The sequence below is a fragment of the Ambystoma mexicanum genome, chromosome 7p (genome assembly GCF_040938575.1).
Source record: "Ambystoma mexicanum isolate Mex_15411 chromosome 7p, UKY_AmexF1_1, whole genome shotgun sequence".
Lineage (NCBI taxonomy): Eukaryota > Metazoa > Chordata > Amphibia > Caudata > Ambystomatidae > Ambystoma > Ambystoma mexicanum.
In genome coordinates, this window is record NC_090939.1 from 826897753 (window position 1) to 826969841 (window position 72089).

A 72089-nucleotide genomic window follows, 5' to 3' on the forward strand; every position below is an offset into this window, starting at 1 on the left:
CATCCTCCAAATCCAACGATGATAGGAAGTCGCCTTCCTCCAGCTGGCCCAGCACGTGCTGGAGGGTGACCATCCGGAACTTCTGTGCCTTGAAGTTTTTGTTTAGTCAATGCAGGTCCAGGATGGGACGCCATCCTCCTGTCTTCTTTCTGACGAGGAAGTATCTTGAGTATACTCCGGAGCCCCGGGGCCTCTTTGGGAGAAACTCAATGGCTCCTTTCTTGAGCATCGCCCTTACCTCTAACAGCAGTTGAGGGACGTGGTTTTCCTTCCTGGCCACGGGAGGAATGCGCGGGCACTTCTTTAGAAATTCGAGCGTGGGCCAGGACATCCAGCACCCAACGGTCAGTGGAGATGGACTCCCACGCGCTGACGAACTTCGTCAGCTGGCCTCCCACAGGGGTGCTCCGGTGGGGGCACGACGCAACGGCCGGTTCAATCTTGCTTGGCAGCGGCCTTGCCGCCTTGGCCTCCCTGGTGACGATGGCAAGATCCACCTGACTTGCCTCGTCCCCCTGTAGGCTTCCTGCGATGTGGAGCGGGCTGCCTGATGGTATGTCAAGGAGCCACTGCCGAATCCTTTGGAGGCACCTTGCTTGCCTCTGGAGTTCCAAAAGGGCGACCGTCATTGCTGCACAACTCCCAAGGCCCGAGCCATCTCTGTGTCGGTCTTGATGGCCTGCAGTGACTCATCCACTGTCTTCCCAAACAGATTGTTCCTGTCGAAGGGCATGTCCAGAACCTTGGCTTGCACATCTTGGCAGAAATCCGTCGCCTTGAGACACCCCTGCCGTCGAAGGCAAATGCTGTTGCCCAACTGGCAGAAACCGGTGTCAGCAATGTCCGTGGCTACCGTTATGGCGTGGTCCGACACCACCTCACCTTCCTGTAGGATCGTCAGGGCCTCTGCCCTCTTGTCTGGAAGGAAGTCCAACAGGGGGGTGATCTTGTAGCACAACTCCCTGTTGTAGCGGGCCACAATAGCTACGGCGTTGGCCATCTTAATCGTCGTCGTCGCCGCTGATGAGATGACTCGTCGTCCCATGGCGTCCAGTTTCTTTCCCTCGCCGTCCGGTGGGGAAGTCGAAGTTGAGGCCGATGCCCCCCCGCTTTCTTCTTGGCTGCCGACGAGACGACCGAATCCGGGGTCGGTTGTGTCCTAAGCCACAAGGGGCGGGCTCGGGGACCCGGTACTTCTTCTCGTACCGTTCTCTCTTGGCAGGTGTCGTGGACGGGTTCTTCAGAAGAACAAGTACCTCGTCCCAGATGTCATCCAGCAACAGCACCGCGAGGACCGTCTTCCTTTTGGCCTCGCGCCGTTGGTAGAGGAATACTTCCTTCTTTTGTTCTTCGGGGCAGAGCTGGAAAAGCTCGGATGCCCTGGCAATCATGGCGTGGAAGGAGCCAATTTCGTCGGTCGGGGAGGTCCGAGGAGGTGGTGATGGGAGGTCCGTCCTGTTGTCACCACTGTCGTCATCCGTCCCCGTCGTGGCCGTATCTGTTCCCGTGTCATCCCCAGGGATAGGGGAAGGAGACAAAGGCTGAGAAGGCAGTGAGGGCTGGAAGGGTGGGGGTGGATGAACTCTCCTCCTCTTGTTTGGAGGGCTTCCCGATGGGCCTGGTTCTGCTGGGTCGTCCATTGGGGGTAGGGGCAATCTCGTCCTTATCTCCGTGCATAAGGTTTGGATTGCCATCAAAATGGCCACCGAGTTGTCCTGTGGCTCGGGTTACGATGGGCGCGATGGTTGCTCCTCCACCATGGGAGCCTCCTCGTCGGCGCCACCGTCACTTTCTTCGCCCCCCTTGTCGGGATTCCTCCCGTGGGACGGGGCCTCCCAAACTTCCTGTTGAGGCCCTCCACGACTTCCACCAACTCCTCCCCGGAGGCTGTGTCCGTAACAGCCTCTGCCCCCCCTCTTTTTCCACCAGGGTCTTCACGGGGGTCTTCTCGATGGGCTCAAAAGAGGATTCCCTCTGCGGTGGCAGGGAAACTCTGGGTCCCGAGGTCGCCTCCACTGGGGTAGCCTCCACAGGCTTCGCCAGGGCCGTCGCGACTACCTCGGTAGAGGCCTTAGCCGGGTGAATCAAGGCCTTCACCACCTTCGCACTTGAGGCCTTCACCTTGGGGGGGAGGGTCAATGTCTCGCTCCCCCTCGGCTGGTTCCTTCGAGATCGACCGGGGCCTCTCCAGTAGCTTAGCCGGGTTCTCGGACTTTCTCTTCCCCGAGCCAGAGCGTTGGCTCGTGGTTGATGGCGCCGGTGAAGGTATGCCCTGCCTGGCAGCCGAGGAACCCGACCGTTCGGTGCTCCCGGTGCCCGCAGACTCGCTGTGCTTTGACTGCTGTTGGGCCCCCGTCGCCAGAGCGCTCTCACAGGACTTAGAAGACCGCTCGGACTTCTTCTTCTCACCTGCTGGGCTCTTTCCTTCCAGCCAGTTGGCGAGACGGGTTCGACGATCCCTCATAGTCCGATCCGTCATGTTCATGAAAAACGCACAGTCCTTCTCCACGTGCTTTTTGTCTCCGTGAAGGCAGCAGAGGCATCTTGAATGCTCGTCCTCCTTGAACACATTCTGTAATCCGCATCTAGGGCAGTTCCTAAACAGCTTGGATCCGGGTGTCGAGCTTCCTTTCTCCTGGGCCATGTCCACGAGGTAGGCCTCAGAAACTTCTGGAATCCTCCAAGAAGCGTAACTCGATGACAACTTCGCCCTTGAGGGGCGTAGAAAATTCCGAAATGGGTCCCCGTTGATCGGAAGTAGAAACGGTGGAGCTTGAGGCTCGATTGACCGAAAAAAATTAGATTAATCTCTTGAAAAAAACACAAAATGCAGTAAAAGCTCGAGAGCTATAGCACGTGGACTCCCAACACTTGAACGTGCAGTAAAAAATCTGAGGATGGCTGCCAGGGGCGGGATTTAGGGAGAGGGCAGTCATTGGCTGGGGGCAGTATGACCCAGAGACCAGTGATTGGTTACTACTAAGAAAGACAGATCAGAAACGGAACTGATACTCATTTTTTCTTTACCAAGGATTCCCAGTCTGACGACGGGGAATATTCATGAGCATGTGAATCCATGCCAGACCCCATGCTGGAGAACATGTTCACCCCTCATCCTCCAAAACCATCAAGGACCACATTGACACCCTGGCTCCTGCTCTGGCTGACTTCTGCAACCGCTCCTTCGCCACTGGAGCCTTCCTCTTACCCCTGAAGTACTCCATTGAGCACCCGCTTCTTAAGAAACCCTCTGCTGACCCTTCCTGCCCAACTAACTATCGTCTAGCTTCAGAGCTGCCAGAAGCACAGAAACTGCTTTCCTGAATGTCCGTGAAGGCCTGCTCTCCAACCTCTATTCCAACACCCCCTGTGTCTTCCTCTTACTTGAGCTTTCTTCTGCCTTTGACACAGTCAACCATGCCACTCTGCTCAACCGTCTCCGTAATCACCTAACATCAAGCCCTGGCTTGGCTGACCTCTTTCCTCTACGATCGACCCTCCGAGGTCCAGATCGGGTCCTTCTTCTCCTCTATCTCGACCTGTGGTGTTCCCCAGGGGTCTAACTTCTCTCCCTGGCTGTTCAACCAATTACCTGGCACTTCTTGCCCACCGCATTGCCGCTCTCTGCCCCAACTTTCAGTGCTATGCGGATGACATTCAACTCATTTTCAGGCTCTCTTCCGCCACCTCCTCTCCTTCGCCCATCTCCGACTGTCTGTCCACCACCTGGGAGTGGTGTGCCACCAATGATCTCTGCCTTAATGCCAGTAAGACCGAGATTCTCATCAGCACACCTACTCCCTCCTTTCCTGTCACTCTATGGCTGGCCTCTCTTGGCCCTCTTCCTGCACCCACCTGTGAGGCTAAAAACCTCAGAGCCATCTTCGACTCCACACTTTCGTTCTCTCCTGACATCTCTGACGTCTCTAAGAAGTCACACTACCAGATGCACCTCCTCAGAGGTATTCTTGCTTTCCTCTTTCCCCCCAGAATCTCACTGGCTCCAGAGCTCTGTTTCTCTCTAGGCTGGACTACTGCAACAGTCTCTTTCTAAATCTGCCTGCCTCTACTCTCCGCCCTCTGCAACTCATCTAAAACAGGAGTGTGAGACTTGTCCTTTGCCTCAAGCCCAGGGATCATATCTCCCCAGGACTGAAATCTCTGCACTGGCTCCGAGTAGCGGCGAGGATTAAGTTCAAAACCATCTGCATTGTCCACAAAGCCTTCTGGGGGCTGGGACCTAAATGCCTTCAACTCTCTCTTCCTAAATATCTTCCTTCTCGAGCTCTTCGCTCATCTGCCTCCAACTCCCTCAGGGTCAGTCGATTCTCCAAGCAGCGAGTTGGTGGTAGATCTCTTTCCTCTGCTCGGGCCTCCCTGCCTCTCTGAAACCTGGAGAACCATCTCTGGTTCCGGAAGTACCTCAAGACCTTCCTCTTTGCTTCTGCTGTCTCTCCTCCTCTCCCCTGCTGATCTCCTGGCTGATTCTAAAACTGCATTGGTTAACCGGCTACCGTCTGATCACGGGCCTGGTCCCCTCCCCATCAGTTGCACACCTGCACTGCCCCCCTGGCAACCCTTGCACTCGAGGACTGTTTCTATATCTCTACAGCCTCTCCCAGCACTTGACACCTGATGTCTGCACTTGCCACCAGCAGACTGCACTTTTATTTATTGACTTTGTTTCAATGTTATCCTATGTACTGCACTGCCCCACCCCTACACCCTCGTACTTTTCCTCTTCCGCCATCCCCAGCACTTCAACAATCTAAATGTCACCTGGCCTAATAGAATCGTCGTCTCTGTCCTCCCTGTTTCCCCTTCCTTGCTTCGTCGCACCTTGAAACACTTGTGCATATGCACAAAAAGTCGCTTGCCTTCGAGGGCCTGATGCATTAAAAAAAAAAGAAATGTTCCCTTCTGCTTGTATGTTGGGAGATGCTTTTTCACCCTTGGATCCCCCTCTGTGGTGTTCACAAATCGTAGTCTTTTTAAGCAGTTCAAGGTGGAAAACTCTCTGTCGGGTTCACTGTTGTCAACACACTGTTCTTTGGCACTTTAGACTTTGCCCCTTTCCATCGGCATCCCTCTTTCGGGTTCACGCTTGCCAATCTCGGTTACTTCTACTTTCTTATGATGCAGGATCCTCTTTCCTTATTCATGATCATATTTCCCAAGGCCTTCTGGTAATAGTAGTTTCAATAATCGGGTAATCACCCAGAGTTTATCGAGTGAGCACCCATGTGGTGCTTGGCTCATCTGCAGCTGGCTTTCCCCTTTCACAATAACAGTTCTTTGTACGTTTTGCAATCAGCCGTTTGCTACTTTTGATCAACACAGTTAAGCTTCTTTATCGGTTCTCCCCTCGGCTCACCGACTGTGATGAACCGCTTGACTTTCTTAGTATCGGGGGTCAATGCCGGTACCACGGTAGCAGGCGTCACCCTATGTCCTGCTCATCATCATAGGCACGCTCTGTGTACTGTTGACATCTGCTGCAACAAACTTGGGCTATTTGTTTGCAGTCTTACAATTGCTTCCACGTAGGTCTCGCAGGACTTGGTCAGAAAGGGCAAAGTTGCTTCTCTCATTGTGACCTTATCGGTTTGTGCCGTCTTTCCCCTCCTCTGGAACTGCCGTGCCGGGATAGCGGTCTAGTTGTGCAGTCTGCCTTGCTCGTATGGTGCTCTTGTGCGCCACCTTTTATCCCTGTGGGGAAGGGAAAGGGCCGTCAGGTTTGTGCGATTCTGCTCAATTGCCTTACTTTGCATGACCCTTGTGTTGGGACATGTCTGATAAACGGCTCTGGTGTTAGTCCGTTGTCTTTCGTGTTGTGTGAAAGTGTTTGTGTTGGAAAAGGGGGGCAGTGTTTTGGAATATCCTACGGGGTAGGATGGGGCAAAGGTGTTGAAAGAAGGGGGATACCGTGTCTCACCCGTCAGTGTCCCACTGTCGAAGGACCCCCCCACATACAGGTGATCTCCCCCCGCCCCCAACTGGTCGACCACCCAGGAACTGGATCAAATAGCGATGGCAGTGTCCTGGCCACCTGGATGACAGATCCCCAGGGACTGGTCAGGGAGACACCGTCGGGTTTCTCGCAATACTAACAATTTGGGTAATTTTGGGAAGGGAATCTTACTCTGACAACAAGCCATTAGGTATTATGGAAATTTCACCCTGTGAAGAAGATGAATACTGCATGTCTCCTAACGGAGTCATCCTACTCCCTTGGTGGCCTTCTCCGCCCAGCTATGCCATCTGGCTAATACTAACCCCAGTGTTAGGATCAGGTAGCGGCTGCCTTCCCCTGGCCACCTGAGAGGAGACTTTAGGCAGGGGTTCTGTGAGGACTTTGCAGGATTCATCACCCTTCACACAATGTTAGACTTTTTTACACAACTTCAAATGCCTGGTATATTTGTCTGCTAGGACTAATCATATGGGCTTCTTAGATCCCCTGTTATACTCCCCATGCCAGGTATCTTGAGTCTTTATACAACTTTGGCAGATTGCCTGGTATATTTCCCTGCCAGGAATCCTTCTAGGGGGTTTCAGATCCCCTGGTATACTATTCTTGACAGGAATTCTTAAATAAACATTGATGTGCTTGAGACATTTGCTTCAGCTTTCCCACACATTGGCATTGCTGCACTATTTCTTGTCAGTATTCAGTTATTATTGGGTATTGAATTGGTATTGTGTTTTGCCTGCATTTTCCATATTAGCAATATCATACAATTAATTAACTTGGCTGCATGCATGTCGGTACACCCGGGGTCCCCAGTGACTTTGGGCAGACTCACCGGAAGTTCATAGCATCTCCGACTTGGGTCGGCTTCTTACATGGTGCTGACGTTCCCCCAGTGTTTCCTGCAGCTCTGCGTTCACTCACCAGCTTTCCTCTGTTGCCTGGGCTGGCGAAATCAGTCTGTTGGCACGACCGTACCTCCAGGAGCTCTGCTGCGGCTCCTAGTGATTTCATGGTCCTTCATGTGTGACTTATGCGCCTCTCTTTCCATCACGCCACGCAAGTACATGTGACTCGCATTTGCGAGGCGCCTCATGGATTTGCATGTCTTCTCTCGCACTGCTTTCTCTTGCACAGTTTTCACCCGTACTGCCTGTCTCATTAGTGTGGACGCCTTTTTTTTATATCCTGCGCAATTTAGGTCCAGCAAAATAACTAAGCATGCACGTTAGGCTTTGGGCTTCTCTTAGTTTACATAAACTCCTTTATCCTCTTCGTCTCTGCACCTGAGGATTTATGGGAGTTGAAATCCATAGATGTTATTGGATTTCTTGAATGGTGGTGTTCAAAGGTTTCATATAAAAACGCATCAGAAACATGAGATGTTATGTGTGGTGTGAATGTTTGTCGTTCATGGAGTTTTGTCTAGCGTGACATAGAGGAACGTTTTTCAGATTTTTACAATAAGGGGGAATCGTTAGATGACATCCAGCTATTGAGACTGCAGATATTATAGAGTTTTCCTCAGGGGGAGTACCATGTCTCATCTTATGGAGTCACCAACTCCACCCGCTAGCTGTCTCCTTCCATGTGATCCTCCCTCATATAACCACCCCAGGATCAAAATCTGGCTGTTTCCCCTGGCCACATGGGCGGAGCCCACCGCTGGGGAATCAGTGATGACTCCACCAGATTCATCAAAGTATTTAGTAGTAGTCTGTTGGGAGGGACTGCCCAGGTATGCCAGAGGGACACTGGAAGTCCACGATTTGGAGGGCCCAACACCCTCCCACAGGATACATGGAGGACTCAGTCAACTGCAAGTTCAAACTGTGGCTTATTACAGGCAAAACCAACAGGGATTAACACAGGAAGAATATATGCACTTCTCGCTCTTCCTCGGCTTGCAGGCTGGTTTTACTACCCCATGGCGTCAGCATGACGTCACAACCTGGGCCCTTCTCCAGAAAACTTATCGGACCACGGGATTGGTTATTGAGTACCTATACCCTATAGTGGACTATATAGATGTTGCTCTACTGGCCCTCGCATGTTAGGTGGCTGGCCTGGTCCACCCCCAAGTTACTATCTATAACAATGTTGCAGCGTGGTGGACTTGCCAATGGTTCTTGCCCATTGCTACCCACCCATAGGATACTAAACTGTGATTGGCTAGAGCTGGCGTTCCCCCAGGTCTGGGACCCGCAAAGGTTCTCAGCTCTCTGTGTACCTCTTCAAGGTAACACAAATGACTATGTGTCTGCATTGTAACTTGTGTACACCACCTTAGCTTATGAGAGTGCTCTCTTGATTGGCGCAACACTTGTTGCATATTGTAGCATACTTGTCGCTGCCTGTGTCTGGCGGCCTGGGACCAGTGCTCCTTTCCCACCGCTGATCGCTGTCCATTGCCTGCTTTGGCCGCGTCACGTATTAAGAGACTACGCATTTGAGCTGTGGTGCTCTGAATTATGAGGATGTATTCGTCTTTTCTGCAGCTGGTCCCCTTGTCATCTATGGATTGGAATGTCATCCGTATCTCTTGGCCTTGGCAGCGGGTCCTGTCTCACAAGTCTTGCTCTCTGTCCAACCTGAATCAGCTCAGCTTGTCTCTTGCTCAGAGGCTCGAGGCCTGCTGTCATTTTCCAAAACCTTATAATGTGTGTTCTACAGTGTCCATACTATACTACATTTCCATAGGTTAATCACACTTGGTTCTGTCAGGTCCCATAGGTGCTCCTGCAGTTCCATATGGTTATTTGCGTGTAAGCATCTGCAAGCTTTATTCAGGATCTCTTCTCTTGCGGTTTCTGCGTTGCTGCGTTTGGCTAATGGCAAAAATAATAAAAGCAATTACAGTATGCATCTGTCCTCTAAATATCGAACTGTACACTCATGTTCTTCCTGTATTCACGTGTGTGTTTGTGTCCCGTAGTGCGGATGGCATGTGTGCTCCATGTCTAATGCTGCTATGTCGTGGTGTCTGCAACGATTGCAGCAACATGACTCCTTGGTGCTTAGTCCAGGCCGTCAATAGAGATGTCCCTGATCATGGCCTGTGGCTCTTCATCTGTATGGCTGGCTGAGTAGATACCTCCCGACATACTTATCAATCATAGGTCCATTGGGAATTTGTCCAAAATAGAATGGGTGATTGCAGTGTTTTCTGTCCGTCTTCCTTGTCATGAATTTAGTAGGAGGGGTAAGGAGTGGTAGGCTTCCCCATCCTTCTTCAAGTCTTTTTTTTAAATCTGTTTTTATTGATTTTATAATAACTGCAACAAAGCAATAACCAAGACTTGGTGTATACAAAAAAAGAGTATTTAGTGGTAATCTTGAGTGTATAGGTGTTTTTAGGACGTGAGCAGGGATGCCGGATAAAATACCTTGTCACAATTTTCTCTAGAAAAATGCCACTATATTGGCCTAAGAGCATTTAAACTTGTCTGGAAGTTGGGATATTGTATCCATCCAGACCCTAGATCTGCAAAGAAAAAGGGAGTAGTGGTGGATGAGCAAAGAGGGTGTGGATGCCACAGACAAAGGAAAGATGGAATACAGCGAGAGGAGTGTTTTGTGGTAGCTTGAGTGAATATTGGTCATTGTTGTTACCACTCTATTAATGATGCATTTTAGAAGATGCTTTTTTTACTGAACTGTGATGATCCGCTGATGGGGACTACCAATTTTGCTGTGCTGAATACATTTTTTTTAAACATCTGGACTAAAAGGCATTACAATGCAAAATATACACAAAAAAGAAAAGGGTGATTTTTGGTTGTTCCCGTGCATCCCAAACTCATTGCATCTTCCCACAGATTCCTCATCTTCGATATATTCAGCTCCATCACAGGACTTTTATCCCAGAATGGGGCACAGTACGAGTTCAGTGTTGAAGTCCCACGACACACCAGCTCCTCTACTTAGGATGTGACGTCGAGCAGCATGCATATACACTATTCCCGGTCAAAGACTTTCAAAAGGTCTGACATAGCCCTGGAACAGACCACTGACATCAAAGCAGTCATGGGGACGACCTCTTGCGTGACCAGGCATCTGGGCCTACCAAGATGTAAGAGGCCATGAGGCAGAGCTGCAGCAGAAAGGCTAAGGCTGGACCAATATTGGCAATCGGAAAGCCTACCCTCAGAAGATTTACATTTCAAAGGGGTACTCCCAGGGACTTGCAACAGTCAAATTGGTGCTTGGTTGGCCCCTTTCTTTCCCTCATGGCTTTCACTTTCATCGATTGGCACAAATCACACTCATCAAAGCCGTGTTGTCCACAAACTCAAAAAAATAAATGTTGTGCGGTTCGGTCACCAACACCTTAGACCACAAAAGTGATTGGTGGAAGGATTTGAATGAATCTGAACCGAGCCACTGGGATTGCTCTGGGCAACCTTCCACACCACAGTTTTGTAGCCCATCTGCGCCATATGCAAATAAGTTGGGTACTGCAACCAATGGTAGCAGCCCAGCCCGAACTGCTAGGCCAGGTCCCCTCTGCACAGAAACACAAGCAACCCCAGACATGTTTTGCCTTTTTGTGCCTTCTCCGTGAGGTGCAGCTTGGTTCCCTATGGTGCAGGGAGCAAGAGACCCACATCTGGGCATACCCTCTCTCACATAATTAGACAAACTATAACCACAAAGGTGATGGGTTCCGCTAGACTACCATGTTAATAGGGTAATCCAGACGTGGACCCCTTTCTCACTATTCTTAGAGAGGCACAGCTATATTCTACTGATGAGGTCCAACCAGACCGAAACATGTGTCTGGGGTTGCTGTTGGTACTCTTGTTTAGAGGATAATTGCCTAGCATTTTGTTGCTGGAGTGCCCCAGGGCAGGACAAAGACTGATATGTTTTGGATATTTGTCCTCTGTGAAAGATAGTGAGCTAATGAATCTGGGTAAGCCTCTCGTAACCAGGACTAATGTTCGGCAGAGGGACTCCCAGGACCCCCATTGTTTTTTCCAACACCTTAGAGTAAGCACGTTTGAACTCTGTGGCAATTTGAGTAGACTTGTTCAAAAAATATTTTCTTCTGAGGAAACCACTCGAGATAACATTCCATGAAGTGAGCTGAGAGAGTAGAGGTGGAAAAAGAAACCAGTCTGCAACTGTTGCTGCCCCATCCTCACCCTACACTTTGAAACTGCTTTGGGGGATTCCAAGATGGCGGCCGTGCTGGACAGACGTGCGTGAGCGGAGCTCCGTCTGCCAGCACAATGCCGCAACATAAGCTGGACAATAAAGAAGTGCTGCGACCCCAGGGGAGTGAGGACCTGGCGGATAGCATCCAGAGAAGAGAAGGCGCAGGGAAAGTGAAACCGTCTGGTCAGCGGTTCCCGTGATCATAGGCGGCAAGAGGCGAGACCCCGGGAGTAGCCACGGGCTAAGCCAAAGCAGCCGGGAAAGAGGGGCTCCCAACCCTCCGAGTCAAGCCTTTCGCCCTGGAGGGGCGGGACCCCACCCTGCAGAACCTGTCAAGACGAGACCCGCGTAGCAGGAACAACAACCCAGCGGAGCGGCCAGAAGCCCCCACCCGCAGTAAGGGCCAGTGAAGGTACAGAGCCCCCGGTTGGCAGCGAGACAGCCTAGGGGAACGCGCGCCAACCTGAGGAGAGGAGACGCCCTCCGACTGCACACACGACGCAGTGATCGAGAGCCCCTGCGGGAGAGCGCGCCTGAACAGCACCACCAGAGTCAGGGAGACAAGTGAAGTGGAGCGGGAACGTGGAGGCGGGCCCCTGTCCCCGGCGCCTTGCCACCCCCATCAGCATCCACAGGGGAAGCCAGCAGTAAGAGGCTAAAGGAAGCCGGGGAGGCCCAGCAGACCCGGTCCTGAGGAGGCCCCGGGAGACGGAGGAAGAGAGGGGCTGCTCCGCACCTCACATGAGCCCTTGAAGGACCATGGAGGGTGCACTGATAAGGTGAGGAGAAGGCGAGGGAGGAGCCCAACCTAGCTGTGCAAACACCCCAGGAGCACGCACGGAGCCCCGGGGGAGAGGATTCATCCCTTCCCCACCCACAACATAACATTGCCCTCGACTCAGGTGGATGGGACTACAGGGGCAACTAGGAAGCCCTCAGGGTGAAAAACCTCCATAGCCAAATCTTCCTAACCGCCCCAGGGAGCAACCGGTGGGGGGGGCACGGCTTATCGCCCTCCAATAACAACAAGGTCACGAGCGGGGCTCCGGAGGAACTCTACCGGACCATTTAAACCCGCAACACAGCCCATACAGCTACGGGCACAACTCCACGTACCCCGCAGTAAAAGCTGCACCCCCAATACTACACAGATAAGGAGAAGCTGAAGATTCAAGGCGAGCCTCTACGAATAGCCAGTGAAGGGGGACATTCACCACCCGCCATCAACTATAAGCCACTTACGGGGAAAAGAAGAGTGGCCAATAGCCAGAGACCTTATCATCCCAAAACCCACCAATCCAGAGGCGGCAACACCCTGCAGTACAATCTCCACAGGGAAGGCGTTACTGCAGAGAAAGAGAATACAGGAGACGGGGGTAAAAGTAACCACAATATAGCAGCAAGTTGCCGAGGCAGCGCACAGAGGAACTTCCAAGCATATAACCCATAGCCACGGGGGAGAAGCACACATGTCCAAATCCAGGGGCAGACAAACATAAACTACAGCTAACAAGTCGAAACCTGATCTGAACTTGGACCGTCTCTGGGGCGAGAACATGCCTATGAACCAGAAAATAATCGCACAAAACGAGAAAGGGGGAAGAGGCAGAGGTGAGGAAGACGGCACAGACATGACCACCAAAGAAGATATGAAGGAATGGTTCAAAGAATTCCAAGAACAATTCATGTCCTCTATGCACACCCATTTCGAGACCATGAAGGGAGAAATGAAACGGGCGATCCAGGACCTGAAAACAGACATGGGGAACCTGGAAGAACGTAACGACATACTAGAAAAGACGGTACAGAACCTAGATGAAGAATCACAACAAATCGCGGAAGCACAGGAAAGATTGGCAAGACTCTCCCAAGATCTAGAAGCCCAATGCGAAGAATTAGAAAATCGGTCACGCAGATCCAATATTCGGATCGAAAACATGGCAGAGTCCGTGGAAAACAAGGACCTCAAACAAGCAGTCCAACAGGTGTTCCGAGATATCCTAGAAGAGGATGGCGAAACAGTGATCCAGATCGATAGGATTCACAAAGTGGCCCGCGCCGCAGTGGAGAACCAGGAGCCTGCCCCAGAGACGCTCTGGTGGCAATGGCATCATACCCTCAAAAGGTTACAGATCCTTCGGAGAGCCCGTACGGTGGATCACATCAGAATGAATGGGTCAGAAATACAACTATATCAAGACTTGGCACTATCCACCCTGCAAAAACACAGAGAGATGTCACAAATAACAAAGGAATTGACAGCAAAACAAGTACGCTATAGATGGATGTTCTCCTTCGGTCCGTTATTCACGTGGGACGGGATGCAGCATAGGATCACCACGAGCGAGGAAGGAGATTGGGATCCTGAACATACAGGAGAAGGAGGGGTTGCAGTACACGGGCAGGGAACCACAGCCAGGGAAAAGGACCCCAGGAGGCTGGTCCACAGTGAAGGCAAAATCGAGACATGCCACGAAAGCTACAACACATAAATAATGGCCACAATCGCCAGATAGACACAGAACAGCGACCGCCAGACCTCAATCAAATATTTAGCAATAGAAAGGCGACTGCCACCAACACTCAGCAGCGGCGAACTGGCATCGAAAGGGAACCCAAAGAGTCATTTAGTGAGGTTTAGGACTCCTCATGCCTAGTTAGCCCTGAGATTGAGAGGGCATGGTGCGAAGGGCAGCACGTCCAAGCGATCATAGGGCCCAGAGCTCTCCTCAGGGAAGTTACAGGGGAATGGGAGGGGGAGGAGGGAAGTTGGGGACCACAACGGGGGGAAGGGACTGTTAATGGGGAAAGACGAGTTGCGAACACAACGCGAGGAAGGGGAACCCATCAGCACGCAGAGAAGCTTCTACGGCAGTCCAACATTAAGAAGGCAACAAAGCTCTGAAGAACATACACCAGGATGGGGCTGAAAATCCTAACGCACAACATCCGAGGATTAAATTCCACAGTCAAAAGGAAAAAAGTCGAACACCAACTACGACAGGGGAATTACGATATAGTAATGCTACAAGAGACACACATACAGAAAAAAGACAAGGGGAAAAACGGACTGAAAAGATTTAATAGGATAATACATGCAAACAATGTGGAAAAGAAAAACAAGGGGGTACTAATAGTCTTTGTCGACTCACTCAACGTCCAAATTTGAGAAACTCTGGAAGACAAGCCAGGGAGATTCTTAGCAGCAAAAATCCAAATTGAGAACTGCCCCTTTACCCTTGCAACGGTCTATGCCCCCAATGCGGCCCAGGAAGGATTCTTGAAAGATACGCTGCACAAATTGGAAAACTTCTCACAAGAAGCGATGATTCTAGGAGGGGGACTTCAACATGGACTGGAACCCAAGGGAAGACAGATGGAATCCCAACCTCTCACTGCAAGGCTCCCCGTCGCAATCATTGAAGAAAACCATGCATAAACTAGCACTTGTAGACGTTTGGCAGAATCTTAGATGCCCTACACCGGGATTTACATATCACTCCCATGTGCACGGTACAAGCTCCAGAATTTACTATATCTGGGCGTCAGTGGGTCTTCTGGGAGAGATTCAGGAGGTAGAGATAGGCCCAATCTCGATCTCAGATCACGCCCCAATTTGGATTACACTCTCGGCCATCCGCAAACGATCCGGCCTCTGGCGATGGTCCCTGCCCAGAGACTTCTTGCAGGACCCAGTGATGAAGGAATCAATCAGAGACTACATAAGAGTACTTCAACCACAACAATATCCCAGAATTGACCAAGGCCACAATTTGGGAAGCCTTCAAGGCGGTCATGCAGGGACACTTGATCGCGCTAAAAACACAGAAAGACCAGCAATCCCGAAAATGGGACGAGGAGCTTGAATTCAACCTAGGGAAGATTAGAGATGAAATGGCAATAAAGCATACCCAGAAACTGAAGAGAGCCTATAGACATCTACAGGGGCAGCTGGAGGCAATCCAAACCAAGACAGCAGAGACCCAACTTCTCCACTTGAAACTTGAAACATTGGTATGCCATGAAAGCTAACAAAGCAGACAAACTACTGGCGAGGCAGCTGAAAGGCAAACAAAGGCAAACAGTATTGGCTCTGAGACTCCAATAACCAAGTGAGAACCCAATCGAAGGACATCATAGACATATTTAGAGATTTCTACCAAGAGCTATATACATCGGACAAACCGGCAGAGATGGACCAAATAAACGATCTAAAAGATGTAACGCTCCCAACCATCACACCAGAGGAGAAAATGGCACTCAATGCGCAGATAAAAGTTGAGGAAGTCATAAGGGCGATAAGAAAACTGCCAAAAAACAAAGCCCAAAACCCCGATGGCTACACAGCCTCCTTTTATAAAACTTACGAGGGAACTCTAAGCCTGTTTCTCACAGAACTCTTTAACTCCTTTAAAGAGTCCGCAAACATCACAAAGTCAGTGAACGAGTCAAAAATATTGGTCTTTCATAAGAAAGGGAGGAACCTGGAGTCGCCAGGTGCATACCGACCCATAGCACTAATAAACCTTGATGCCAAACTATACACCAAAATCCTGGCCAATAGACTCACCCCCTTACTCCCTAAATTAATACACCAGGTCCAATCAGGATTCATTCCTAATAGAACAACCTATGACAACATCAGAAGAATTACCCACCTGATAGAGAAAATAGGGATCACAAACATCCCAGCCGCACTTCTGGCAATAGACGCGGAAAAGGGTTTGACCGCGTGGAGTGGTCCATGCTCTTCCGGACCCTAGAGAAATTTGACCTGGGCGAAACATACATAGACATAAGGGCCAACTATACCACACCGTCAGCCAGAATCACAGTGAACGGGGAGCTCTTAGACACAATAAAAATCGAAAGAGGCACCAAACAGGGGTGCCCCCTCTCCCCACCCCTATATGCCATCTTCCTGGAGCCACTGCTAATGAAAATAAGAAACACACCAACATTAAAGGCATCACAATGGGAGGCATATCCCATAAAACAGCAGGCTATGTGGACGACATGCTGATGGTCCTAGCGGAACCGGTAGACACATTGCCCCCTCTAATACAATCAATAGGGGAGTATGGCCGGGTATCAGGCTTGAAGATAAACAGACAAAAATCAGAGCGGATGGTACTGGCCGGAGACAAACAGGAAATACAGAAAGGCGCAGGGTACCTCTGTCTATCAATCCAGCACCCTTTATGCCGTTGTTTGATAATCCGGAATTCAAACCCGGCACAGAAAAAGAAAAGTTTAAAAAATGGGTCGATTTGGAATGCACTAAAGTGGGGGACATGTACGAAGACCAACAGATAAGACATTCAAGGAATGCAAGACACTCCACGGCCTTACGGAAAAAGATAGATTCCAATATGATCAACTCCATCACTGGCTCTCCACACCAAGGATAAGGCAGGTGGCAACGAGAGATCTAACCCCATTCGAAATATACATTGTCACACACAGGAGACAAAAAATGAGTGTCAACTCTATACAAATTCTTGAACGTCCCAGCAGAAGACACAAAATGGCAATATATGAGAAGATGGGGAAAAAACGCTGGGAAGAGAGAACCTGAGAAACCAATGGGAATACACATGGCAAATCATCCCCAAATGGACTTGGGCGATCCAGCATAGAGAAACCTGGACAACAGTAATGATCCAATGGCACTACACACTGGAAAGACTACACAAAATGTACAACACGCAACAAAACACATGCTGGCGAGATTGCAGTGAGGAAGGCAATTGGAGACACGTATGGTGGGACTGCCCGAAGTTGAAAGTCTTCTGGTCGGAGATAAAAACCCAATTGCAAGGGATGTTCAAAGGGGCAGAATTAATAAGAGGTTTGGCTGGGTGTATTTTGGGACACCCGAGACAGAACGATGACGAAGACCGAGAAGAGGAATTTTATGGGCCTCCTGATTGCAGCCTGTCTAACAATAGCCCAAAGATGGAAACAGAAAACACCACCAGATATGATAGAATGGCTTTAGCGAGTCTGGCAATTCTTAGCATTGGAACGCATAACGTATAATTTACAAGGGGCCCGACAAAACTTCCAAACAGACTGGGGGCCGGTGCTAGAATACCTGTAAAGTGACTATATGCTGCAATGGTGCTCGCATAGAATCAGAATCCTGGACATAATCACATGAGGGAACAAGCACAACGATCACTAATAACTAGACAAGCATCTCTAGTGTCTGCCGGTGGGGGGGGGGGTATGGTTGGAGCGGAATGGGACAATGTTTGAGTCCCACAATTTACTCTAATGTGTTATGTCTTAAAATGCAATAAAAACAAGTTAAAAATAAAAACTGCTTTGTAGACTTCTCACACAGCTCTCCAGTAGTGGTGAAGGGTAGCACAGTGTTCAGGGAATGGTCTGCCATTACTTTGGATGCTGCGGTCCGCCATGTGATAAGTCTATGGTCTTCCCTTCATATGGGGCCTGCCATCTTTCCTTTCCCCCCAGTTAGCGCTTTCTCAACCACCATAACCTGGAGATCCACAAGAGATCACATTTCGGTTGGAGAAAGCAGCCTTAGAGCTTGTGTTCCATGTCAGAAGGGCCAAGGGTGGTATTCAGATTACTTTTTGGTGACAAAGAAGGATGGACTGCATCCTATCTTAGACCTCAGGCATTCGAACAAGTTCTTTAGGGAGGACAACTTCAAGATGGTGACTCTGGCGCAGATCCTCCAGGACCTGGAGAAAGCAGTCTTGGTGCCTGTGTCCGTTACATACACATGCCAAGGTTATTATGATATGGCATTTTTAACGCGCCTATGCACAAGTGTTTCAAGGCGCGACGAGGCAAGGGAGGGGGAACAAAGGGAAGACAGAAAACGATCTTACTAGGCCAGGTGACATTGAGATTGCACAAGCGCAGGGCAGAGGAGTGGAGGAAAGTGAGAGGGGAGGAAGCAGTGCTGTACATGGGATCAAACAATAAAAGTAGTGCGGCCAGCTTGTGGCAAGTGCAAGGATAAGTGCAGACAGCAGGTGTCCAAAGTGCAGGTAGGGGGACTCTAGCATTACAGATACAGACTTAAGTGCAAGAGTTGCCGGGTGGGGCAGTGCAGGTATGAAACGGGCGTGGTCAGGGAACCTGGGCCTGAGATCAGAGGGTAGCCAGGTGACCAGTGCAGTTTCAGTTTCAGCTTGGAATTCAGCAGGGGAGAGGAAGAGAGAAGGCAGAAGCAAAGAGGAAGGTCTTGAGGTGCTTCCGGAACCGGAGATGGTTCTACTCATGTTTTAGAGTGGCAGGGAGGCTGTTCCAGAGGGAAGCCCCAGCTGAAGAAAGAGATCTACCACCAACTCGTTGCTTGGAAAAGCGACTGACCCTAAGGGAGTTGGAGGCGCAGGAGCAAAGAGCTTGAGTAGGAAGATATTTACAAAGAGAGAGTTGGGGTATTGGGGCACCAGGCCCCAGAAGGCCCTGTGGACAATGCAGAAGGACAAGTCTCGCAGTCCTGTTCTGGATGAGTTGCGGAGAGAAGAAGCAGGCAGATTTAGAAAGAGGCTGTTGCAGTAGTCCAGCTTAGAGAGAACCAGAGCTCTGGAGACAGTGAGTTTCTGGGGGAAGGAGAGGGAAGGAAGAATACCTCTGAGGAGGTGCAGTTAGTAGTGTGACTTCTTACAGATGTCAGAGATGTGAGGAGAAAAGGAGAGTGTGGAGTCGAAGATGAGCCGAGGTTCTTAGCCTCAAAGGTGGGAGCAGGAAGAAGGCCCAGGGAGGCCGGGCCAGAGAGTGAAAGGAAAGGAGGGAGAAGGTCAGCCGATGAGGAGAATCTGTGTTACTGGCATTAAGGTAGAGATCGTTGTCGGCACACCACTCCTGGATAGCAGATAGTCAGTCAGAGTTGAGAGAAGAAGAGGTGGCAGAAGGGAGCCTGAAAACGAGCTGAGTGTTGTCTGCATAGCACTGAAAATTGGGGCAGAGAGCGGCAATGCGGTGGGCAAGAAGTGCCAGTTATTGGTTGAACAGCCAGGGAGAGAGGTTAAACTCCTTGGGAACACCACAGGTAGAGAGAGATGAAGGAGAGGAAGGACCCTAGTTGGACCTGGAAGGGTCGATCGGAGAGGAAAGAGGTCAGCCAGGCCACGTCCTGATCGGTGATACCCAGGTTATCACGGAGCTGGTTGAGCAGGATGGCATGGTTGACCGTGTCAAAGGCAGAAGAGAGATCAAGTAAGATGAGGACAGAGGGGGTATTAGAATTGATGTTGGAGAGCAGGTCTTCACAGATGTTCAGGAGAGAAGCTTCCGTGATTCTGGCTGCTCTGAAGCCAGACTGATGGTCATGGAGACAAACAACAGATTCAGTATGAAGATTAAGCTGGGAGATGGACAGCTTTTCCATGAGTTTGCCCAGGAAAGGAGTGATGGAGATCAGGCGATAGATAGCCAGGCAGGAGGGGTCGGCTCAGGGTTTCTTGAGAAGAGGGTGTACAAGAGAGTGCTTCAGGGGGGAAGGGAAGGCTCCAGTGGTGAAGGAGTGGTTGCAGAAGGCAGCCAGGGCAGGAGCAAGGGTGTCAATGGGGCCCTTGATGGTTTTGGAAGAATAGGGGAGAACCTGTTTTGATGAAACGTTCATAGATTGGACTCGTCTAGAAACCTTGTTGGGGGTGAACAGAGGAAGGGAGGAAAGGTGGACAGGGGGGGGCAGAGGAAGAGCAGGGAGGAGGGGAGAGGACGAGCGAGAGGACAGGATGTCCTTAGTTTTAGAGATGAAATGAGAAGCCAGTGCCGCGCAGATGGCCTGGGAGGGGACAGGAGAGGTAGAGACTGCAGCAGGATTGGCCATCTCCTTGCAGATTTCAAAGAGTTTGGCCGAGTTGTTGGTTGCCGCAGATATGCAGGCTTGGATGTGGGCTCTCTTCTTGTAGCGGACAGAGAGCCGATATTGCCTTTGGAGCAGGCGGCAGGCCAGTTTGTCAGAGGATGCGCAGGAAGCACGCCATTTCCTCTCAGCCACCCTGCACTTCCGTTTAAGGGTGACAATGCATTGTTCACATTACTTTCTGGTTGCGGAACGACAAAGGATGGGGTCCGATCCTAGACCTGAGGTGCCTGAACAAGTTAATCAGGAAGAGTAATTTCAAGATGGTGGCTTTGGAGCAGATCCTCCAGGCCCCGGAGTCACAGGATTGGTTGTCGTTACTGGACCTTTGGGGTGTTGATTTTCATCTGCCAATACATTGAAGGCACAGAAAGTATCTGATGTTTGGGATTGGCAGCGCCCATTACCAATTTCAGATCTTGCCTTTCGTTCTAGCTTATGCCCTAAGGGTCGCCAGGAAAGCTTTGGTGGTGGCAATGAGGGCCAGGAGATGGCAAGTACTTGTATTCCCCTACCTGGCCTGGATGATTGCCTCAGAGCACAATCCCTGGAGCAGTTTCTGGACTGTCTAAGCCAAAACTGCCAGCGCCTGTACAGATTATGCTTCTCCCAGAACGTCAAGACCTTTCAGTGGCACCCTCACAAACAGTCCCATTCATCTGAGTGGTCCTGGACTCCCGGACTCTTGCTTGGATTGGAGGAAGCTTTTTCTTCCCGAGGACAGGGTCTTGAATATCACTCACATAGTTGTGAAATTCCAACACACACATTCACTGCCAGATTCACTTTTTTCAGATGGTGGATTTTATGGCTTCCTGCATGTTTTTGATCTCTCACGATCTTTGTGGATGAGATTCCTTCAGTGGTTTCTCAGGTTCCAGTGGTAACTGTCCTTGCCCAGTATGACAGATCTTTTGAAGATTCAGACTCTGGTATCACAGGACCGTATATGGCGGGCCCTTCCAAAGAACATCATGGTGAGGGAACCTTTTAAACAACCTTGGCCAGGGGTGGCTTTGGTAACAGAGTCCTCACTGCATAGCTGGACTGTTCACATGGGCAGGGTCAAAGTGAGTGGGTTGTGGTCTCCAGCAGAATCCAGGTTCCTAATCCGCCTGTTCGAGCTGCGGGTTATCAGACTGGCACTGATGGCGTCTTCCCTTCCAACCAGGGGAAAACTGTCCTGATCTGGACAGACAGCATGGTGGCCTTGCGCTACCTCAGGGAAACAGGCTGTTGGGTCATTGGAAAGTGATGTGACACTGGTTCTGGTCTTTGGAAAAAATGGTTTCTCTCTCAGCAGCCCATCTGGACTCGACTGAGAACGTGATGGCCGATACCCTAAGCAGGCAGGGTGCAATCCCCCATGATTGGAGATGTGCCAGGAGCTCCTTTTGGAGCTTTCCAACCTTCAGTTGGATTTATTTGCCTTCAGTGCCAACAGAATGTCCAAGCTGTTCTGCTCCCAGGAATGTTCCCCAAAAGGGGCATTAGGGGATGCACTTCTAGTGGAGTTTAATTTGCGTGTCTACCGGTTCCCATTATTCTGTACATTCTCAACAAATTCCCATCTTTCCGCATATTCTAAGCATGTTTCGAACTACAATGACTCTGGGTGGCCTGGATTGGTTCCACAGGACGTGGTAGCCAGACCTTCTAGTCATGCTCATCTGCCATCCACAGTGTATACTTTCTCAAGCATGTTTATTCCTACATCCAGCCCCCAGCCCGCTCACACTTCATGCATAGCTGCAGAGATGCTGATGTACTGGGGAATGGGATCCCCCAGAAGAGATCTTTGAGGTCCTGCCCATCAGGAGAGCAACCTCAAAGGTGCTTTATAGTTGTTTCTGGAGAAGATTCTCTGTTGTGGGGACAGAGACTTGGACCTATTTTGATGTTCTATGGTTCAGTTGTTCCATTTTTGCTGCACCCAGACTCTCACTTTTCAGCGCCCACAGGGACGCAGTGCCTCAGGTAGTCGGCAAATGTTTCCACTTGTGCAGCTCATCGTCCCTACCTAGGACTTTAACTTTGTGCTAACCTGGATGGGGAGCACCATTCAAACCAATCCACTCATGCCCTCTGTGACGCACCAGAAGAAAGAGTCTGACAATCTGAGGACATTTTTAAGACATTTTTTATAAAAAATGTTTTAAAGAAAGGCCTAACTAGACTAAGGGTGCTAGTCTGTCATCAATACCCAAAGAAAATGTCCTCTGTCCAAAACCTAACCTTCTAACTTGCCTTACACTATAAATAATAACTAAATAACACCAGTGTTAGGGAGAATTCTCGTTTAATGGATAATTTCCCTTACCTAGCGAGTCCCTCAGCAGCTTTGCTGGATTTTTGGAGTTAATCTTTTCCACTTGGTAAGAGTGTGAGCTTTTCCCCCACTCTTACCCATGTTTTGCCATGTGTATTTCATCTGTTTTGTAATTGTGGGCTCTGGAGTACACCACTTCAGTAGCCCCCTTCTTTTGTGTGTTACACAGCACCTTCAGTGCAGTGACACAGGATTGTCTTTTAGACTTCCCACCGACTCCATTTCTGGGACTGACTACTGTCCTCCCAGAAAAGGGTAAAGTTGCCTTTAACTTTACTTAGTCATTTAACCACACATCCAGTACACCCTATCTTACATGGAGTACTGGAAAGGGTTAATCCTTAGCCCTTTTTATCTGTGCCTCCTAGAGCATTGTTTCGCTCTTTTAACATTTAGACTTGGCTGGTGGCAGTGGTATCTACCCTAACTTTTCTTCCGCGATTATACTATATAAACGTGGTACTATTTCAGGCTATTATATTAGCCTCGAACTTAAACCCGCTGGACCAAATACTTTCTTTTGGCTCCGGTCGGGTTTATTTGCCATTTCTTTTTGTTAAAGTCCTTCTTGTGTTTTACTTTGCGTGGCAAACCAGGTTTGCCTCCCTTGTTCACTGTCTTTTGGCGGGCTTTTGCCAAGAAGCCCTCCTCTAGGCGCCTGGGTGGGCTGAATGTGAGGGAGGGCTGTAGTCACCCCCTGCACAGGGTATCCTAGGAAATCCAAGTCGCACATTGCCATGATTGGCTGAGGTGGTTGTCCAGGCTGGACAACCCCCCCTGCTGTGTGATTGACAGCCAGGCTGTGTGAATGGGGTATTTTCGCATAAAAGGCAGGACTCTTGGGCTAGAAGTCAGAGTCGTCACTGGAACTACAAGGAACCAAAGAGAAGCGGAGAAGAAGTCGGCGAAGAAGCAGAGAAGAAGTCGGCTGCTGCAACTACCCCGTCCCGGTGAAGCCCTGCTGCAGTCCTAAGCTATCTACCCTTCGATGACCAGACAAGCTCCAGTCCGGAGTCTTCGTCCCTTGAGCCTGGTGGGGATAACCAGCTCATCTTCTACAGCCAGAGGATCCTCTTCGTGGTCGAACTCGCTGCACACTGCTGTAGTGGTCTGGATAGCCATCTGAAGAAGCCTCTCCTGTTTTTAAGGAGCGCACCTTTTTATTCACCGTCACTGCTGCCGGCTTCAGCCCTGTGTGGTGCAGACCCCTCCAAACATTGGCCCTCATTCCGAGTTAGGACTACACACATTGTTGTTGCCGGAAGGCTGTAATTAATTAATGGTTATTGCAATTGCAAGTAATATCAAGTTTCCCTTGGACAAGGTTCAACGCCTTTGAAAAAGAGCTTTGCTCGAAACACGTGTCAGGCTGTGGAATGGGATTAAAAATATAATTCAATTGTTATTGTATTACTGTTTATTGGCGCAGTTCACTGATTATAACTAACTTACACCATGGAGTAGTCTGCCGGATTGACAGACAGTCAAATGGAACTTTGATCTCATCTATGCATTCCCACCAATCCCTGTCATACTGCTATTTCTCAGAAGACTGCTGAATTTCGGGTCCATGTTGATTCTAATCGCCTCAAACGGAGGCTGTATGATGTGATACCCGGCACTTTTGAACAGGTCTATCGGTCCTCTCCGCTACATCCCGATGTGGGTTGTTTTGCTCTTGTACTCAGGGTTGGGGTGCAAGTGGATTCATCCGGGCCTTAGTAACCTGAACCTTCATGCTTTGCTGCTTATTGGCTGAAATAAAAGGAATGGGACTTGTCCGGCGATGTCTTGGGTGTACTCCTTTCCGCTCTGAAGCTGGCCCCCAAGTCCATGTATGGCTGCAGGTGGCAACGGTTTTCGGCTTGGGATCGGGAAAGGGGCCTGGACCCTTTGCTTTGTCCCATTTCCTCTGTTCAGATTTCCTGTTTTCTTTGTCCTGGACATGCCTGCACATTTGCATTGTGAAGGGGTACCTGGCTGCCATTTCGGTATTTAAGAGAACCCCTAGAAAAGGCTGTTTCTTCACAATCCCACTGTTAGGTTTTTGTGGGATTTGTGCAACCAGTTTCCTCCACACCAGTTAATGTTCCTGTGTGGGATTTGAATTTTATTTTGATGTTCTGTTCGAGCCGCTGCATTCATGTTCTTAAAGACTGCTCACCAGTATGGGGAATTTTGTGGTGGCCATCACTTCTGCGAGGTGGGTGAGTGTGCTACAGGTGTTTTGTTAAGCCTCCATACTTGGTGTTTTCCTATAAGAAGGGGACTGAAAGTAAGATCGTTTTTCTTGCCTAAGGTTGTGTCAGATTTTCATTTCTTTCAGATAATCCATCTTCCTGTTTGCGTCCCTCCCTTCGAAGACTGAGGAGCAATTCCATTGGCTGGACTGAGTGTGGACCCTCAGCTACTAGGTTTATCAGAGAGATGTGAGGAAAGATAGTCCGCTTCTTGTGAGTTATGCCTGTGACTGAACAGACCCTGTTGAATTGGATCATCCTCTGCATCTTAGAATGCTGCAATCTTGCCAGGAAGGATGTGCCTATGGGCCCCATTCCGCTAGAGGTCTGGCTATCACCTCTGCCCTCCAATAGGGAGTCCCTACATTTACCATCGGCCAAGCGGCCATGTGGGCTTCTTTGCACGTTTTCCAACCAGTTCTTTGTCCCTACATCGACCTGAGTGTTTTCGAAAATCATTTTGTTTTACTACATCATTTTGAAAAAACTCTGCATTTTATTTTTTGCATATTTTTCGGGAAGGGGTCCCCACGCCCCCCATTAATTTCAAATATATTCCCCCCGCAAAACAATATTGTCGAAAAAACCCTTGGGAATGAAACAACACGATACCTTCCCAACATTACTGCTTGGATTCTTTGTCAGGAGAAACGAAGGATGCATACCCCATTATTCTACTGTCTGGGAACCATTTAAGGTATGGCTGAGGGGCGAGGTGATTTCAATGTCCACTGGAAGCCTGGAATAAACGAGAAGGGAATTAGGCTGGGTAGAAACGGACTTGAGACAGCTCGAAAATGAATACGCCACAACACATAACAGGACGCTGCTGGGCCTTATTAAAGGGAACCTGCTGAAATGTACAAGGCGATATGGGGAAGCAGACAGCAGGGAGGTCCTTTGGGGTTTGCCAGGGGGTCACCCTTGCTACCCCTTTGGTCTCCCATGCTACCCCCTATGGAAGGTTTTGGACTGTGGCCAGCGCCACGTGGCTCTTTGTTTCTGGAGTGGCTTGCAATCTTGGTCAGGCCTCTTAAAAAAAAACAGGGGGGTCCCCAAGTGTTACACTTTGAGCAGTGACTCTAAATAAGAAAGAAAATGAATAACAAATAGTCTTTCTGGAAGTCTATACAATAATTGTTAGACTCGTTAAAGGTTTATTTTATGCAGACTTCAGGGGGTGAGTCAGTGATTTAGTCTGTTTTTAAACACCTCAAATTCACAATGAAGACAAAAACAATATGCATTTTGGTTTTTGCAAGTTGCAATTTTAGCATGTTTTTTCTGCAGCTGTCTCTGTTACGATCATCACAAGAAATTCCATCTTGGTGTCCTGGGTCACTTGACAAACTCTTTGTGCCTAAAAGCTTGTGCATAGTGTAGACATGTTTGACCACAGCTCATCAAGTGGCCACAATGAATGCTTTGTTGTAATGTGTCTATATTTCCTATCTCAATGGCATGCTGTTCTGGATGTTTGTGTCAGGCCCGGTTCCAGGAAATTTTATCTGGGTGGGCCAGGGTTTTGGTCAGGGGGGCCCATATTCCATTGGGTGTGGGTTTAGGAGTACCCTCAGCAAAATGCTGGTGTTTATCCTGATTTCACGGATCCGTGATCCAGCAAAAAATTGTCTTCAAAAGAGAAGCAAGGAAAATAGTGTTGCAGCATCAATCTACCTATCTTCCCTTCCCATCTGCTCTCCCCTTTCTGTTATATCTGATCTTCCTTCACCTTTCACCTTCCTTTAGCTGCCCTAACCACAGTTTTTATTTACCTCACCTCCCGCCTATTCACACCAGCACCCAGCATGCCTTTCCTGGACTGGCTTGGGAGAATTGAGGGTGATGCCTCCGCCTCCGCCTCCTCCTCCTCTGAGAGGGCTGAGCAGTGAGGCCCCAGTCTTTTTACCATCTCAGATGGTGTCCGCCCAACAATACCTTTCGGAGCACTGTAGCTACTCACAGCAGGCCCCAGAGGAGATGGTTGTGGTCCCTCCATCTTGTTGTGAAAGATAGACCCCCACCCAGAATACTGAAGCAAGGACTAGGAGATTTTCATTCCTACAAAATTTTAAAAAATTTCAATATTCTTTAAATTTCAAGAACAGAATATACCATGTCCATTCAATACAGGTAGTCTTGTTGATCTTAACAATATTTTGAGCACAATATCATTTCCTCCAATAACATACACATGTATACAAACCTCTCTTCATGCACCCATTCCACAAACTCCTTCCCCCCATTCTTTCCAACTGAACCCATACAGTAGTCCCATTCTGAATGTCTCCCATCAATGGTTCATGTCAAAAATTACATTTGAAACAAAAAATGTTATTTTTGTTGTTGTTGCATCTGTGCAGCACATTTTAATTGCGTTGAGAGTGCAAGGGAGTGCTAGGTCTGTAAGGGCTGCATCAGGAAGCAGAGACTGCTGGTTGAGGGATTTGCGGCCTCCTGGTATTGCTCCTGGTGGGGCGTGCCCCTGTACATCATTGTCTGGTACATACTGTTTACATACTGGTTACAATATGGAATTGTCCATGATGATTCTTTGTTTGATGTGTTTACTTTGATTTGCTATTGACTGACACAATTGTGTTCAATAAATGTGGCCCGGATATTTTCAAAGTTAGATGTGTGTGTGTGTGTGTCCTAATGCCTGTGCTGCCCATCTATTTAACCACAAGTTAGGCTTTTTGGAATAGCTTATAATGCGAACTGAATCAGTTCTAGGGGCACCTAATTTTAACAGGTAAGGCATAGTGAAATTAAAAAATATGCCCAGGATCACACACTTTGGTGAAGTGGCCAAGCCATAATTTGAGCCTAGCCTGAAATTTAGATACGTGACCACACATTTTCCAAGCTCAAGTTGGTACAAATATGTGTTGAAGTTTGGCTTTGAATAACTAAAATAATACTAAATTGTATACAGATACTTTTTTTAAAAAATGCACAAGTCACATGATAAACCAACCTGACAATCTATTCATCATTGTAGAAACATGTTGATGAAAAGATTAAGGGGGGCATTTTGTTTTGAATCCTAAATTGCACAGATCAGAATTCTCCTGCTTGCCCATTTTTGCAAAAGGGGCCATTCATTAATTTTCATTGTTTCCAGCAAGTACTGGAAAAGTAAAGAGTAAAACACAGGCGAAAATCGCGTTTGCTATTACTTGTCTGGAAAAGTGTAAATTACTTGCACAATTAACGATTGGGGGAGCCATCCAAAATGGATTCCTTTGGACTCTCATGCTTTTTGCAGGTGTAAAGGTCGGGCAAGTCCCATAAGAACCTATTGGTTTTCCGCCAACGTAAAAATACATGCTGGTGGACTACCAATTGGATTTGGCAGGGGGAACTTGTTAAGTCCGATAGGCTCTCCAACTTCACCTGTCAAATTGTACAAAATCCTGCAGCTCATGAAAATTGAAGCTTCATGCATTTAGCGCTACTTCTTCCACTCCGCTTGACCTGGAACATGATCCTCTATGACTGTAGCTTTATTTTCCCCAACCTGAATGGATGCCTACAAGCTCCAGCATAGAAATTAATGAGAACTTTAAAAAATCTTATACAGACACAAAGTGAAATGAAATGCATGACAAGGTTATTGTTTCACAGATCTTGTTCTGTATCCCCTTACTTACTAATCACCCAACAATCACACTTAAATAGCTTCTTAAAATCCTATATAATTTTTTTTTTTAAGTGGTACAGCAACGGTCACTGCCTTTTCACCTTTTCTTATCTCTAATCACTACCTTTTGTAAATAATCTTCCTCTGAGACACCTTTAAAAGATAGGATCTCGCTGGTAGAGCCTGATAAGCCCTGGCTATTTGTATTTGATGGGAGAGAGTAGAGCAGTAGATGTACACATTTTATACTTTGCCTGCAACATTATAGAAAACGCTCTTCTTTTTTGTTATTGTACAGGTGTTCATGTTTCATTTCTGACACTGCCTAAACACCCAGCACCCAGGATTTACATCATACTTTCCAAACAAATCCCACAACACACATGACATATTCTGTTTGCATGCAAACTCTGTAAAGTTATTCAAACAGAATGAGGTTATCAAGTCAGTTTGAATCATGAAACGTTCTGTCAGAGTAGACTAGCCTTCCAAACAAAGATGCATTCTATTTAGGTCGGAGCCCCACTGGTAAGTATACATGAGAAGATCTGAAACTGGTCAATACTTGCCAACCTAGCCTCATCATTTTCAGGTAGGGCCTTGTTGGACCAGCTCAGTCAGTGAGGTGCAGCTTGATTCCCTAGTAGTAGCAAGCAAGACCCCCACATCTGGGCATATACACATTCACTGAGGGAGACAAACGGAATCCAAAATGCATTGGCAAAGCCAACGTCTTGGGCTTTTGATTGGGGATGGATAGGCATTTGCCAGGCACTGCCATAAGGGTACCACCTGGCCACAATATGGGAACAGCTGGGAAATGGTGCCAGTAACTGGGCATATGATGGCATTGCCTGGCAAATGTCTGCTAACACCTATACGCAAGCCAAAACTGCTGGCGTCATGATTGCTTGTTTAAGACAGGATTTCAGTGCAAGTCACAGAGCCATTGACAAATATATTGCTTATAAAATCAACTGGCTGAAGACGCATATTAAGAGAATATTACACCAGGAGCTCATTTACAGAGGTAATTAAACACTCAAAAGAATGCTTAGATATAACAGTGGCAGGCCCTATACAGCAAGACGTTTGGTGTTACTTTGTGATGGAGCTTGCTCAAAGAGTTCTAGAAAGGTTAGGTTTTTGGTGGTGAGGCATTGACATAGCCACGTCTAGTCATTAGGTGGGTAAATGACCTGACACACCCATAGGATGTGTGTTTCTCCTCACATTGTATTGCCATCCTATCTTTGTTCCACAGCATGCGTTCTGGTTGTACCTAATAGGTAAAAAGTCTCTGAATCAATTAGAACCACCGTCATTGCTCTGGCCAGCCTTCCATACCATTTGCATATCAGCCATGACTCGGTCACTAATGTCAGAAGCCCTTCTCAAACTGCTAGACCACAGGGCCTAAACATTCATATGGTTGCTTGTGTTCCAGTCCAGATGGAACACAGCCTAGCAATTGAGATTGAACTGCTCCTTTTGGTGGCAGCACCAAAAGTAATTTGATAATGGCTTGTCGCCTTCTCTAATTGCACTGACATACTACAGAATTATGGCATAGAATATTGCAAAGAGCAATGGTAGTGATAATGTTTAATTCAAAGCCTTGCATGTATCACTTTTTGAGTGCACTCTCTCCCCTCCAGAACTACATTTTTGTTACTACCAACCTTATCTTTTCACTTTTATACTCAAGTAGTTAATGCAGCAGAATATATATTTTGAATGTCATTTGTAAGGGCCCCCATTTAGTTGACGCACCTTCTGCAGAAATCTGTGTTCAAGGAACTTTACCTGTCATTTATTGTTTGATATAGTAAGCCATGTTATTAAGCATGATGTGAAAAACCACTATATTACCACAAAAAATAGATATGAAATTACAGAAACCAAAATTGTGATTTTAGGTTTGAGAAAATAGTTGTAGGCAGCCTTCTTGAATAAGTGTGCTACTTCACTTAGAGGTATGAAGGGCCGCCATATCCCTGTTCATTTGTACTTTCATGGCGTGGGGCATAAATCATTGTCTAGGGCAAGAAAACAAATCCTGGCCAGGCCTCCTGCAATTCAGCCTCTCAGAATGATGTCTCTGAGGTTGCTGCTGAATGTTAAGAGCGACACCCACCCCCCACTCCCTTGGTTACCAGTGCTGCATAACACCACTTACGTGGCCTCCTTTCTAGGGGGGGCCAGAGGCTGGCTCTGGGGGGGCCTGGTTTGTTTGCATATATGAGGTAACGAGTGCCCAGAGTACGGGATGCCGTGTGAGTGCACTGCTTTCCCTGTGCTACTCTAAATTCCTTAACACACAGTTATGAACCCTCCCAATAGTATGTATTTAGACAACCTTTGAAGCCTGAAATGTAGATCCACACAGCCTTGACATGTGGTCAACTTTGCACCAGACCTGCAGATTAACTGGCCTGCTGTTAAATCTCAGTTACCAGTTTAATGGTATCCACTACAGAGTATAATTTGCTTTCTGACTTTGAGAACATTCAGACATGTAATTGCTCATTTTACTATAACCAGTAAGATATCCATAGCTGATGAGATAGCTCAGTGGGTTGAACGCTCGCTGCTGCGATGTGTGTGTGATCTGCAGGTTTGAATCCTGGCAAAGACAACTCAGCCTTCCATCCTCCTGATGTCTATAAATGAGTAGCAACACAGTTTGGGGGATATTGTAGGTATATGTGTTCTATATAAAGTGCGTAAGCGCTATATAATAACACATCATTATCATTTGGCCTTGGACATCTGCTTGCATTCAAGGTAATTTTATAATATGGGGACTATACACACTGATATTAACGATACATATGGTAATTCATTCTTGTATGAAATGTATATCACATTACAGTGATATCGTAACCATACTTATTGTAAGTGTGCTTAGGAACAATGCTATGTGATGCCACTTCCTATTTTGTCAAGGGGTGAACGGTTGTGTTCCATTGCTGTCACTTCAGAGTGTGGTCAAATGACATCACTTCCTGTGATGTCATCAGAGGCCATGGGTCATGTGATGTCACTAGCGCTACCCCTGGCATTTTGGTGAAATGATGTCCCTGGGAGACGGACTGGGCTGCTTCCTGGCGGGCACGATCCGGTCAGAGAAAGGGGCACAACACATCACTGGGATTAAGGGACAAACTGATAACATACTAACCACACACAAAGGGATTAAGGGCGAGTTTCACCAATACTATAAAACCATATACGTTAATGTTGATAGGTGTACCGACGCAGACCAGACTTGCTATTTAGACGAGATTCCTCTCCAATCTCTACCTCCAGAAACACTGTCAATACTCTACTAGCCGCTCGCACTCGAAGTTATAGATGCAATAGTGGCTCTTCGGTCTGGTAAGGTCCTGGGCCCGGAAGGGATAGGAGTTGAACTATACAAGGAGCTCCGACAGATACTGGCACCCAAACTGCTGAGGGTCTGGGAAGAGTCCCTGCAGGCCGGTCAACTACCACCTATACTCTCTGAAGCTGTAATTACTGTACTGCTAAAACTGAACAGGCCACCGTCTGAAAAGGCCTAGTACAGACCATTTTCCTTGATCAATACTGACACAAACATGTTCGCCAAATCTTATCCATCCGCCTTCTGCCTTGCATGTCGGTGTTGATACATACGGACCAATCCGGATTTATCCCCAGACGCTCTACAGCATTTAATCTACGTAGACTCTTCTGCATTATATCCCAAATTAATCCAAAGGCCAGGGCTGTAGCAGCCTCACTCGATGCAGAAAAGGCCTTCAACCCTGTTTCTTGGCAGTTCCTCTTCACAGTCCTCCATCGGATGCAATTAGAGGATCACTTTATAGAATGTATACAATTATTATACATTAACCCCACAGCCAGAGTCTGCACCAACAATACACTTTCACCCACTGTACACATGGGACGCGGTATTAGCCCCACTGCTCTTTGCACTGACCATTGAGCCCCTTGCCAGTATAACGCAAGATAAACATAGACACAGGGGTCTCCACATAGCGGAACCACCACAGATTATATGCTGACGACACACTGTTATATATCCACAACCCGGTACAGCATATGAGTCAAGTGATGGAGGAGGTCCGTAAATTTACAACACATTCCGGATACCGAATCAATGAAGCAGAATCGGAACTATTCCCACTCACCGATGCTAGACACATCCGATAGACTTTATGGAATTCAGATGGGTCCGACATAAAATTCAATACCTGGGCATAGTGATCTCTCGATCACACCGCTCCCTGCTCGCTGATAATCATGGGACTTAGCTAGACACACTGGCAGCTACAACTATGGGCAAAGTTTTGTATGTCATTATACGGCAGACTCTCAATACTTAAAATGATAGTGGTTCCGAACCTACTGTATTATTATTGCAATATCCCAGTATGGCCGGATGTGCATTCTTTGATAAACTACGCTCCCTAGCAATCAAATACACATCGGTACAGGTGTTCCACAAATTAAATCGGAAGGAATGGTCGAAGCATTCGAACAAGGCGGCCTGGCGACGCCTGACTTTGAGCTCCATTATATTGTCTCACAGGCATAATGTGCACGCTACTGGTAATCTGCCTAGGGTACCCCAATATATCAAGCCCTGGAAACATATAGTGCTTCGCCCACAAACGTAGTCAATCCTACTGGTGGACCAGTATTCAGATTTATGCTCGTTCGACCCGGTCCACACAACAGTAAATGCCCAGTCGAGACTCTTTAAGAGACTAGGGGTGGCAACACCATACTGCGGATCGGTTCCTCTGTGGAACTGCCTAGGGCTCCCCCTAACGTATGACAAATCAAAAATATGTGGGACTCTACATGACCTGTTCCCCAACAGGACATTTGTTACACTTGAAGAATTCACAGGCAAGTTGGGCATCAAGCCAATCAGATCATTTCAATATTTTAGAATGAGGACAGCGTTCTGTGACTGATGGCCCTCGTTCCCCCAAGAACCAAACGTTTGCGAGCCAGTAGAAATGTTAGTGAGCAGCGGAGACCCCAGGAGACTTGCATCGAGATTGTACAAAGCATGCCAGTCCAATTAAACACCCATCAATGGAGCCAAAGGGAAATGGGAGAGGGATCTGGGAATAACAATATATGATTAGCAATGGCTACGCTGGTGCAGCTTGACAAGAGATGTCCCTAAATGCACAATTCAGGCTAATACAATTTGAAATACTCAATCAACTACACTACACACCTGCACTTATTTTGAGATTTGCACCAGAGGTCAGCGACGAATGCACAAAATGCGGCGTGGCAGCCGCGGGCTACCTACACATGTATTGGAATTGCCCACAGATTACCCAGTTCTGGCAAGCAGTGACCGATGCCCTATAGGACATTACTAAGATACCCCCTACACTCTCACCCCCTAAATACCTGCTAGGGGATATCGGGAAGGTAACAGTAAAACCCTGTAGTTTCTTCAATATAGGCTGTCTGATAACCAGAACATGCATATTGAAATATTGGAAATCCAGAATGATCCCCAGCGTTAGTGAATGGCTTAAGGAACTAATTTATGCTAACGAAAGGGAGGAAGGCTATATCTTATTGACTGTACCCAGGTGCAGACCAAAGGATATATGGGGCCCATTCCGAGAATACCTACAGAAAATGAATGACGAACAGTAAAATACGTTATGATGAAAATTAATGCTTTGATACTGGACTTTTGAAACTGTTTCAGAAAAACGGATGCCAATATACTACACTGTTGTAATTTACTTGTCTAAGTATATGTTTTTTTTTCCAAAAAGTGAACAGGCAAGAGGAAGGGAAGGCAGATTTCACAGGGACTGGACTGAATGGGGACCAATGTGCTGGCAACTGAAGGGAGCGTTGGAAGGCACTGAGCATCTGGCAACAGGCAGTTAAATATCTGCTGGTGTACCGTGCATGTCACCATGGTAAACACCACCACCAGGCCAATGGCGTGTGCCTGGTGTCTGTGGTGAGCATGGCATCCCCCAAATGGCCTGCAATGCTGTGCTGTGTGTACATTTGTCTCGGGACAGCACCCCCAGAAGGGGCAGAAGGACCAAGAGTGGACTGCCAGCGTGGGTAGACATGGCATGAAAAGCAAAGTGAACAGGATGCCGAGCAGCAGGCAAAACACATGCAAAAACTGCAATCACTCGCCAGACTCACATCACCATGTGTCCCAGCACCCATGCAGCTGGACCTGCTACCCTCATGCAACTCACCAATAAACGTCCTAGAGTGACAGCCTACCTCACAACAGTCACCCCATAACCAGTGCCCCCGATTGCCAAACAAAAACAGCAAGCATAGACTCACCAGCCTACCGTCACCCTGTGTCACCGCACCTGCTCACCTCAGTACAAGGCCAAAGAAAACACCCCACACAGTGCCAGACTCCATGCCACCAACGAGACCACAACATGTGCCCCGCTGAGTGCTGTTGACTTTCCTGCACAAGGTACCCACCTGTTTTGCATCCCACCTGACGGAACATTCTGAACTTGCAAAGACATGCATTGCATCAATGCAAAGAAACTGGACAGCCTTGACAACTCCTGTATGGAACAAGGAAATTGCCATGAACCACCCAGTGTCAATGTCCAGAAGTACAAATAACTGAGGGTGAGCAGTTGCACAACATTCCAACAGCAAAACTCATCAGCACTGATTACAAGCTCAGCACAACATGCACTCTGCAAACAGGTGTCTGCCGTGGGATGCAGGCACCCGTGGGGCCATTGATTGGAGGCATACATGTTCTGCAGAGTGGAGTAGAAGTAAAAGTGTGGTAGCTGATGTGAAGGAAGACAGAGGGCAAGAGGGAGACAGGACACAGAGTGATGAATGTGTAGCTGCAGAGTGTGGGCAAGAGGAGAAGACAGAAAGAAGCACTAGGAAAATAAAAAAAGCAGCATGGTCAGAGAGCTCGGAAGGGACATATATGGAAAAGTAGCACATGTTGGGGCGAGGAAGAACAAAAGTAGGTGAGGGAGAAGGGCATACTGGGAGACAAAGGCCCCCTGTGAAAGGGCAATCCACGTCTTCACATCACAGAAACAACATGCTCAAACCACAATGCCATATAAATGAGAAAGAGACTCATGTCCGTAACATCAACACAAATAAGTCCCTTCAACCACATCCCCATATCCTGCATCAATCACCAATTGGACACCACTGTAAATATATATATTTATTTTTCCTTTATTGTACATTTTTGGTTAAATACTACACCTTTAGCACTACATAAACAGTAAAACCGTACTATAAATGTACACAATCACAGTAATTTATAATAAATAAAACCCTACATCACTAAAATGCTCAGATAAAAGTTCAATATAAAATTCTACTAAAAGGATATTACACATTATTTCATATATTACAGAATAGTAATGTTTCTAAACCCAACAGGGCAGCCTTACAGACATGATGGGCAGTAGCAATAATTACTATAGATTTAGCCATAAAGATTGTGTTCCAAAATGGATCCGTTTTTATAAGTTCAATAGAGGTCACTAGTTTACCGTATCCTTTCTCATACATAGATACAGGTTTAGGGCATTGAGTCATGATGTGCCTTGCCTTTTCAATGTCTGCATGGCAAAGGCGACAGTATCTTAAGTCATAAGCAACATTATGCCAGGCCCCTATGCACTCCCAAGCAGACAACAAATTGAAACGCAGATAAAGAATACATCTTTTAAGAGCTCGGTCACTGTATTTAGTCAAATACGTGCAAGGAGTGTTTGGTGCAACGCTATGAGTTGAATATATCCTATACCTTCTCCTTGATGCAAGTACAGTCAGATTATTACATTTTGTCCCACTCTCTTGCTTCCTTCTGAAAAATGTGCTCTATATTTGGTCAATCGTGTGCATGTGCCATCGATATACCTAGATGCGTCAATAAAGTTTTTGCAGTGGATTCCAAATCCAGCATAAAACCATTACATTCTCTGTTAGGTTCTCGTGAAGCTAGGATTTTTACTAGACTGTTGGTATTACTTAATGGAGAATTTAATTTCAAATATAACAAGCTCGGTGGATCATCCAAAAAGTGGATATAGAGTAGGTTCCATATTCCACCCGTAGAGCCTCAACTGGAGTTGACTTTGGAAGGTTCATGATGGACCTAAGAACTCTGTCCTCAAATGTATACATCCAGTTAACATGCCTTAAAGGTAGAATCTTAACACAGTAGAATAGAGCAGGAATTATACTGTTTTGCAGATTGTCCGTAAACCTTCTACATTATGGCCACCAGTAGTAGTGACATAATGTTTAATAACAAGCCATTTCTTCCATATTTTTGATATTGCAATGTCTCTATAGAAATACATCCATGGATTCAACCTCAATGGAAAGCCCACATATGTATAGAAATGATCTACTTCAAGTAAGTCTTTGCTAACCTCCAATCGTAAGCTTGTTTGGTAGTCATAGAACCGGTTAAGCACGTGATTTGAGTTTTCTGCGTGTTAATTATCATATGATTTGTCTTTGCATAAGAGGCCAGGGCATTTATCGTCTGTTGGAGGCCCACCAGAGTTTGATCTGTAAATGGATAGAACAGCACCCAGCTGTTGACTCCCCCTCCAACAGACCACACACCCTGGATAAGACAGTCCCTTTGAGTGTGCAGGGATCATAGGGTGCACTGGCAACACCAACAAGGGACAACAGATGAACAGAAGCTGGGGGAGTGGACGATGTACTACATGCATGTGCCCACAATATACACATACACAGTGCTTTCACTCACAGTGAAAGCACTGTGTGATTCAAACAACAAGTAATGGAAACAAAGTCATGCACTACATGCAGGTAGCGAGAGCATACAGAAAACAAGTGACTTGATTGGGGAACACAGGTTCAGTCTGTCAGGGGTACACATGCGCCAAGCTGTGCAACTCTAGATGCACCAAGTATGCCAAACCTGTACTGTGCAGTCAATGGTTCCCCTCATCAGTGGCACAGCCCCGGGGGCCCCATCCTTCCTGCACTTCTCCCCTCCCCCTTTCCCTTATCCCAGCCCTTCTGCCCTGATATGCCCCCTCTCCCTGCACTTATTGTCACTGCACTTGCTTGGTCTGAATGTCACATGGCTTAGTAGGACAATTTATTGTTGTTTCTCCCTTCCCACCTCATCCCCCTTTTTTTGTCTTGTGGCGCCTGGAAACACTTGTGCATAGGCACCATACAACTGTCCAATAAATAAAATAAACAAATAAAAATGTAGATACATGGCCAGATCTGCGTCACCAGAGGCAGGCCATGAAGGGGAACAGCAGAGGTTGTGTAGACCGGACAATGGACGTGTGTGTAAGATGCGGCATTGTAGCAGGGCAGGTCATGTGAGAGGATGTGGGTGTGGAGTGGTCGAAGAATACAGTGGACAGGGAGTACACCTGCAGGACACATGGGGCAAGGGATGAGAAGTGTGGCAGTAAGAAAACATCTGAACAGTATGTGAGGTAAGTGGGGATCAACCAAAAATCGGGCTCCAGATTCAGAATGTGGAAAATACTGCCAATGTCGCAAGTGGGATAAGAGCTGCACATTCCAATAATTTGGCTGACAGATGTGGAAGTGCATTCTGAAAACCATGCACCCACATGGATGTGCAAGGGCACATACACACACATGTATGTTGACATACACACATCTTCACTGACATTCACTGTGACCATATGAGCACACCCGCAGAAGGCAAATGTCCGATAGTGCATGCAAAGACCGTAGTGAGTAAAAATACAGATATGACATGATACAGTGCACATCCTTACCTGATAACAGAGCTGCCCTGATGTGATTCCCTCATCGCCTCCAACAGAAACTGTACCTCCACATTTGTGAATGGAGGGCCAGCGCCTGGCAGAGGGTATGGGGACTAAGGAGGTCAAGGGGTGCAGCCACCGGTTAAATCAGGATCAATGCAACAACATGAGACATTGAATGTTACCAGCCATAGTAGCAAATCATGCATACTGCACATATGTTCTACTATACCATCGACCCATTGTTATCCTGTTGTTTTGCAGTCAACACCACTGTGCATGGCTGCATCTTCAGTACTAGACTCATTACTCCCTTGAGAGGGCAACAGCACATCTCTCCAGGTCTCAAAACAAAAATGAAAACAGTCCATCTTGGACAGGTGAAAAAACAATATATGTCTCCAACTTGGATAGGGGTGTGAAAAAATAATAAAAATGTGTCCGACCCAATCCAGGCGGCAAATAAATAAATGGACCACACTGGTCATCCTGGACTGGGGGTAGAAAATGATCTTGGACCCTGTCTCTCCAGGAGGCACATGTCCACCACATGTGCAGGGCCCACAACAGCATTATTCAAGGGACCATGCCCGTTGCTGCGGTGCACTTGTTGGCTACCGGTCTGCAACCCTCCATTCAACATCAACCCCAGAAGCTGACACCAACTCATGGGAGGGAGGCCTTGCAGCCATAATCATCGCAGATGTGGGGCCTACCACTGACTGGCCTTGTGAAGCCAGCTACACCACCACAGACTCAACAGCCCCATCTGATCTAGCCATTGGGGCACTCACTGTCTCCCTCTGCAAGTCCTCCACTTCTGGTTCTGCATCCGAATCAGTCCAAAAAGGCTGGAGCACGACTGATAACGGCCTTTGGCACCTTTGGGTTTTCATGGCGAAGTACACCACGGCATCCACTGGTGGACTGCTGTACCACCTCCTGCTCTTCTTCCTCCTCCTCTGCATCATCACCTGCACATGGACAGAGATTGACAGTTTGAGGCATGCGTTTCCTGATGAACATGTGCCTCAAAGTGCAGACAGACACAAAATGGCAGGACACCCATGCATCAGACATTGTTACCTGGCACACTGTGAGTCACGGATGTATGGCATTTGCTAACATGCAGCACCACCCCACCCTGGTCCTGTCCATGCTGTTAGTGGACACATAGACGTACATAAGTGGCATATACAATGACAGATCTGCCATGCTACCAGCATTTCATCACACAACACAGGGACAAGTACTGCACACGGGGCATTGAATGGCGAAGGCCATCACATGGTATTAGTTAGCTCACGAATCCACAGATACTACCAAGAATGAAATATGACAGACAATACATGATTCATATTTTTTACTTGATAACCATGTCCTGTCGATTCCCCCATGAGGCATGCTTGACAGTGAGGAGGCTATGTCTGTGAATGCGAAACCCATTTGACATATCTGCCTACCACTCCAGCGTTTATACCAACACCAAATTTCGCCCCTACCTCTCTAACTTCTAAACCCCCACCAGGACTAGCCTGCATGCACAGATTATCCTCCAGACCTTACACAAACATCCCACAAACTAGACCTATACAAGGAACCTTAAGAAAAACAAGGTTATCTCCCGCACTAGGACTTTACCCTCCCACACCTCAACAATGATCGGGCCAACATTAAAGGACCCGTCACCTATACTAGCAAAGACAGTAGTCCACAAACCTTCACCAAATTAACTCACTACCATAGGAGAATGCAAAGCCCCACCCTGCTCCCCCCATCTACACAGACTACCCAACCTCGTAACCCCACACTAATCTCTGAATCACTAAAAGGGGCACTAATCAATGTTAGATCCCTAGGCACACACACCATTGACATACATGACCTGATACTTGAAAATGAGCTAGACTTGCAAGTAATAACTGAAATGTGGCTACACCCAGCCACAGGACCATTGCACGCACTAGCTATACCGCCAGACCACACAATACTTAGAGCAGATCGCCGAGAGACTGCCGGTGGCGTTGTTGCCATCATCTCCAAAACCACACTCCAGTTCAGGGAATGTAAAACCGAATCCCTACCAGGTTATGAACTCCTAGCACTCAAGCTAGCCTTAGACCCTAAAACAACCATCAACATCTTAATAATCTATAGAGCCCCCGGCTCCGCTAATAACCCAGAGATAGATTTTCCCCTGCTCATCTCTCCATTACTCAAACCAAACACCAAATGCATCCTCCTAGGGGATATCAACCTAGGGTTTGAAGATAATGCTGATCTCAAAGCCACAGCATTTCACAATGCCTTTCTAGAAATGCAATTCAAACAAATCGTTAATGCACCAACCCACTCCAAAGGGCGAACCCTTGATTGGATTCTAACCTTGAACACAATAGCTTCCATAGAAGAAATTATAGAAATGCCCTGGACCGACCACCTCCTGATCAGATTTAATATCATCACCAAGAGGGACCCCCCGCCCAGTGGCCATCCCTGCACCCATGACTATGATGAGAAATACGAGATTACTCACCTCTGAAAATCTCACCCCACTGCTCCACAAACTAATTAACAAACAACCTCCAGCAGGCCCCAATCCTGAGGAAATCTCTTTACACGATCACTCCTGCTTACAACTAGCAATTGATGAAATAGCACTGCTTAGATCTAAAAGACCCAAACAGAAACATAGCAATACATGGTTCAATCTTACACTTGTTGAACTCAGAAAGAAAAAAAGATCTCTAGAACACCTCCTCAGAAAAAACCCTACCAATAAGCTAAAAAAGAATTTCAAGCAATAGTTTAAGCTAACAAACAAGAAATATATATACAAAAAGCGAACTCTCTAAATGAGCGTATCACCAATGCCACCTCTAATAGTTGTCATGCCCTCCATCCGACCCACCAGTGATCCCAGTTCCCCCTTGGCCCGGATTCACCCCCCACTTACCCTCCGGGGCTCACTTTGGCAGTCCAGACCGGCTCGCACACAACTACAGCAGCAGCTTCACGCTACTACTCCACAGTCACGACTGCGACCATTTCTTCATTGGCAGCTGCCGTGGAGATTAAGCCATCAAAAGATCAGGTTTGCTTCTTTGCATTGTGCTGCTGGCGCTATCCGATCGCGTGACCTAAACTTGCGGTCACGTGACCGGAACTCGCGATCACGTGACCCAGATTCACGATCACGTGATCAGGAATCAAACGGTACTTAAGCAGTATAGTACTTCAGTACCGCGCTTCACAGCTGTTTTCTCGGAGACCCTGTTTGGCCTGCGTTTTGTCACCTTGTGTTTCGTTTGATCTTGGACCCGACTACCTCTTCTTGGAACTCTTTTGGATCACGTTATATCTGTGCTTTTTGGTTTGGACTGATACTCTTGGCTCTTGACCTCGGACCGTTGTCACGGACTTCTCTTTGGATCCCGCTCTTCATTGTTTCGTCAGCTTGGACTGCTACACTTGGCTCTAGACCCTGGATTGTTGTCACGGACTTCTTGTGGATTACCCCTCTCCAAAGAATCTAGAATACTGTATTAACTACGCCTCATCATCACCCTTACCTGCAATTCGGTTCAGTCCGGCTTACAGGTCTTCATCAGGTGGGGTCTGGTGTGCCTACCAGTAAGTGCCTCCTACCCGGGACCATTTGCCATCTTGAGCCCCGGAATCCCTTCTGCTACCAATTCCCGGTAAGATCCTTCCTGTTTATTGATTACCCGTGTTTTACCCTGCTTGCTTGGTACTTAACACTGCTTTCCTTTACAGCTTCCGTGGGGCTTCCAGTACTTCGCAGTCCCGGATTCTTCTCCACCTGTGGCCTCAAAGGTTGTATAGGGAGTGAATTTATCATTCTCCCTGTGCGGCACTTGGGGACGGAGGTCTCACATATCTGCACGACATTCAAGTTACAACAGTCTGTGAAGCCTTGTCGTGTCAGGTATGGAGGGTACCGCGGAGGACCCCATGGCTACTATAATCCAAGCAATCACGGTATTACGGGCCGATATGGTCGCTGCCAACACAGCAATCCACCAACGCCTTGATTTGTTGCAGAGTGCCCAACATCCCTTGCCTGCGGACCTGGAGCTTGGAGACGCCGCTCCGGTTCCTGTGCCACCTCCTCCTGCAACCCTGGCTTCGACTGCCTCCACGACCGTCCCCGTTGCTCTGCCATCTCCTTTTCCTTTGGCAGCCCCAGAAAGGTTCCATGGAGACCCCAGAAAGTTCAGGACTTTCCTTAATCAATGTAAATTACATTTTCTATGCCGGCCTCTTGCTTTCCCAGATCCCACCACTAAGGCGGCCTTTACCCTGTCACACCTAGCAGGTACAGCTGCGGCATGGGCAAACCCCCTATTATAAAATGACCACCCCGCTCTCTATGATTTCGACCAACTGGTATCAGAGATGTCACGAGTATTTGACACTAGGTATAAGGCGCAGTCTCATGATTTAGAGTTACTCGAGCTTACCCAGGGTAGGGGGTCCCCTCATTGATTACATCACCCGATTTAACCAACTGGCGGCCGAAACATCATGGCCAGAAAGTAAGAAGGCAGTGGTCTTCTACAGAGGATTAAGTAATCCCATGAAGGATGCATTAGCTGTGGTCCCGTCCCTGCCTGTCCAATTCCCGGCCCTTGTGGATCTGACCCTTCAAGTTGACGCACAACGTTTTGAACGGAGAGCTGAAGCTGGATTTTCTCATTCCACAGGTCCTGCCATATCTTCGTCCACCTCAGACACCATAGGGGAGCCTATGCAGATTGGAGGTATCAGGAGCCCCATCACTTCTAGGGAGAGGGAACGTAGAAGAGCAGAGAATGCTTGTTTTTACCGTGGGTTGGGTGGCCACTTCGTGAAAGAATGTCCCCGAAGACCGAAACCCAAGAACCAGGTTTTTCACACAGCTCGACCCTAGACACGGGGGGAGGGTCGAGCTCCCTATGTTCCTCCCCGGATCCAATCCCGATGTTCGGTAGAAATAGACCCATCCGAGTACAAGCCACTTTGCAGCCCACACCTGGTATCACCCATCCTGTAGTTATCACCCTTGATTCAGGGGCCTCCGTGAACTGCATTGATATTACTTTAACCCGAGCCTTAAACCTGCCCCTGGTTAACAAAAATCAACCCGAAATGGTACAAGCAGTTGATGGAACGGAACTCGCGTCTGGACCCATCAGACAACAAACAGCACCACTCATACTGACGATTCAGTCCGTTCACAAGGAAACCATACACTTCGATTTGATAGCCATGCCCCAGTTCGGTGTTATACTAGGAATGCCATGGTTGCGGGATCACAATCCACACATTGATTGGGGTTTGGGTCACGTGCATTTTGAATCCGAACTATGTCAGAACTTTTGTCTCCCCATGAACGGAGAGGAGAACACGCCTGCATCAGCGTTGGGCACTATTGCCCGGCTCAGTATCACAGAAAACAGGGCGTCCTCTGATCCGCATGTGGTGGGTTTAGTCAACACAAACATCCCTGCGGAGTACCAGGACTATGCTCCGGTATTCGATCAAGGCTCTTCTGAAACCCTACCTCCACACCGTCCCTATGATTGCTCGATTGATCTGACCCCCGGGGCTTCCATACCCTCAGGTCGTATCTACTCACTTTCTCAGTCTGAAGATCAAGCCCTCAAAGAATACATAGACAAGTCTTTGCGCCTAGGTCACATACGCCCCTCCATGTCTTCAGCTGCCAACCCGATCTTTTTCGTGCCCAAAAAAGAAGGTGATCTACGTCCGTGTGTGGACTACCGCAGGCTCAATGCCGTTACCACTAAGAACCGGTACCCGATACCTCTTATCACTCCGCTATTGGACCGATTGACACACGACTCTATCTACTCCAAGTTGGATTTGAGAGGTGCCTACAACCTTGTCTGTATTCGTAAGGGGGACGAATGGAAGACCGCATTCTGTACACGATACTGCCTTTTTGAATATTTGGTAATGCCTTTCGGACTATGCAACGCCCCAGCCACCTTCCAACACTTTATGAATGATGTGTTCTATGACATTTTGGACATCTATGTGGTTGTGTATCTTGACGATATCCTCATCTTTTCCCATACCCTAGAAGAACATGTGCAGCATGTTTGAGAAGTATTGTCCCGGCTACAAAAACACTCGCTCTATGCGAAACCTGAGAAATGCCAATTTCATGTGACCACTATCGAGTTCCTGGGGTTCAACATCGCTCCCGGTGGCTTGGCGATGAATTATTCCAAGGTTAGAGCGATTCTAGAATGACCGACCCCGCAGACCCTGAAGGCATTACAGTTGTTTCTTGGTTTCGCCAACTTCTACCAGCGTTTTATCTCTGGCTTCTCCTCCATTGTATCACCCCTCACCTCCCTCACAAGTCCACATGTTCCTTTCAAATGGCTGGAGAAACATCAGCAGGCTTTTGAGAATCTAAAAAATGCCTTCACCACTACCCCTGTACTCCAGCATCCTGACCCTGACCTACCTTTTATTGTCGAGGCGGATGCCTCCTCTTTTGCGTTAGGGGCAGTCTTGTCACAAGTATGTTCCGCTACAGGACATCTACACCCTGTGGCCTTCCATTCCCGCAAATTCAACTCTGCAGAAGTCCACTATACTGTTACTGAGAAGGAGCTTCTGGCAGTGATGGACGCTTTTCGCACTTGGCGTCACCATCTGTTGGGGGCCAAACAGAAGATCACTGTGTTTACAGATCACCGGAATCTACAGGGCCTGGCCTCCCTGAAATGTGTGAACAGCAGGCAGGTCAGGTGGCACTTGTTTTTTGCAGCCTTCGACTTTCAAATTAAACACCGTTCTGGTCTGACGCACGGTAAAGCCGATGCCTTGTCTCGTTCCCCCGGGGGGGTTTCGCTACCTATCTTTCCCGACACTCTCTTGTCTCATGAGAACGTTGTATGCACATGTACACCTCCGTTAGCATTGCTGGACGCAATCCGTACTTGGGTCCAGCAGCATCCCAAGCAGCTGTCCGAATGGGACCCAGTGTACTATGACGGGTTGCCATATGTACAGAACCGCCTAGTTCTACCCACCACTGATACCAGAAACCTGGCTTTGGAGTGGTCTCATGACGCACCCTTCAACGGTCATCCAGGCCAGGCCCGTACCCTGGATCTATTGAAACGCTGGTGTTGGTGGCCATCCATGAAACGTGACGTTATCTGCTATGTCAACACATGCGCAGTCTGTGCCCAAAGTAAACACCGCAGGTGTCGTCCACTTGGCCTCTTGCAACCATTACCTGTACCACCCAAGCCCTGGCATACAGTGACCATGGATTTTGTGACTGATTTACCTAGGGTCCAGGGTTACGACACAATCTGGGTGGTGGTTGATACTTTCACTGAAATGGCCCGTTTCATTCCCTGCCGGGGTATTCCATCTGCACCTATGTTGGCCAAGTTGTTCTTTGAAGTTGTCTTCTGTCTCTTTGGTCTGCCTTCTGTGCTCATTTCTGATAGGGGGTCCCAGTTTACATCCCGGTTCTGGCGTGCCTTAACCAGGTTGCTTGGTATTGATATACGGTTCTCCTGGGCGTACCATCCCGAGACCGACGGTCAAACTGAAAGAACAAACCAATCCATGGAACAATACCTGCGTTGTTTGACGCTGCAACAACAAGCATCCTGGTTGCAGGTCGTTCACTTTGCCGAATTTGCCTATAATAATGCTATACATTCCTCCACTGGTTCTTCCCCTTTTTTCACTTTGCATGGTCAACACCCCCGTGTCCTCCCGGTTCCTGATTCATCTTCCTCTGTCAACCCTGCCGCAGCTGCATGTGTTAGAGATATATCCTCTATCCATGCCCAGACCGTGGTTCACCTCCAGGAGGCCCAGTCATCCATGAAAGCTTTCGCTGACTCGAAACGTAGACCTGCCCCGCCATATGCGGTAGGTTCCCGGGTCTGGCTGTCCACCCGACATCTCCGTTTGGCGGGTTGTCGGAAGCTTCTGCCTCGTTTTGTGGGCCCTTATGTGGTTTGCCGAGTTATCAGTCCAGTGGCCTACCGCCTTGTGCTTCCGTCTTCTTGGCGGATTCACCCTGTTTTCCACACGTCTCTTCTCAAACCTTGTCCTGCCTCCTCCCGCCTCCGTTCCCCGGTTGCCCCTGTGTCCCTGGATGCCCCTGATGTCTTTGAGGTTTCCGCTATTCTTGGTTCCCGCCTCCTTAGGGGCAAGCTACAGTACCTGGTAGACTGGTTGGGCTACGGTCCGGAGGAGCGGTCTTGGGTCTCGGCTTCGGATGTCCAGGCCCCCCGGTTGGTTGCTCAGTTTCATCGGGAGCATCCTTCCTGCCCACGCGGTCGTGGGCCTTTGCGGGGGGGCTCTGTCATGCCCTCCATCCGACCCACCAGTGATCCCAGTTCCCCCTCGGCCCGGATTCACCCCCCACTTACCCTCCGGGGCTCACTTTGGCGGTCCAGACCGGCTCGCACACAACTACAGCAGCAGCTTCACGCTACTACTCCACAGTCACGACTGTGACCATTTCTTCATTGGCAGCTGCCGTGGAGATTAAGCCATCAAAAGATCAGGTTCGCTTCTTTGCATCGTGCTCCTGGCGCTATCCGATCGCGTGACCTAAACTTGCGGTCACGTGACCGGAACTCGCGATCACGTGACCCGGATTCACGATCACGTGATCAGGAATCAAACGGTACTTAAGCAGTGGAGTACTTCAGTACCGCGCTTCACAGCTGTTTTCTCTGAGACCCTCTTTGGCCTGCGTTTTGTCACCTTGTGTTTCGTTTGATCTTGGACCCGACTACCTCTTCTTGGAACTCTTTTGGATCACGTTATATCTGTGCTTTTTGGTTTGGACTGATACTCTTAGCTCTTGACCTCGGACCGTTGTCACGTACTTCTCTTTGGATCCCGCTCTTCATTGTTTCGTCAGCCTGGACTGCTACACTTGGCTCTAGACCCTGGATTGTTGTCACGGACTTCTTGTGGATTACCCCTCTCCAAAGAATCTAGAACACTGTATGAACTGCGCCTCATCATCACCCTTACCTGCAATTCGGTTCAGTCCGGCTTACAGGTCTTCATCAGGTGGGGTCTGGTGTGCCTACCAGTAAGTGTCTCCTACCCGGGACCATTTGCCATCTTGAGCCCCGGAATCCCTTCTGCTACCGATTCCCGGTAAGATCCTTCCTGTTTATTGATTACCCGTGTTTTACCCTGCTTGCTTGGTACTTAACACTGCTTTCCTTTACAGCTTTCGTGGGGCTTCCAGTACTTCGAGGTCCCGGATTCTTCTCCACCTGTGGCCTCAAAGGTTGTATAGGGAGTGAATTTATCATTCTCCCTGTGCGGCACTTGGGGACGGAGGTCTAACATATCTGCATGACTTTCAAGTTACAACAATAGTAAAGAGCTCTTCGCCATTATCAAAGAATTGGAAACGCCCGTTATCCCACCAAGCATAGCCATAATAAACAAAGCCTGGTGTACAACCATCCAAGATGCACTTGCGTCTAAAATAAATACCCTACAAAATAAAATCGCGACACAAAGAGAAACACTAGGAATCTTCCCAGAGATAGAACTAACCTCGCCACAACTCGCGTTGCAGATACCCAATCTACCAGAATTCCATTTCACCCCAGTGACCCTTGACCAAGTACAAAAAACAATAGCCTCCCTCAAACTCTTTAATTGTAAAGGAGATAAATTCCCAGCCAAACTAGTCAAGGACTGTGCCCTCACATTAGTCCAAACCATTACAAATTTCGTCAATGCATCCTTCGCCACAAATTCCATCCCATCTAATATCAAAGAAGCTTGGGTGACCCCGCTTCTCAAGAAACCATCATTAGACCCCACGATCCCCACCAACTATAGACCCATTACCACAGTACCCTTCCTCCTTAAAATCATAGATATAATTACCTACACCCAAGTACAATCTCACTTTGAAAATCACCATCTGTTAGGTGAAAGACAATCAGGCTTCCGCCCTGGACATAGCACAGAGACAGCATTGCTGGATCTAAAAAACTAAATGGACGCGGTCAGGGATTCAGGAAAATTATGCATACTGTTATTATTTGACCTTTCCGCGGCATTTGATTTAGTTGATCACAGCAAACTCTGCCTAACACTAACAAACAACTTTCATTTCTCCAAAGAACCGCGTGGATCAAATCATTCCTCTCTGATCGTTACTCCAGGGTAGCTATAGGAGATGTCTCAGCTGACCCCATTCCGGTGCCGCTGGGAGTTCCACAAGGCTCATGTCTATCCCCGACGCTTTACAATGCATACACTAAACATCTTTTTGCAGCCCTAGATGCAATGGGAGTTATATACACCAATTTCACTGATGAAACTAAAATACTAATCGCGATCTCAGGAAACCTCGAACAAGACACCATTCTTGTGAATATAATCTACTCCATCATCCAAAATTGGATGGCAAGAAATAGACTGACAGTAGGCACCCCAACAAAGCTAGCTAAACTTCACCACAATACACAGCCATGGTCATAGACGGCACCGGCAACCCATCTCCAATCAAGTAAAAACGCTAGGCGTTTATCTGGACACCAGTCTTACAATTAGTAAACACATTAGTGTCCTTTCCTCCAATACTGCATATACTGCCAAACTCATTGCCTTGAGTCGACCCTTCTTTTCACAACAAAACTGTATCACACTTGCCAGTGCCCTTATACTTGCTAAGATTGATTACTGTAACATACTACTAGGGACCTCTAAAAACCTAAATAAATTGCAACTATTGCAGAATAAAGCACTAAGAGCAGCTCTAGGCATAAAAAAGAGTGGACACATATCTCAGCACAAAAGAGACGCTCACTGGTTACCTATCCAAGCAAGGATTCTCTACAAAACCCTCACACTTGCACATAAATGTGTCACAGGTAACGCACCCAACTATCTCAACAAAAGTATCAACCGAAAAAACCCATTACCAGAGTGCTTGGGTCCAGAAACAATACACTGCTACACATCCTGAGATTCAGGAACTCGAGAACAGGTAATTCCAGTTTCCCAATAGCAGCACCCAGAGCGTGGAACTCCCTCCCAAACTACATCAATAATGAACCATCACTAACCAAATTTAAGAAATTCCTTTAAACATGGTTATTTAAAAAATATTGATTGCCACATATACCTAGCACCTAATCAGCCAGCCACTGACCTAAGCTTTACTCTCTCATAGTCTACGGCAGTGACAGTCACACCACATGCACTCCACGTCCTCACACCGGTACTAAGAGCCAGACCTAAGGAATAAGCCATCGTCTAGATCCAGCACTTCGCAACTGTATTATTCTCCTGTATGTTTTTCTTTATCTATACTAGTTACCACGTTATTTCTTCACTGCATTGTATCTGTAACTTTAACCATGAACATGTATAATTCTGTGTACCCACAACCACCAAGATTTAACCTAAGAGGGTAATTCATAGAATTTTGCACAAAAGTGGCGCACGCGGCTGGCGCACAGTGTGTGCGTGCGAATGTCATGCGCCAGCCGCGTGCGCTAAAATTGATTTCCATGCACAGCGTATTCATGGATTTTAGCCTCCAAAACCAGCCGTGGCGCAGAGTGGCGCAGTGATCCTGCAGCAGCGCCAGTTATGCCCCCAAGAACTCCCTAGCGCAAGGCAATCCATCAAAATTCCAAATTCAGTGCAAAGGGCTGCGCTAACCCTGGACCAGTTTACAGGGCTGCCAAACAGCAAATGCGAAGCGGGGAACGTGTATTACTGGGGTGCGCGGGAAGTTTCACATGCGATTGGCCTGGGTACGTGTATTTCAGGGGTGTGCAGGAGGTTTCACACGCGGTTGGGCTTCGTACGTGTATTTTAGGGGTGCGCTGGGAGTCCTACACTTGAATTGGCAGTGTGTGTCCTCCCTGGTGTCCCCTCTACCCCCTCCATGGCCCCTGCAGGCAGCCGACACCACAGGGGACTACCCTGCACCGTTGGTCATGTCCCGCAGGCAGCCCATCCACCATGGGCATGCCCCCCAGCCAAGCCACATGTCACGTTGCAATATGATCACCAGCTCATGTCTTCCAGCACCCCCACCCCCCAGCAGTGCAGGGCACCTGCCAGCAGGCCCCCACTTATGTCCCCTTGCACCCCCACCCCCCAGCAGTGCAGGGCACCTGCCAGCAGGCCCCCACTCATGTCCCACTAATGTCCCCTTGCACACCCACCCCCCAGCAGTGTAGGGCACCTGCCAGCAGGCCCCCACACATGTCCCCCAGCAGCCCCACCACTCAGCAGTCAGGGGCACCTGCCAGCAGGCCCCCACTCATGTCCCCTTGCACGGCCACCCCCCAGCAGTCAGGGGCACCTGCCAGCAGGCCCCCACTCATGTCCCCTTGCACCCCCACCCCCCAGCAGTCAGGGGCACCTGCCAGCAGGCCCCCAATCATGTCCCACTCATGTCCCCTTGCACCCACACCCCCCAGCAGTGCAGGGCCCCTGCAAGCAGGCCCCCACACATGTCCCCCAGCACCCCCACCCCCCAGCAGTCAGGGGCACCTGCCAGCAGGCCCCCACTCATGTCCCACTCATGTCCCCTTGGACCCCCACCCCCCAGCAATGCAGGGAACCTGTCAGCAGGCCCCCAATCATGTCCCACTCATGTCCCCTTGCACCCCCACCCCCCAGCAATGCAGGGCACCTGCCAGCAGGCCCCCACTCGTGTCCCACTCATGTCCCCTTGCACACCCACCCCCAGCAGTGTGGGGCACCTGCCAGCAGGCCCCCACTCATGTCCCACTCATGTCCCCTTGCACCCCCACCCCCCAGCAGTGCAGGGCACCTGCCAGCAGGCCCCCACTCATGTTCCACTCATGTCCCCTTGCACCACCACCCCCCAGCAGTGTGGGGCACCTGCCAGCAGGCCCCCACTCATGTCCCCCAGCACCCCCACCCCCCAGCAGTCATTGGCACCTGCCAGCAGGCCCCCCACTCATGTCCCCTTGCACACCCACCCCCAGCAGTGTGGGGCACCTGCCAGCAGGCCCCCACTCATGTCCCCTTGCACCCCCCATCCCCCAGCAGTGCAGGGCACCTGCCAGCAGGCCCCCACTCATGTTCCACTCATGTCCACTTGCACCCCCACCACCCAGCAGTGCAGGGCACCTGCCAGCAGGCCCCCACTCATGTTCCACTCATGTCCCCTTGCACACCCACCCCCGCAGTGTGGGGCACCTGCCAACAGGCCCCCACACATGTCCCCCAGCACCCCCACCCCCCAACAGTCAGGGGCACCTGCCAGCAGGCCCTCACACATGTCCCCCAGCACCCCCACCCCCCCACCCCCCAGCAGTCAGGGGCACCTGCCAGCAGGCCCCCACTCATGTCCCCTTGCACCCCCAACCCCCAGTAGTGCAGGGCACCTGCCAGCAGGCCCCCACACATGTCCCCCAGCACCCCCACCCCCCAGCTGTCAGGGGCACCTGCCAGCAGGCCCCACTCATGTTCCACTCATGTCCCCTTGCACCCCACCCCCCAGCAGTGCAGGGCACCTGCCAGCAGGCCCCACTCATGTCCCCTTGCACACCCATCCCCCAGCAGTGTGGGGCACCTGCCAGCAGGCCCCCACTCATATCCCCTTGCACCCCCACACCCCAGCAGTGCGGAGCACCTGCCAGCAGGCCCCCACACATGTCCCCCAGCACCCCCACCCCCCAGCAGTCAGCGGCACCTGCCAGCAGGCCCCCACTCATGTTCCCCTGCCCCCAGGTCATGACGATCCTCAATCATGGCCCTTATGGCCAGCCTCCCCAGCCCAAAGACCCAACCAAGTATTGCATCCACCCACATAGAAAAGGCAATTACATGATACAACCCCAATGGCACGTATGTAAACGAACACATGTCCGTCACACACACACACACTGGTTGCAAGTGAATGTGAAAACCCAGATCATGACATGCATGACACCAATGAGATAATACCACACATCGAAGTATGAAGAAAAAAATGTATTAAACGCAACATGAATGGAATTAAAATCAAACAACAATGGGAATAAAAAAAGAAAAGCTGCATGTCTGTAAAATAATGAAAAACAAGAAATCATAATCCAAAGGAAAGGTGTCCAAAGTCACAGTCCAACAAAGCAAATCCAAGGGAAAAACAAAACTCCATGGGGAAATCCAAAAAAAAGAGATGAATCCAATAGTGAACTATATACAGATGAACAATCCAGGGTCCATGATCCCAACTGAAGAAATGAAACCTATCAAAAATACTAACTAATGAAAAACTATATACAGAAACGTGGTGCATTGTCCAAGCGCAACCAAAATAAAGAAAAAACCAAAGGAAACCTAACACTAACTATTTACAAGGGCAGCGGGCTAGTCCGATGGCTCACTTTTGGATGTCCCGGGCCAGGGCATCATCGAACTCCTGCTCAATGTCCCGGAGGCGGTCCTCTTCCATGACTCCCGGGGTTCGCAGGGACGACGACATGTTCTCCTCCAACTCCCTGCGAATTGCCTCGAGGCACTCGGCCCGCCTCAGGTCCCTCCACATGGAGTTCTCCGCCCTGACCATTGTGAGCCGCGCCTCTTCTGCCGGCTGCCGCTCCGCATCTATGGCATGGCCTAACCGCTACCACACGGAAGACACTTCCCATCCTGGGTCCTCCTGCCCTCTGGCCGATGCCTGCCCCTCCGATGACGAAGGCCCTGAGCCATCATGGCTCCCACCTTGTTGCTGCTGCTGCTGTGCCTCTGCCCGTGCCCTGGCTCATGCTGCCCGCACATCCTCCTCCGGCTGGGGTGCAGTTGTTGAGGTGGCCACCCCTGCTGGACGTCCGACTCCCGACTGTGGCAGGGATGTGTCCTCCACCAGCCTGCCCGCAGGGTCAGAGGCAGCTCCACAGGGCACCCAGGTGACACATGGGTGGGAAGATGGCACTGAGTACGACTGGCGCATAGGTGGTTCAGTTGAGGAGGGGGTCGGAACAAGGCCCAGCAAACAGAGGAATCCGCCCTGGTGACCTGTCCCAGTAGGTCGACGTGGTCAACGAGCTATTCGAGACGACATGCAGTCTCCCCATGAAAAGACTGCATTTCGCCTCGCATGGCCCGTTGACGCAATGCCACACCACCCAGGACAGGCTCAACCCGGTCCCGGATAGCCACGTCCGCAGGCAGAGGAAAGCCAGTTGTCGTAAGCTCATCCCCTGCCTGAAAACGGGTCTGGACGTAGGTATCCCTGCTAGTGCAGGATGATGCAGTCACAGGATCGGGGACAGGATTACACACAGGCACCTCCGCGGCGGCCTGTGGTGCCTCCTCTCCCTGCCCCTGCACTGCACTACTAGCACCAGTGGAATCCCCACCTCTAGACCCCGTCTCTGTCCCTTGCACGGCCTCCTCCTCCACCAAACCCCCCACCAACCTGGATGACTCCGTGCCATCTTCCTCCGTCGGGCCCTGTGGGGTCTCAGCTGCCTCTTCTGCTGCCGAGGTGTCCAACTCCGACCTCCGCCTCTTGGACCTCCCCTCGGCAGCTGCGACCTGGGACACGGCACTGGACTCCTCAATCCCCGACGATATGACAACCTGGGAGGGGAGCCGGGCCTTGCGTCTCCGGCTGGTGGTGCGATCCCTGCCGCTGTGCTCTACAGCACCCTCTCCGCCCTCTTCATCAGTTGACGCTGCAGACAGGGAGAGATAGTACACAGGCATCAGGGCACTGTACAATGGACTCATACACACAAGACAGTTGCACACAAGTGTCATTGTCAAACTTCAGACATGGCATCACAATCCCCAACACACATGTCATTTCAAATCACACACATGAGCTATTCCACAGCCATATCGCAACAGCCAGCACCATCCATACACATACAACAGCATGAGCAGGCAAAGGTGAGCCATACATTACATGAGTCACAGGGAGTGCACTAGACATGCACACACGCCACCACACTTATATGCATGTGAACACCTCCACCAAGTGTCGCAGTGATGAGATCGGCATCCATGTCACATCTGGCAATCAGTCTTTTACATATCAGTCTCACATGCATCCATGTTGCATGACAGTTGCACACTTGTCAGATACACATACATACACATGTACACAGTGCAGATACATGCAGCTGGAACCAACATCCATGTGTGACACCACAACCTTGACAACTGACATACACAGTCATTCAAACATGTGTGCTCACATATCTGCATTTGGCCTGCATGCTTACCCACAAATACACCATCCATGTGTCTCACACATGAAAGGACTCGCATGTTTCAGCCTCACGGCCCTGTACATACACATCCATACACGGCCCTACAAAACCACATGTGCAACCTGCACACTACTGGCACACCACCACAGGCAAAGCTTCCAATCAGTATGCATGTACAATTACCGCTCGACTCCAGACGGGTGTGCCTCTCAAGGACCTGGACGTGGGGCGCTGGGCATACACGTTCCAGGATCCTCATTTGGTCTTCCGACAGGTGGCCCCAGCGCCCCTTAGCATCCGCTGCCTTCAAGAGGCGCCGGGCCTTGTTGAGGGTCCTGGACCTGAAGTCCTCCCAGCGCTTCTTGACATGATGGAATTTGCGGACTGCCACCTCCTCCGCGTTGTTGGCAGTCACGATGTCTGTCCAGATCCTGGTCCGTCCTTCCTTGTCGGCGCGCGACCTTCCGAAGAGGGCATCATACTGCCCCAGGGCTTGCTCCACCAGGACACCAACTTCGGTGGCAGTGAAGCTGGTGGCCCTCTGCCTCTCTGGCTGGGGGTTGCTAGTGCCGCCAGATGGTGTAGTGCTGGACATGGCAACCCCAGAGGCAGGAGTGGGTGGGCAACTGGGTCCTGGGGCTGGGTTGTGGAGCGATGGAATCCCAGTTGGGAGTCTTCGGTTCTAGCAGGGGTGGTTACAGCAACAGCACCCCTGGCTGACGTGCAGGCAGCAAATGGCAGGGCACGTGGGCAGCAGGCAGTCAGGCAGAAGCAGATGGCAGGTGGGAGCGTGCTCGGGGCTCTGGGGGGCAGTAATTTGGCCTTCTGGGCAGGAGCGTGGTCTTCCGTGTGCTTACGCGTGGCAAGCTTGATACAGAGTGATTTGGCACGTGAAAATCTTGCACGTCAGCGTGTAATTCGAGGAAAGGCCTTAGCGCGTAAGCGCACGTGTGCGATTTTATTGGACCAAAGGGCCTTAGCGCGTAAGCGCGTCTGTGACGTGCGCGCGCGGGCTTTTCCCTGAACACGGGTGCATGTTATACAGCTCGTGTAATTTGAGGATAGGGCCTTAGCGCGTATACACGGAAGTGACGTTGGACGTGTGGGCCGGTTTAAAAGGTACGTGTAGGACGTCATTTCCTTGTACGTGCTTTTCGTGGAGAGCGAGTGTGTGAATTCTGTACTTCTTGTCGGTTCACACGCGATTTACTTCACAGCGTTTCTAGTTCGTACTCCCTGTTACCTCTGACAGCTTTTTTCTGATTTTCTGTTGGGCCTGTTTCCTCACAGCGTTCCCTTCTTCTTTTGTCCTGTCTCCTCAGACAGCGTACAATTCTTCTTTTGGCAGGGGTGTTGCCAACGCGCACACATGCGTCTTTTTCACGCTCTTTTTCCAGGCAGACGGTGAGTCGCGCACGTATTTACCAACTGTGCTTGCCCCGTGTGTCACGTACCCCTTCAGAGGTCATTGTAGGCTGCATGTAACACACATACACTTTTTTTTGTGTTTCTGGGTGCCACAGCGTAGTGCGGGTTCATTTTTCCACGCACGTGGTCTACGAGGGGCTGCGTGCACGTTATTTTCTGTTTTTGGGGTGCCTGTGCGTTGCGTGACCCGTCATCTTCCCCCAGGGGTCACATACAGCCTTGCTAGTGCACTAGGGTACGAATTCCATCTAGTACCCTACCCCTTTGACCCCCAATTGCCCAGGACAATAGTTTGCTGCAACTCCCATACGCACAACAACATCAGTGCCATGGCTGGGAGGCGAGCAAGCGGTAAGGGAGGCAAAGGTGGCCGAGCTTCAACAGGTGGGTGTGGTGGGCGCGGTAGGGGACGTGGACGGGATTTGCAGAGTGCCCCTATCCCCCCATGTGTGGAGGACCAATCAGGGACACCCATGCCCCCCCATGGTTGAGGGAAATGTGGCTGACACCATCCCAGCTCAGCCCTTGTTGGTCGGACCCATTGTGGCACCTGACCTGGCACAGGAAGACTCCCAGGCTGACTTCTAGGTCAGAAGTCTAGGCCACGTGTGGCGGTGCAAGTTGGTGTCACCAGGCCATGTGGATCTGGGGCAGCTATGTCATCTGCTGCCCGAGTAGGCAGGGTGGGGAGGCTGCAGGGGCAGCTGCAGCTCCATCCACCCCAGCTCTGACTCTCCCAGCCAGGACAGTGTCGGTCCCGGTCCATCATACTGACGTTCCACTGCCAACATCACACTCCAGCCAATGCCTGCACCAAGTCCTATGGCCAGTGTGCATTCGCACACTCCTACTACCCAATCCACCGGTGCTCCTGCCCCTAGTGACCGGAGTGGCGTAAGCCACTCACGATCCCCACCACCTTCCAAAAGAAAGAGGAAGAGTGCTCGTCCACTACAGGCTGATACCCCAGACACGGCTACGCAGTCCGGCACGCCAAGGAAGCCTAGCTTCAAGGATACCGAACGTGATGCACTTGTGCAGTATGTGTCCGCACATGACCGCGAAATGTTGATAACTGCAGGGTGCAAGACCACACCTGCTCAACGTCATGCACACTGGCAGACCGTCGCGGACATCATAAGTGGCCTTGGATTTGTGAGGCGCACAGCTGGTGATTGCTACAAGCGCTGGAATGACCTTAAACGCAGGGCAAAGAAAAAGCTGTCCTCAAGTCATGCCGCTACTCTGGTGACTGGAGGTGGGTCTCCACTAGAGGACATTGAACTCACTGTACATGAGTATGTTGCTGGGACCTACGTCACAGAGGAACAGATCCAAGGTGTGGGAGAACTGCCAGATTACGAGGGATTGTCCGGTGAGTGCACATGCGTGTGTGTGTGATCCATGTGTATGTTATGTGTGTGAGGGTTTGGATTGAGTGCCAGGTGAGGGTGTGTGTGCCTGAGTGGTTTGGGTCACCCATGTGCTTCATCCAAAACATTCTGCGCCCCTCGATTTGGGTATTACAGTATCCCTTCTGCCCACAGTAGGCATTTTACGCAACATCTCGCCAGTTGCCCTTGAAGTGGCATCTTGCAACAACATTGTTCCGTATTTTTCAGTGTTCATTAAGGCTGATTGTTTCAATTCCCCCACTTTTACTACGCATTTCTCAGCCCTATTGTCAAACAATATGTGACATGCCTATGGTACATGCCATCTGTGTGATGGCATGTGTCATGTATGTGGATTGGACATGCCACTCACAGGCCAATGTGTGATGGCACTGCTAGCCAGCATGCAGCTAATGTGTTGCTCTTCCATCTTGGTGTCATCAGTGTCTGCCATTTGCCTCCCCTTCAAGCTCAGTGACAGTGCATGCATGGGAGGGTTATAGTCATGCGGGACATGTGTCAATCAAGTACTGGTTCTGAAGCTTGTCAGGCCTAATTGTGTGCCATGGTGCTAATGCCTGTGTCCATTTTTTGTCTTTCGTGTTTTTGCAGGGGATGACGCACTTGATGCTGTTGAGGTTGAGGAGATGGTGCAGACCCAGGAGGGATCTCAGGCACGACCGGGCACCAGTGGGGGACATGGTGTGGTGGTGGGTGAGAACCCACTCTTGCTGCAGACCATTCTCTCCAGGGGTGTCTCTGGGTGCACCTCCCCAGACCTCTATTCAGGTGTCTATTCAGATGATGAGACCTATGTGGCGTCACAGGTAAGTGTTCCTGGCAGGGATTCTGTTCTGTCCAACCCACCTGCAGCAGGGGTAGAACCCTCTATAGGGATGTCAGTGTTGGTAGGTCCGCCTTTGGTGGTTATGGATGCAGGGTCACACGCCGCAACATCTGATCCTGTTCCTGGGCCAGCAGATCAGAGGGGGAATGCAGTCCTGAAGCCTCAGGCAGTGCCGGCACAGCAAGGTGCAGTTCGCCTTGCCCCAGACAGGTGTGGTGCCCGCCAGCGCAGTGGCCGTACGTCACCAGGCAATACTGCATGGGAGCAATCCATATACGGTATGGCAAAACAGGCAGCATCATCTGAGATGATGGCTCAAGCAATGGAGAGGGTGGTCACTTCCATTGTCCCCCCTGAAAGGCAGATGGAGCAACTACAGCAGGCAACAGACTCCATTTGCCAATCACTCAGGGAGGACATGTTGGCGTCCAACAGGGACAGACGGGCGGCACTGGAGACTCTGCGGGAAGCCATTTCTATAGAGTCCCAGGGCCACAGGGAAGCCCTGAGGGTAGAACTCCATCACCTCAGGGAGACTCTTGTTGACCTTGAGGCTTCCACTAACTTGAGGACAGAACAGCAGCTGGAGTGGGTCACACGTACGCTCTCAGCTGAGATGCAGGCAACTCGGGAGGAGGTCCGGGCATCATGTCAGGTGGTGCATGGGGATCTCCGCACTATAATCCTCCAGAACGAGACCTTCCACACCCGCATGCTTGCTGTCATGGAGGACCAGACTAGGGCTTTGCGTGGGCTGCCTCCCATAGCACCACCACCTCCTGTGGCGGCAGCAGCACAGGGTGATGAGAGCGACCACAGCGATTCTGATTCTCCCACGATAGCGTAGCCGTACAGGCAATAACCCATGGAGGTGTTTTTTTCCCAACATCCACACATGTGGCTGTTGGTGTGCACCCTGTCCTCGGACCTCCTGGGTGGCCCCCCCAGTCCCCCTGGCCCCCACATGGCCATTTTTGATTTTTTTGTTACAGTGTGTTGCCTTGTGTGGCTCCCGTGGGCATCCGCTGTATTCCGGCTGGGCACATGGAGGCTTGTCCTGAGTTTGGGTTAGATGCTTGGGTTCGTGAGACACACACCCCTCCTGCTTCCCGTTTCCATGGGCTTGCAAAGGGTGTGCCCAAGTGACAATGACTTACACAGTGACGTTGGACTCCCATGCGCTGTGTGGGCAGTCTGTAGTCAATACTGTGTAGACATTCCTTGTGTATATTGTTGTTGTATTGTACACTGCATGTTGTAATTATGTATGCTTTTGCTTCCATGTCTCCCTCAAAATTTGCAGGTTCATTCTCATGTCTTCACAAAGCCGTCTACTTTGGAGATGGAGTTCATGTTGTATGCAGTACACATACAAGTTTTGAAGCCTGCAAGACTACAGTTGGAAGGGGGCGATGTGGTGGCATATTCAGGTTGTAAGACTACGACTACTTTAACTTAGTACTGTCATGTTTTAGTTATGTTTGAGCTTGTGTAGCTGCATTGTATTGTTGGTAAGTATTTGGTCATGTGTGTTGTTAGTTCAACATTACTGGGAGCATATTGTGTGTCCAGTTTCCATTAGGGACACTGTACTTTGTGACACTTGTGTCAGGTTTTCAGGATTGCTTTGTTTGCTCTCGCATAGCATGACATGCCATGGTGTGTTGGGTGGTGGTGCTGGGGAGGGGTTGGGTGACATGGCACTGTTCTCATGTTGTATTTTGCAAGGGGGTAATGTATTTAACAGCATATGTGTCTATTGATACAGCATTGGTGGTGTTTCTGTAGGTAGGGATGCACACATTGTGACACTTCCAGGTGACCAATCTCAGGCTGGTATGGTTGTGATAGTTGACTGTCCCTTGTGTCATCATCAATTGTCAGCTGGTATGTGGCAGGGCTGTGTGCACTCCACAGGGGTGTGATTATAAGTGAAGTAATTAGCCACCAGCTGCGTTCGGGCTGCCTCACCCCATGCCCGTTCCCCTCCCATGTGCAGCAGGCGTGCATGTGGTTGGGGATGTGGGGGCACCACCATGTCCACCGGTAGGCCCCGGCATGTTGCACCGTTGTGCAGGACACATGCTGCCACTATGATCCTGCACACTACTGGGGGAGCGTATAACAGCTGCCCGCCAGAACGGTCAAGGGAGCGAAAGCGTGACTTGAGCACTCCGAATGTGCGCTCCACTATGCCCCGGGTTGCAATATGGGCTGTGTTGTATCTTACCTTGGGTGGCGTGGTGGGGTTCCGAATTGGTGTCATCATGTGGGTGCTCAGAGGGTAGGCACTCCCCCCTGGGGAGGTGGTTATGGGTATCATTAGTAGGGTTGTGACATTACTCAGTATCTGGCATGCATGCATGTGCTGTGGCATTTATACTCACCAAGCAGCCATGTATCGCCATGCCGCCCAGCTTCTAGGTCTGTGCATGAAACTGTCATGGGTGGACCCTGGATAGTTGGCATAGACTGATGTGATGATTCCCTTGGCATCACATACTACCTGCATGTTGATGGAATGCCAGTGCTTGCGGTTTCTATAGATGTGCTCTGATGCCCTGGGGGGACGTAGACCCACATGTGTGCAATCAATGGCACCTAGGACTTTGGGGAATTGTGCCACCCCATAGAAATCCTGGACGGCAGCCTGCCTTTCTGCAGTGTTCTGGGCAGGTATATATGCCTGCGGACTGATGGGCGTGCAGTCATGATGGCCAAGACCTGGTGTAGGCAGCGTGACTGCGTGGCCTGTGACACCCCCCCACTATGGCACTTGTCCGCTGAAATGATCCGGTGGCCAAAAAGTGCAGTACATTGAGGACCTTCTCCAGGGGGCTGAGTGCTTGGGAGCAGAGGGTGGGTGATGTGAGGTCATCCTCCCACTCACTGACCAGGTCGAGTATTATGTGAGGTGGAAACCTTTACCTCCCATACACCTGGTCATCAGGCATCCCAAAAAGGCTGGTTCCGGGTGTGAAAATTCTGGGCCTGACTATCCTCCTCCTCATCCTGCGGTATCCCACGACCACTGCTGCTAGGAATGGTATGTTCACCCTGGCGTCTGAGCTTGCTTGTTTGCGCGCACTTTTATGCTGCGCGGGTCCACGTACGCCTGCTTCCTGCTGGCGTACGTGTTTCCGGATTAGCGCGTCTTTTTTGCTGCGTGTGTGTGGGCGTTCCTCGCATTTGCCTCCTGTACTTCCCTGCCCACCCCAGTAATACACATACCCCGCTCGCCCAGGCCCAATCACGTGTGAAAATTCTTCCGAGCCCCTGAAATACACGTACCCCGCTCGCCCAGGCCCAATCGCGTGTGAAAATTCCTGCAAGCCCCTGAAATACACGTACCCCGCTCGCCCAGGCCCAATTGCGTGTAAAACTTCCCGCGAGCCCCTGAAATACACTTACCCCGCTCGCCCAGGCCCAATTGCATGTAAAACTTCCTGCGAGCCCCTGAAATACACTTACCCCGCTCGCCCAGGCCCAATCGCGTGTGAAACTTCCCGCACAACCCCGAAATACATGCTATTTTTGACACAGCGGGTGTCCGTGTTTGTCACGTACCCCTTTGCACGTCATTTGTCCTAGAGGGCCACAGTATGGGACATTAATCAGAGCTGTATATACGTGCTTTTTGTTAAGGTGCACATTTTTTTAATGCGCAGGGACGCTACCGCCTGCCTTTGTGTGGCGGACATGTGTTGATGTACATAGTTGACTTTTGGTTTGTCATGAGATCGCCATTTCACTGCTGGGGGGGTGGGGGTACAAGGGGACATGAGTGGGGGCCTGCTGGCAGGTGCCCTGCACTGCTGGGGGGTGGGGGTGCTGGGGGACATGAGTGGGGGCCTGCTGGCAGGTGCCCTGCACTGCTGGGGGGTGGGGATGCTGGGGGACATGAGTGGGGGCCTGCTGGCAGGTGCCCTGCACTGCTGGGGGGTGGGGATGCTGGGGGACATGAGTGGGGGCCTGCTGGCAGGTGCCCTGCACTGCTGGGGGGTGGAGGTGCTGGGGGACATGAGTGGGACATGAGTGGGGGCCTGCTGGCAGGTGCCCTGCACTGCGGGGGGTTGGGGGTGCAAGGGGACATGAGTGGGACATGAGTGGGGGCCTGCTGGCAGGTGCCCTGCACTGCTGGGGGTGCAAGGGGACATGAGTGGGGGCCTGCTGGCAGGTGCCCTGCACTGCTGGGAGGTGGGGGTGCTGGGGGACATGAGTGGGGGCCTGCTGGCAGGTGCCCTGCACTGCTGGGGGGTGGGGGTGCTGGGGGACATGAGTGGGGGCCGCTGGCAGGTGCACTGTACTGCCGGGGGGTGGGGGTGCTGGGGGACATGAGTGGGACATGATTGGGGGCCTGCTGGCAGGTACCTTGCACTGCTGGGGGTCGCAAGGGGACATGAGTGGGACATGAGTGGGGGCCTGCTGGCAGGTGCCCTGCACTGCTGGCGGGTGGGGTGCAAGGGGACATGAGTGGGACATGAGTGGGGGCCTGCTGGCAGGTGCCCTGCACTGCCGGGGGTTGGGGGTGCTGGGGGACATGAGTGGGGGCCTGCTGGCAGGTGCCCTGCACTGCTGGGGGGTGGGGGTGCTGGGGGACATGAGTGGGACATGAGTGGGGGCCTGCTGGCAGGTGCCCTGCACTCCTGGGGGGTGGGGGTGCTGGGGGACATGAGTGGGGGCCTGCTGGCAGGTGCCCTGCACTGCTGGGGGGTGGGGGTGCTGGGGGACATGAGTGGGACACGAGTGGGGGCCTCCTGGCAGGTGCCCTGCACTGCTGGGGGGTGAGGGTGCTGGGGGACATGAGTGGGGGCCTGCTGGCAGGTGCCCTGCACTGCTGGGGGGTGGGGGTGCTGGGGGACATGAGTGGGGGCCTGCTCTCGGGTGCCCTGCACTGCTGGGGGGTGGGGGTGCTGGGGGACATGAGTGGGGGCCTGCTGGCAGGTGCCCTGTACTGCTGGGGGTGGGGGTGCTGGGGGACATAAGTGGGGGCCTGCTGCCAGGTGCCCTGCACTGCTGGGGGGGTAGGGGTGCTGGGGGACATGAGTGGGGGCCTGTTGGCAGGTGCCCTGCACTGCTGGGGGATGGGGGTGCTGGGGGACATGAGCGGGGCATGGGTGGGGGCCTGCTGGCAGGTGCCCTGCACTGCTGGGGGGTGGGGGTGCAAGGGGACATGAGTGGGACATGAGTGGGGGCCTGCTGGCAGGTGCCCTGCACTGCTGGGGGGTGGGGTGCAAGGGGACATGAGTTGGGGCCTGCTGGCAGGTGCCCTGCACTGCTGCGGGGTGGGGGTGCTGGGGGACATGAGTGGGGGCCTGCTGGCGGGTGCCCTGCACTGCTGGGGGGTAGGGGTGCTGGGGGACATGAGTGGGACATGTGTGGGGGCCTGCTGGCAGGTGCCCTGCACTGCTGGGGGTGGGGGTGCTGGGGGACATGAGTGGGGGCCTGCTGGCAGGTGCCCTTTACTGCTGGGGTGTGGGGGTGCTGGGGGACATGAGTGGGACATGAGTGGGGGCCTGCTGGCAGGTGCCCTGCACTGCTGGGGGGTGAGGGTGCTGGGGGACATGAGTGGGGCCTGCTGGCAGGTGCCCTGCACTGCTGGGCGGTGGGGGTGCTGGGGGACATGAGTGGGACATGAGTTGGGGCCTCCTGGCAGGTGCCCTGCACTGCTGGGGGGTGGGGGTGCTGGGGGACATGAGTGGGGGCCTGCTGGCAGGTACCCTGCACTGGTGGGGGTGCTGGGGGACTTGTGTGGGGGCCTGCTCTCGGGTGCCCTGCACTGCTGGGGTGTGGGGGTGCTGGGGGACATGAGTGGGACATGAGTGGGGGCCTGCTGGCAGGTGCCCTGTACTGCTGGGGGGTGGGGGTGCTGGGGGACATAAGTGGGGGCCTGCTGCCAGTTGGCCTGCACTGCTGGGGGGTGGGTGTGCTGGGGGACATGAGTGGGGGCCTGCTGGCAGGTGCCCTGCACTGCTGGGGGGTGGGGTTGCTGGGGGACATGAGTGGGGGCCTGCTGGCAGGTGCCTTGCACTGCTGGGGGGTGGGGGTGCAAGGGGACATGAGTGGGGGCCTGCTGGCAGGTGCCCTGCACTGCTGGGGGGTGGGGTGCAAGGGGACATGAGTGGGACATGAGTGGGGGCCTGCTGGCAGGTGCCCTGCACTGCTGGGGGGTGGGGGTGCTGGGGGACATGAGTGGGACATGAGTGGGGTCCTGCTGGCAGGTGCCCTGCACTGCTGGGGGTGGGGGTGCTGGGGGACATGAGTGGGACATGAGTGGGGGCCTGCTGGCAGGTGCCCTGCACTGCTGGGGGGTGGGGTGCAAGGGGACATGAGTGGGACATGAGTGGGGGCCTGCTGGCAGGTGCCCTGCACTGCTGGGGGGTGGGGGTGCAAGGGGACATGAGTGGGACATGAGTGAGGGCCTGCTGGCAGGTGCCCTGCACTGCCGGGGGGTGGGGGTTCTGGGGGACATGATTGGGGGCCTGCTGGCAGGTGCCTTGCACTGCTGGGGGGTGGGGGTTGCAAGGGGACATGAGTGGGACATGAGTGGGGGCCTGCTGGCAGGTGCCCTGCACTGCTGTGGGCTGGGGGTGCAAGGGGACATGAGTGGGACATGAGTGGGGGCCTCCTGGCAGGTGCCCTGCACTGCTGGGGGGTGGGGGTGCTGGGGGACATGAGTGGGGGCCTGCTGGCAGGTACCCTGCACTGGTGAGGGTGCTGGGGGACATGAGTGGGGGCCTGCTCTCGGGTGCCCTGCACTGCTGGGGTGTGGGGGTGCTGGGGGACATGAGTGGGACATGAGTGGGGGCCTGCTGGCAGGTGCCCTGCACTGCTGGGGGGTGAGGGTGCTGGGGGACATGAGTGGGGCCTGCTGGCAGGTGCCCTGCACTGCTGGGCGGTGGGGGTGCTGGGGGACATGAGTGGGACATGAGTTGGGGCCTCCTGGCAGGTGCCCTGCACTGCTGGGGGGGGGGGGGTGCTGGGGGACATGAGTGGGGGCCTGCTGGCAGGTACCCTGCACTGGTGGGGGTGCTGGGGGACATGAGTGGGGGCCTGCTCTCGGGTGCCCTGCACTGCTGGGGTGTGGGGGTGCTGGGGGACATGAGTGGGACATGAGTGGGGGCCTGCTGGCAGGTGCCCTGTACTGCTGGGGGGTGGGGGTGCTGGGGGACATAAGTGGGGGCCTGCTGCCAGTTGGCCTGCACTGCTGGGGGGTGGGGGTGCTGGGGGACATGAGTGGGGGCCTGCTGGCAGGTGCCCTGCACTGCTGGGGGGTGGGGTTGCTGGGGGACATGAGTGGGGGCCTGCTGGCAGGTGCCCTGCACTGCTGGGGGGTGGGGGTGCAAGGGGACATGAGTGGGGGCCTGCTGGCAGGTGCCCTGCACTGCTGGGCGGTGGGGGTGCTGGGGGACATGAGTGGGACATGAGTTGGGGCCTCCTGGCAGGTGCCCTGCACTGCTGGGGGGTGGGGGTGCTGGGGGACATGAGTGGGGGCCTGCTGGCAGGTACCCTGCACTGGTGGGGGTGTTGGGGGACTTGTGTGGGGGCCTGCTCTCGGGTGCCCTGCACTGCTGGGGTGTGGGGGTGCTGGTGGACATGAGTGGGACATGAGTGGGGGCCTGCTGGCAGGTGCCCTGTACTGCTGGGGGGTGGGGGTGCTGGGGGACATAAGTGGGGGCCTGCTGCCAGTTGGCCTGCACTGCTGGGGGGTGGGGGTGCTGGGGGACATGAGTGGGGGCCTGCTGGCAGGTGCCCTGCACTGCTGGGGGGTGGGGTTGCTGGGGGACATGAGTGGGGGCCTGCTGGCAGTTGCCTTGCACTGCTGGGGGGTGGGGGTGCAAGGGGACATGAGTGGGGGCCTGCTGGCAGGTGCCCTGCACTGCTGGGGGGTGGGGTGCAAGGGGACATGAGTGGGACATGAGTGGGGGCCTGCTGGCAGGTGCCCTGCACTGCTGGGGGGTGGGGGTGCTGGGGGACATGAGTGGGACATGAGTGGGGTCCTGCTGGCAGGTGCCCTGCACTGCTGGGGGTGGGGGTGCTGGGGGACATGAGTGGGACATGAGTGGGGGCCTGCTGGCAGGTGCCCTGCACTGCTGGGGGGTGGGGTGCAAGGGGACATGAATGGGGGCCTGCTGGCAGGTGCCCTGCACTGCTGGGGGGTGGGGGTGCAAGGGGACATGAGTGGGACATGAGTGAGGGCCTGCTGGCAGGTGCCCTGCACTGCCGGGGGGTGGGGGTTCTGGGGGACATGATTGGGGACCTGCTGGCAGGTGCCTTGCACTGCTGGGGGGTGGGGGTTGCAAGGGGACATGAGTGGGACATGAGTGGGGGCCTGCTGGCAGGTGCCCTGCACTGCTGGGGGCTGGGGGTGCAAGGGGACATGAGTGGGACATGAGTGGGGGCCTCCTGGCAGGTGCCCTGCACTGCTGGGGGGTGGGGGTGCTGGGGGACATGAGTGGGGGCCTGCTGGCAGGTACCCTGCACTGGTGGGGGTGCTGGGGGACATGAGTGGGGGCCTGCTCTCGGGTGCCCTGCACTGCTGGGGTGTGGGGGTGCTGGGGGACATGAGTGGGACATGAGTGGGGGCCTGCTGGCAGGTGCCCTGCACTGCTGGGGGGTGAGGGTGCTGGGGGACATGAGTGGGGCCTGCTGGCAGGTGCCCTGCACTGCTGGGCGGTGGGGGCGCTGGGGGACATGAGTGGGACATGAGTTGGGGCCTCCTGGCAGGTGCCCTGCACTGCTGGGGGGGTGGGGGTGCTGGGGGACATGAGTGGGGGCCTGCTGGCAGGTACCCTGCACTGGTGGGGGTGCTGGGGGACATGAGTGGGGGCCTGCTCTCGGGTTCCCTGCACTGCTGGGGTGTGGGGGTGCTGGGGGACATGAGTGGGACATGAGTGGGGGCCTGCTGGCAGGTGCCCTGTACTGCTGGGGGGTGGGGGTGCTGGGGGACATAAGTGGGGGCCTGCTGCCAGTTGGCCTGCACTGCTGGGGGGTGGGGGTGCTGGGGGACATGAGTGGGGGCCTGCTGGCAGGTGCCCTGCACTGCTGGGGGGTGGGGTTGCTGGGGGACATGAGTGGGGGCCTGCTGGCAGGTGCCCTGCACTGCTGGGGGGTGGGGGTGCAAGGGGACATGAGTGGGGGCCTGCTGGCAGGTGCCCTGCACTGCTGGGCGGTGGGGGTGCTGGGGGACATGAGTGGGACATGAGTTGGGGCCTCCTGGCAGGTGCCCTGCACTGCTGGGGGGTGGGGGTGCTGGGGGACATGAGTGGGGGCCTGCTGGCAGGTACCCTGCACTGGTGGGGGTGCTGGGGGACTTGTGTGGGGGCCTGCTCTCGGGTGCCCTGCACTGCTGGGGTGTGGGGGTGCTGGTGGACATGAGTGGGACATGAGTGGGGGCCTGCTGGCAGGTGCCCTGTACTGCTGGGGGGTGGGGGTGCTGGGGGACATAAGTGGGGGCCTGCTGCCAGTTGGCCTGCACTGCTGGGGGGTGGGGGTGCTGGGGGACATGAGTGGGGGCCTGCTGGCAGGTGCCCTGCACTCCTGGGGGGTGGGGTTGCTGGGGGACATGAGTGGGGGCCTGCTGGCAGTTGCCTTGCACTGCTGGGGGGTGGGGGTGCAAGGGGACATGAGTGGGGGCCTGCTGGCAGGTGCCCTGCACTGCTGGGGGGTGGGGTGCAAGGGGACATGAGTGGGACATGAGTGGGGGCCTGCTGGCAGGTGCCCTGCACTGCTGGGGGGTGGGGGTGCTGGGGGACATGAGTGGGACATGAGTGGGGTCCTGCTGGCAGGTGCCCTGCACTGCTGGGGGTGGGGGTGCTGGGGGACATGAGTGGGACATGAGTGGGGGCCTGCTGGCAGGTGCCCTGCACTGCTGGGGGGTGGGGTGCAAGGGGACATGAATGGGGGCCTGCTGGCAGGTGCCCTGCACTGCTGGGGGGTGGGGGTGCAAGGGGACATGAGTGGGACATGAGTGAGGGCCTGCTGGCAGGTGCCCTGCACTGCCGGGGGGTGGGGGTTCTGGGGGACATGATTGGGGACCTGCTGGCAGGTGCCTTGCACTGCTGGGGGGTGGGGGTTGCAAGGGGACATGAGTGGGACATGAGTGGGGGCCTGCTGGCAGGTGCCCTGCACTGCTGGGGGCTGGGGGTGCAAGGGGACATGAGTGGGACATGAGTGGGGGCCTCCTGGCAGGTGCCCTGCACTGCTGGGGGGTGGGGGTGCTGGGGGACATGAGTGGGGGCCTGCTGGCAGGTACCCTGCACTGGTGGGGGTGCTGGGGGACATGAGTGGGGGCCTGCTCTCGGGTGCCCTGCACTGCTGGGGTGTGGGGGTGCTGGGGGACATGAGTGGGACATGAGTGGGGGCCTGCTGGCAGGTGCCCTGCACTGCTGGGGGGTGAGGGTGCTGGGGGACATGAGTGGGGCCTGCTGGCAGGTGCCCTGCACTGCTGGGCGGTGGGGGTGCTGGGGGACATGAGTGGGACATGAGTTGGGGCCTCCTGGCAGGTGCCCTGCACTGCTGGGGGGGTGGGGGTGCTGGGGGACATGAGTGGGGGCCTGCTGGCAGGTACCCTGCACTGGTGGGGGTGCTGGGGGACATGAGTGGGGGCCTGCTCTCGGGTTCCCTGCACTGCTGGGGTGTGGGGGTGCTGGGGGACATGAGTGGGACATGAGTGGGGGCCTGCTGGCAGGTGCCCTGTACTGCTGGGGGGTGGGGGTGCTGGGGGACATAAGTGGGGGCCTGCTGCCAGTTGGCCTGCACTGCTGGGGGGTGGGGGTGCTGGGGGACATGAGTGGGGGCCTGCTGGCAGGTGCCCTGCACTGCTGGGGGGTGGGGTTGCTGGGGGACATGAGTGGGGGCCTGCTGGCAGGTGCCCTGCACTGCTGGGGGGTGGGGGTGCAAGGGGACATGAGTGGGGGCCTGCTGGCAGGTGCCCTGCACTGCTGGGGGGTGGGGTGCAAGGGGACATGAGTGGGACATGAGTGGGGGCCTGCTGGCAGGTGCCCTGTACTGCTGGGTGGGTGGGGGTGCTGGGGGACATGAGTGGGACATGAGTGGGGGCCTGCTGGCAGGTGCCCTGCACTGCTGGGGGTGGGGGTGCTGGGGGACATGAGTGGGACATGAGTGGGGGCCTGCTGGCAGGTGCCCTGCACTGCTGGGGGGTGGGGTGCAAGGGGACATGAGTGGGACATGAGTGGGGGCCTGCTGGCAGGTGCCCTGCACTGCTGGGGGGTGGGGGTGCAAGGGGACATGAGTGGGACATGAGTGGGGGCCTGCTGGCAGGTACCCTGCACTGCCGGGGGGTGGGGGTTCTGGGGGACATGATTGGGGGCCTGCTGGCAGGTGCCTTGCACTGCTGGGGGGTGGGGGTTGCAAGGGGACATGAGTGGGACATGAGTGGGGGCCTGCTGGCAGGTGCCCTGCACTGCTGGGGGCTGGGGGTGCAAGGGGACATGAGTGGGACATGAGTGGGGGCCTCCCGGCAGGTGCCCTGCACTGCTGGGAGGTGGGGGTGGTGGGGGACATGAGTGGGGGCCTGCTGGCAGGTACCCTGCACTGGTGGGGGTGCTGGGGGACATGAGTGGGGGCCTGCTCTCGGGTGCCCTGCACTGCTGGGGTGTGGGGGTGCAAGGGGGACATGAGTGGGACATGAGTGGGGGCCTGCTGGCAGGTGCCCTGTACTGCTGGGGGTGCTGGGGGACATAAGTGGGGGCCTGCTGCCAGTTGGCCTGCACTGCTGGGGGGTGGGGGTGCTGGGGGACATGAGTGGGGGCCTGCTGGCAGGTGCCCTGCAGTGCTGGGGGGTGGGGTTGCTGGGGGACATGAGTGGGACATGAGTGGGGGCCTGCTGGCAGGTGCCCTGCACTGCTGGGGGTTGGGGTGCTGGGGGACATGAGTGGGACATGAGTGGGGGCCTGCTGGCAGGTGCCCTGCACTGCTGGGGGGTGGGGTGCAAGGGGACATGAGTGGGACATGAGTGGGGGCCTGCTGGCAGGTGCCCTGCACTGCCGGGGGTGGGGGTTCTGGGGGACATGATTGGGGGCCTGCTGGCAGGTGCCCTGCACTGCTGGGGGGTGGGGGTGCAAGGGGACATGAGTGGGACATGAGTGGGGGCCTGCTGGCAGGTACCCTGCACTGCCGGGGGGTGGGGGTTCTGGGGGACATGATTGGGGGCCTGCTGGCAGGTGCCTTGCACTGCTGGGGGGTGGGGGTTGCAAGGGGACATGAGTGGGACATGAGTGGGGGCCTCCCGGCAGGTGCCCTGCACTGCTGGGAGGTGGGGGTGGTGGGGGACATGAGTGGGGGCCTGCTGGCAGGTACCCTGCACTGGTGGGGGTGCTGGGGGACATGAGTGGGGGCCTGCTCTCGGGTGCCCTGCACTGCTGGGGTGTGGGGGTGCTGGGGGACATGAGTGGGACATGAGTGGGGGCCTGCTGGCAGGTGCCCTGTACTGCTGGGGGTGCTGGGGGACATAAGTGGGGGCCTGCTGCCAGTTGGCCTGCACTGCTGGGGGGTGGGGGTGCTGGGGGACATGAGTGGGGGCCTGCTGGCAGGTGCCCTGCAGTGCTGGGGGGTGGGGTTGCTGGGGGACATGAGTGGGACATGAGTGGGGGCCTGCTGGCAGGTGCCCTGCACTGCTGGGGGTTGGGGTGCTGGGGGACATGAGTGGGACATGAGTTGGGGCCTGCTGGCAGGTGCCCTGCACTGCTGGGGGGTGGGGTGCAAGGGGACATGAGTGGGACATGAGTGGGGGCCTGCTGGCAGGTGCCCTGCACTGCTGGGGGGTGGGGGTGCAAGGGGACATGAGTGGGGGCCTGCTGGCAGGTGCCCTGCACTGCCGGGGGTGGGGGTTCTGGGGGACATGATTGGGGGCCTGCTGGCAGGTGCCTTGCACTGCTGGGGGGTGGGGGTTGCAAGGGGACATGAGTGGGACATGAGTGGGGGCCTGCTGGCAGGTGCCCTGCACTGCTGGGGGGTGGGGGTGCAAGGGGACATGAGTGGGACATGAGTGGGGGCCTCCTGGCAAGTGCCCTGCACTGCTGGGGGGTGGGAGTGCTGGGGGACATGAGTGAGGGCCTGCTGGCAGGTACCCTGCACTGGTGGGGGTGCTGGGGGACATGAGTGGGGGCCTGCTCTCGGGTGCCCTGCACTGCTGGGGTGTGGGGGTGCTGGGGGACATGAGTGGGACATGAGTGGGAGCCTGCTGGCAGGTGCCCTGTACTGCTGGGGGGGCTGGGGGACATAAGTGGGGGCCTGCTGCCAGTTGGCCTGCACTGCTGGGGGGTGGGGGTGCTGGGGGACATGAGTGGGGGCCTGCTGGCAGGTGCCCTGCACTGCTGGGGGGTGGGGTTGCTGGGGGACATTAGTGGGGGCCTGCTGGCAGGTGCCCTGCACTGCTGGGTGGTGGGGGTGCTGGGGGACATGAGTGGGGGCCTGCTCTCGGGTGCCCTGCACTGCTGGGGGGTGGGGGTGCTGGGGGACATGAGTGGGGGCCTGCTGGCAGGTGCCCTGTACTGCTGGGGGTGGGGGTGCTGGGGGACATAAGTGGGGGCCTGCTGCCAGGTGCCCTGCACTGCTGGGGGGTAGGGGTGCTGGGGGACATGAGTGGGGGCCTGCTGGCAGGTGCCCTGCACTGCTGGGGGATGGGGGTGCTGGGGGACATGAGCGGGACATGGGTGGGGGCCTGCTGGCAGGTGCCCTGCACTGCTGGGTGGTGGGGGTGCTGGGGGACATGAGTGGGACACGAGTGGGGGCCTCCTGGCAGGTGCCCTGCACTGCTGGGGGGTGAGGGTGCTGGGGGACATGAGTGGGGGCCTGCTGGCAGGTGCCCTGCACTGCTGGGGGGTGGGGGTGCTGGGGGACATGAGTGGGGGCCTGCTCTCGGGTGCCCTGCACTGCTGGGGGGTGGGGTTGCTGGGGGACATGAGTGGGACATGAGTGGGGGCCTGCTGGCAGGTGCCCTGTACTGCTGGGGGTGGGAGTGCTGGGGGACATAAGTGGGGGCCTGCTGCCAGGTGCCCTGCACTGCTGGGGGGTAGGGGTGCTGGGGGACATGAGTGGGGGCCTGCTGGCAGGTGCCCTGCACTGCTGGGGGATGGGGGTGCTGGGGGACATGAGCGGGACATGGGTGGGGGCCTGCTGGCAGGTGCCCTGCACTGCTGGG